This window comes from Salmo salar, chromosome ssa17 (genome assembly GCF_905237065.1).
Source record: "Salmo salar chromosome ssa17, Ssal_v3.1, whole genome shotgun sequence".
Taxonomy (NCBI): Eukaryota; Metazoa; Chordata; class Actinopteri; order Salmoniformes; family Salmonidae; genus Salmo; species Salmo salar.
Genome location: NC_059458.1, coordinates 18,645,001 through 18,714,339, shown reverse-complemented (window position 1 = coordinate 18,714,339; position 69,339 = coordinate 18,645,001). Strand labels below are relative to the sequence as shown.

Genomic DNA, 69,339 nt, shown 5'->3' with positions numbered 1-69,339 from the left:
ACGACGCTGGGCCAATTGTGCAGCTCTATGGGACTCCCAATCACGGCCGGTTGTGAGACAGCCTGGATCCGAACCAGGGTTTCTGTAGCACTGAGATGCAGTGCCTTAGACCGCTGCGCCACTCGGGAGCCTCATGCCTATTATTTGCCATGCTTTTGCCCTATTCGAACGGGGATTACTAGAAACGTTGGTTTTGTCATTATATTCCAAACATGTGCTTTGTTCCAGTGGTCGATTCACACAAACTGCTCCCTGTAATTCTAATTCATTTATATATTTTTAATTGAATTGATTCATGACGGAAGCCTGAATGTTTTTATTGTGGGCGTGGATATATTTCAACGTCATGTCTAGATGATATTAGGCTACATTGATAACTCGTGCTCAGCTGCCAAATGTAGGCCTATGGGTGTCCCCATAGTGTGTTATGCAGCATTATACAGGATCGCTCCAATAATGGTATCTTTCCACGCGGCATGATGCATTCCGTAGCTACCGCAACACTACTTCCACCTTTTCCTTTTATCGGCTCAATCCAGAGCGGATTCGCTTTGTAAGACCTCCGAGTGTATAAACTCAGATGTATACCCGCAGCTTTCCAATGGTTTGAAGCAGCTAACTAGCCTCTCCATCAGGGTGCTCTGCCGTCACCCCATTCGGTTTGGTTTGTGTCATCCTCGTTTGAGGTTCATCCTTGTTTTTATTACTTGTGACAGTGTACCAACCTGGGCGATACTCTGGTCTACCAATATTGTGGTGTTGAGGGTTTGTCTTCGTTGTTTGTGTTACTTGTCTGTCCAGCGGAACCCTCACGGTTTTAGCCTTCGAGTTCAGGGACCGCGTCTACCACGCCAGATCAGGAGATCCCTGAGAGTGAGCTAGGTGTTGCGAGGTGCTCCACCTTTCGTTAAAGATTTTTTATAACTAAACCAATTTTTTTATTTCACCATTATTTAACCAGGTAGGCTAGTTGAGAACAAGTTCTCATTTACAACTACAACATGGCCAAGATAAAACAAAGCAGTGCGACACAAACAACAACACCGAGTTCCAGTCATCGGCAGCAGAGAACTGGAAGGAAAGGTGGCCGAAGGAGGAATTGGCTTTGGGGGTGACCAGTGAGATACCTGCTGGAGCGCGTGCTACGGGTGGGTGCTGCTATGGTGACCAGTGAGCTGAGATAAGGCGGGGCTTTACCTAGCAAAGACTTACAGATGACCTGGAGCCAGTGGGTTTGGCGACGAATATGAAGCGAGGGCCAGCCAACGAGAGCATGCAGGTCGCAGTGGTGGGTAGTATATGGGGCTTTGGTGACAAAACGGATGGCACTGTGATAGACTTCATCCAATTTTCTGAGTAGAGTGTATTGAGGCTATTTTGTAAATGACATTGCCGAAGTCGAGGATCGGTAGGCTAGTCAGTTTTACGAGGGTATGTTTGGCAGCATGAGTGAAGGATGCTTTGTTGCGAAATAGGAAGCCGATTCTAGATTTAATTTTGGATTGGAGTTGCTTAATGTGAGTCTGGAAGGAGAGTTTACAGTCTAACCAGACACCGAGGTATTTATAGTTGTACACATATTCTAAGTCAGAACTGTCCAGAGTAGTGATGCTGGACGGGTGGGCAGCGATCGGATAAAGAGCATGCATTTAGTTTTACTTGCATTTAAGTGCAGTTGGCCACGGAAGGAGAGTTGTATGGCATTGAAGCTTGTCTGGAGGTTAGTTAATAACCTCTCTGGGATCGTTCGGGACGTGAGCGTCCGACCTCGCCAACAGCCAGTGAAATTGCAGGGTGCCAAATTCAAACAACAGAAATCTCATAATTAAAATTCCTCAAACATACAAGTATTATACACCATTTTAAAGATAAACTTAATGTTAATCCAGCCACAGTGTCCGATTTTAAAAAGGCTTTACGGCGAAAGCACACCATGCGATTATGTTAGGTCAGTGCCTAGCCACAGAAAACCATACAGCCATTTTCCAAAGAAGGAGAGGTGTCACAAAAGTCAGAAATAGCGTTAAAATTAATCACTAACCTTTGATAATCTTCACCGGATGGAACTCCCAGGACACTCCATGTTAGACAATAAATGTGTGTTTTGTTCGATAAAGTTGATCTTTATGTCCAAAAACCTAATTTGAAGTTGGTGCATTATGTTCAGAAATGCATTGTCTCACACAAACATCCGGTGAAATTGCAGAGAGCCACATCAAATTACAGAAATACTCATCATAAACATTGATGAAAGATACAAGTGTTATACATTGGATTAAAGCTAAACTTCTTGTTAATCCAGCCGCTGTGTCCGATTTCAAAAAGGCTTTACGGCGAAAGCACACCATGCAATTATGTTAGGTCAGCGCCTAGCCACAGAAAACCATACAGCCATTTTCCAAACAAGGAGAGGTGTCACAAAAGTCAGAAACAGCATTAAAATTAATCACTTGCCTTTGATGATCTTCATCTGATGGCACTCCCAGGTCTCCATGTTAGACAATAAATGTTTGTTTTGTTCAATAAAGTTCATCTTTATGTCCAAATACCTTTTTTGTTTGTGCGTTTAGTCCAATAATCCAAATGCACAAAGCGCGGGCACAAAGTCCAGACGAAAAGTCAAAAAAGTTCCAGTAAAGTTAGTAGAAACTTGTCAAATGATGTATATAATCAATCTTTAGGATGTTTTTATCATAAATCTACAATAATATTCTAACCGGACAATACCGTTGCCATTAAAAAGGAAAGAGAACGAGCGTCGCGCTCACGGCCACGGGCGAGACTAAACTAATGTCTTTCAGCTTGACCACTTGTTGAAACAGCTCTTATTCGATCCCCTTTCACAATACAAGCCTGAAACAACTTCTAAAGACTGTTGACATCTACTGGAAGCCTTAGGAAGTGCAATCTGACACCACAGACACAGGATATTGGATAGGCAACTTTTTATCCAAAATCCCAAATGCTGCCCCCTATCCTAGTGAAGTTAACAGTGTCCAAAGAAGGGTCAGAAGTATACAGAATGGTGTCGTCTGCGTAGAGGTGGATCAGAGAATCACCAGCAGCAAGAGCGACATCATTGATGTATACAAAGAAAAGAGTCGGCCCGAGAATTGAACCCCGTGGCACCCCCATAGAGACTGCCAGAGGTCCGGACAACAGGTCCTCTGATTTGACACTGAACTCTGTCTGAGAAGTAGTTGGTGAACCAGGCGAGGCAGTCATTTGAGAAACCAAAGCTGTTGAGTCTGCCAATAAGAATGTGGTGATTGACGGAGTCGAAAGCCTTGGCAAGGTCTATGAATCCAGCTGCACAGTATTGTCTCTTATCGATGGCAGTTATGATATCGTTTAGGACCTTGAGCGTGGCTGAGGTGCACCCATGACAAGCTCGGAAACCAGATTGCATAGCGGAGAAGGTACGGTGGGATTCGAAATGGTCAGTGATCTGTTTGTTAACTTTGCTTTCAAAGACCTTAGAAAGGCAGGGTAGGATAGATATAGGTCTGTACCAGTGTGGGTCTAGTGTCACCCCCTTTGAGGAGGGGGATGACCGCGGCAGCTTTCCAATATTTGGGGATCTCAGACGATACGAAAGAGAGGTTTAACAGGCTAGTAATAGGGGTTGCAACAATTTTGGGGGATAATTTTAGAAAGAGAGGGTCCAGATTGTCTAGCCCGGCTGATTTGTAGGGTCCAAATTTTGCAGCTCTTTCAAAACATCAGCTATCTGGATTTGGTTGAAGGAGAAACGGGGGAGGCTTGGGCAAGGTGCTTTGGGGGGTGCAGGGCTGTTGACCGTGGTAGGGGTAGCCAGGTGGAAAGCATGGCCAGCCGTAGAAAAATGCTTATTGAAATTCTCAATTATCGCGGATTTATCGGTGGTGTTTCCTAGCCTCAGTGCAGTGGGCAGCTGGGAGGAGGTGCTCTTATTCTCCATGGACTTTACAGTGTCCCAGAACTTTTTGGAGTTTGTGCTACAGGATGCAAATTTCTGTTTGAAAAAGCTAGCCTTTGCTTTCCTAACTGCCTGTGTATATTGGTTCCTAACTTCCCTGAAAAGTTACATATCACGGGGGCTATTCGATGCTAATGCAGTATGCCACAGAATGTTTTTGTGCTGGTCAAGGGCAGTCAGGTCTGGAGTGAACCAAGGGCTATATCTGTTCCTGGTTACAAAGAAATTGAATGGAGCATCCTTATTTAAAATGGTGAGGAAAGCACCATTAAAGAATAACCAGGCATCCTCTACTGACGGAATGAGGTCAATATCCTTCCAGGTCGATTAGAAAGGCCTGCTCACTGAAGTGTTTTAGGGAGTGTTTGACAGTGATGAGGGGTGGTCGTTTGACTGCAGACCCATTACGGACGCAGGCAATGAGGCAGTGATCACTGAGATCCTGGTTGAAGGAAGCAGAGGTGTATTTGGAGGGCAGGTTGGTTAGGGTGATATCTATGAGGGTGCCAGTGTTTACAGATTTGGGGTTGTACCTGGTAGGTTCATTGATAATTTGGTGTGAGATTGAGGGCATCAAGCTTAGATTGTAGGATGGCTGGTGTGTTAAGCATGTCCCAGTTTAGGTCACCTAACAGCACGAGCTCTGAAGATACAGTTGAAGTCGGAAGTTTACAAACACTTAGGTTGGAGTCATTCAAACTCGTTTTTCAACCACTTCACAAATTTCTTGTTAACAAACTATAGTTTTGGCAAGTCGGTTATTACATCTACTTTGTGCATGACACAAATCATTTTTCCAAAAATTGTTTACAGACAAATTATTTCACTTATAATTCACTGTATCACAATTCCAGTGGGTCAGAAGTTTACATACACTAAGTTGACTGTGCCTTTAAACAGCTTGGAAAATTCCAGAAAATGATGTCATGGCTTTAGAAGCTTCTGATAGGCTAATTGACATCATTTGAGTCAATTGGAGGTGTACCTGTGGATGTATTTCAAGGCCTACCTTCAAACTCAGTGCCTCTTTGCTTGACATCATGAGAAAATCAAAAGAAATCAGCCAAGACCACAGAAAAATAATTGTAGACCTCGACAAGTCTGGTTCATCCTTGGGAGCAATTTCCAAATGCCTGAAGGTACCACGTTCATCTGTACAAACAATAGTACGCAAGTATAAACACCATGGGACCACGCAGCCATCATACCACTCGGGAAAGAGGCGCTTTCTTTCTCCTAGAGATGAACGTACTTGGTGCGAAAAGTGCAAATCAATCCCAAAACAACAGCAAAGGACCTTGTGAAGATGCTGAAACAGGTACAAAAGTATCTATATCCACAGTAAAACGAGTCCTATATCGACATAACCTGAAAGGCCGCTCAGCAAGGAAGAAGCTACTGCTCCAAAACCACCATAAAAAAGCCAGACTACAGTTTGGAACTGCACATGGGGACAAAGATCGTACTTTTTGGAGAAAAGTCCTCTGGTCTGATGAAACAAAAATAGAACGGTTTGGCCATAATGACCATCATTATGTTTGGAGGAAAAAGGGGGAGGCTTGCAAGCCGAAGAACACCATCCCAACCGTGAAGCACGGGAGTGGCAGCATCATGTTGTGGGGGTGCTTTGTTGCAGTAGTGACTGGTGCACTTCACAAAATAGATGGCTTCTTGAGGAAGGAAAATTATGTGGATAAATATTGAAGCAACATCTCAAGACAATAGTCAGGAAGTTAAAGCTTGGTCGCAAATTGGTCATCCAAATGGACAATGACCCCAATCACACTTCCAAAGTTGTGGCAAAATGGCTTCAGGACAACAAAGTCAAGGTATTGGAGTAGCCATCACAAAGCCCTGACCTCAATCCTATAGAAAATGTGTGGGCAGAACTGAAAAAGCGTGTGCGAGCAAGGAGGCCTACAAACCTGACTCAGTCACACCAGCTCTGTCAGGAGGAATGGGCCACCCAACTTATTGTGGGAAGCTTGTGAAAGGCTACCCGACACATTTGACCCAAGTTAAACAATTTAAAGGCAATGCTGCCAAATACTAATTGAGTGAATTTAAACTTCTGACCCACTGGGAATGTGATGAAAGAAATAAAAGCTTAAATAAATCATTCTCTCTACTATTATTCTTATAATAAAGTGGTGATCCTAACTGACCTACAACAGGGCATTTTTACGAGGATTAAATGTCAGGAATTGTGAAAAACTGAGTTTACATGTATTTGGCTTAGGTGTATGTAAACTTCCAACTTCAACTGTAGATGGGGGGCAATCAATTCACATATGGTGTCCAGGGCACAGCTGGGGGCAGAAGGTGGTCTTAGCAAGCGGCAACGGTGAGAGACTTGTTTCTGGAAAGGTGGATTTTACAAGTAGAAGCTCAAATTGTTTGGGCACAGGCCTGGATAGTAAGACAGAACTCTGTAGGCTATCTCTGCAGTAGATTGCAACTACGCCCCCTTTGACAGTTCTATCTTGTCGGAAAATGTTATAGTTAGGGATGGAAATTTCAGGGTTTTTGTTGGTCTTTGAAACTGACAGCTCTATTACACTACTGTGTTTTTTCACACAGTGTATAGCTAGCTGGGTTTACTATAGTTCTGTTGCACTACTTACAGTAAGCTACATACAGTAACTATGCTAGTTTCCAATGACTATCCTAGTTTCCCTTGGGAACTCACTTTTCAGCTATTACACTGCGGTCTTGCACAGTGTGTAGCTGAGGTTACTCGTTTTCTGTTGTACTTACAGTTAAGACCGTAACTATCCTAGCCTCCCCTTGAAACTCACATTACAGCTATATTACACTGCTGTTTTTCACTTAGTGCATAGCTGGGTTGGTGCATGATACTTTCTGTTACACTAGTTTACAGTACATACAGTAGCAATCCTAGCTAGTTTCACTTGGAAACTCACAACTCAGCTCTGTTACACTGAGGCTTTCAGTATATAGCTAGGTTTCCTATATTACACTGAGGGTTTCAGTATGTAGCTGGGTTTCCTATATTACACTGAGGGTTTCAGTATGTAGCTGGGTTTCCTATATTACACTGAGGATTTCAGTATATAGCTAGGTTTCCTATATTACACTGAGGGTTTCAGTATGTAGCTGGGTTTCCTATATTACACTGAGGATTTCAGTATATAGCTGGGTTTCCTATTGTAACTATCTTAGTTTCCCTTATAAACTCCCATAACAGCTACATTACACTACTGGTCTTACACAGTGGTTAGCTGGAGTTGCCATGTTCTATTGTTACACTGCAGGGGTATACACTACCCATCTCTTCTTCCCACAGAGAGAAACTACCATTCCCAGTATGGCTTTTCGCCAGGAGAAATGCAAGGTGTCCATGCCCACAGGCAGCGGACTGCGTCTAAGAAGGGTGGCACTCTGCAGTCATCCTGAGGTGCTTGCCGCTGGCATTGGCAGCTTCTCACAGGCCCAAAGGCCAAACAGAGAGGCAAGTGGAGTCCCCATGGGCACTGAATACAGTGATGGAAGGCTACCAACTCCAACTCCGATGTTGGGCACCACTATTGTTCTGGCGCCTCAAATGTCTCAGGGTCTAGTGTTGACGCCCTGGTTGACTGATTGTTTCCGAATGAGTTCAGATGAAGGAGCATCAACCTACATCCTAACCCCTCATTCTGGCCAAGGGTTCTGTCTGACAGACACGTTAACCGGCCATTACAGTTGTCCACATACACCCCTCTCGCTGTTGCGGGTGAACTAGGGGCTTTCCCCAGTGTGTTGTGCCCGGCTAGGGCAATGGACTCTTTTCACAGTCGCAGGCAATAAGAAAGCGAGAGAGTTCTGTATCAGGGCCTATATGACTGGACTCTCACATTGCATGATGAACACTGTTACTGCAGCATTTCGGCTGGTCCGCCGGCCTTTGCCTTTTGCTGTGGTGGCACCTTCTACTGGAGGAGTAACTGCCTGGACGACTGGATAGTCTGCCCCATCCAGGGAACAGGCCACAACGGACACGAGGACCCTCTTGAACCACATTTGAGTTCTGGGCCTTACCCCAAACAAGGAGAAGATTCACCTGACCCCCTCATGGAAGGTGATTTACCTCGGGGTGTCCATAGACTCGACTCTCAGACTCAGAGTAACAAAATCATACCTCAACCATTTCCGGTTCGGACGAGCCATGTCGGTGTTCGAGTGCCAACAGTTACTCTGCCTACTGACGGTGGCTTCACTGTTGGTTTTGCTGGGCATTCTCCACATTTAGGCCTAATTAAACTGATACATTTGGTGATGTTCAACTTCAATTCACTGGCACTATGGAGAATAGCTTAACCATACTTATCTATACCAATTGTGAGGTACAGATAACCAAGATTTAGCCTATGCACACGGTTCCGACTGTCTGAATGTCTCTGTCTGCCCCGATCCTCTCTGTCCATCGCTGGCTGGCCTGCTCTTTCTCTTCGCTATGAAAAACGCTAGTGTGTGTTTGGTCTCGGTCTGTTGCGTGTAGAATTGCTCAGCCTACTCATGGATAGCCTCTATTTTTGTGAATATACACAAGACATTGCCTACATGTTTTGATTACCGATGCACGGTTCTGACTGTCTGCCTGGTGGCCAACATGTCTAGTGCCTGGCTGGGCCCCTCCCATTTCTCTCTCTCCCTCGCTAGCTTTCTAGTTCTTTGTTGTGAAAGATGCAGTCTACTCTTTGAACAGAAACTATTGCGACAACTAGTTTCCTCCGTTGGAAAAATAATGGTTCTTAGGATTCCTAGCGGAATCAAAGCTTCACACCAGGAGTCGACGGGCAAGGAGTCGAAGAATCAATTATTTTGGAGTCGATTCCCCACCACTACCTAGGCTACCATTTCAGAGGGTAGCATGAAAAGGGTATTCATTCTGTCAAACCATGCCCTGTGTGTTTTTGGTTGTGACCCCATGGAGTAGCTAGGGGTGTTGGGCTGACACTGACAGTCACAAAGTGTAGGGCCCTCAAATTCAAATCTGGACCTCAAAGCCAGTTCCACTGCTTCCCTCTAATTAGGTACTGATTTATACCTAGGACACTGCAGCATATGGTTGCTCCGGACCTCATAGAGTAAGATTTGAATACCCCTGGTCTAGAGGTTCAAGCCCTGTTCAACTCAAATAAAATAAAAATGTCACATGCGCCGTATACAGGTGTAGACCTTACTGTGAAATGCTTACAAGCCCTTAACCAACAATGCAGTTGAAGAAATAGAATTAGGAAAATATTTACAAAATAAACTAATGTGAGAAAAAAAATATATAAAAGTAACACAAGAAAATGACATAACATTAACGAGGCTATATACTGAGTCAATATGGTTAGTCGAGCTAATTTGTAAAGTGACTAGCAGCGAGTAGCAGCAGTGTAAAAACAGGGGGGTAGCCATTTGATTAATTGTTCAGCAGTCTTATGGCTTGGGGGTAAAAGCTGATAAGGAGCCTTTTGGTCCGAGTCTTGGCGCTCCGGTATCGCTTGCCGTGAAAAAAAAAAAAAACAAGTGACCCTCCCCTATACCCAAAATAATTATTAAAACATCAAGTGGATAGCAGAGAACATGCCTACCGTTTACCCTCACTTCTTGGAGAGACCAGAGCTTTAGATATGCAGTTTTAGAAAATGTTATTCATCCTGTAAGCATTATAGGACAATGCAGGAAGTTGTGGGTTCGCAGACCACCGTGGACAAGAGTAGGGGTGGAACAAAAATATAAACGCAACATGCAACAATTTCAAAGATTTTACAGAGTTACAGTTCATATAAAGAAATCAATAAATTAGGCCCTAATCTATGGATTTCACATGACTGGGAATACAGATATGCATCTGTTGGTCACAGATACCTTACAAAAAAGAGGTAGGGGCGTGGATCAGAAAAACAGTCAGTATCTAGCAGTGTTGCCAACTTAGCGACTTTGTCGCTATATTTAGCGAGTATTCAGACCCCTCTAGCGACACATTTTCAAAAAGCAACTAGCGACAAATCTAGCGACTTTTTCTGGTGTTATTGGAGGCTCTGACGTGAAAGCACGTATCGTTCTTACTCTTCTCAACGAGCAGCGGGTGCTGCCATGGCAGTCAGAGCAGGAGATGTTCACCCCTCCGCTTCCAGATTGCAAATGAATCGCGCATGCGAGAAGCCGCCGCTGGCTGATCCAGCCCTGACTTACATTCAGGGCGGGATGTAAATGTAAAAAACTAAACAAAAAAAACTAAAAAAAAAACTAAGTAACTCCGCCAGAGTGTCTCTTTTCGGTCACTTTTGCCGGTCCCAAACCCGGATAAAGGAGGAGGGTTGGAATTGTGACGTAAAAAAAAAACAAGAATCGACAGAAGAAAGTTAATTTGTAGTTCTAAACATATTTAGGGTGTTTTTTTACTCACTTTTTGTCTCTCCCACGACGTTATTCCTCTCTCCTACAGCGTCCATCACAATTACATGCACATGGCCAATTATGCAAATTAGGCAATGACATCATTTAGCGACTTTTAGGACAGTGTCACTTAGAGTATGCCAGAAGGCTGAACTGGGAAACCTAACCTCTATCAAAATAAAAAGATGGCGGAGCCTAAAAAGTTCTTCTGTGCAAGGGTGTTTATTTACATAGTGATTCCAGAACAAAAACAACAGTACCGCCATCAAACGTATACCTTATGGGACAGCTAAAAACAATGCTGCCCCATCCACAGCTCAATCCAAAATGCCTCTCAATGAACTGAAAGAGGCTCCTTTTGTAGGGGTAGCCCCTCCCCTCAGAACAATTAACATTAATTAATTAAGCAATTACCTATTCAAACCTACATTTTCCATTTAACTAAACATACTAAAGTAAATGCATTGCAACACGTTTTTTATGAAACCATATCACAATATAACATTTACAAAATTACATCACTACTGACAGTGTCTTTCAATATGCCCATGTTCATTAACCTGTTATGGCTAGGGGGCAGTATTTTCACGGCCGTATAAAAAACGTACCCGATTTAATCTGATTATTACTCCTGCCCAGAAACTAGAATATGCATATAATTATTAGCTTTGGATAGAAAACACCCCAAAGTTTCTAAAACTGTTTGAATGGTGTCTGTGAGTATAACAGAACTCATTTGGCAGGCCAAAACCTGAGAAGATTCCATGCAGTAAGTGCCCTGTCTGACAATTTCTTGCCCTTCTTGATTATCTCTATCCATTACAGGGGATCTCTGCTGTTACGTGACACTTCCTACGGCTCCCATGGGCTCTCAGAAGGCGGCAAAAAGCTGGCTTTGCAGGCTCTGGCTGAAAAAAAGTAGCGCGTTTGGATAGTGGCTGGTCACAGTACTGTGAGACTCAGGCTCGTGCCCGAGTCGACCTCATGCTTTATTTTCTTTCGTCTGTTTACCTAAACGCAGATTCCCGGTCGGAATGTTATCGCTTTTTTTACGAGAAAAATTGAATAAAAATTGATTTTAAACAGCGGTTGACATGCTTCGAAGTACGGTAATGGAATATTTAGAAATCTTTTGTCACGAAATGCGCCATGCTCGTGACCCTTATTTACACTTCGGATAGTGTCTTGAACGCACGAACAAAACGCCGCTATTTGGATATAACAATGGATTATTTTGAACCAAACCAACATTTGTTATTGAAGTAGCAGTCCTGGGAGTGCATTCTGACGAAGAACACCAAAGGTAATCAAACTTTTCTAATACACTGCTCAAAAAAATAAAGGGAACACTAAAATAACACATCCTAGATCTGAATGAATGAAATAATCTTATTAAATACTTTTTTCTTTACATAGTTGAATGTGCTGACAACAAAATCACACAAAAATAATCAATGGAAATCCAATTTATCAACCCATGGAGGTCTGGATTTGGAGTCACACTCAAAATTAAAGTGGAAAACCACACTACAGGCTGATCCAACTTTGATGTAATGTCCTTAAAACAAGTCAAAATGAGGCTCAGTAGTGTGTGTGGCCTCCACGTGTCTGTATGACCTCCCTACAATAACTGGGCATGCTCCTGATGAGGTGGTGGATGGTCTCCTGAGGGATCTCCTCCCAGACCTGGACTAAAGCATCCGCCAACTCCTGGACAGTCTGTGGTGCAACGTGGCATTGGTGGATGGAGCGAGACATGATGTCCCAGATGTGCTCAATTGGATTCAGGTCTGGGGAACGGGCGGGCCAGTCCATAGCATCAATGCCTTCCTCTTGCAGGAACTGCTGACACACTCCAGCCACATGAGGTCTAGCATTGTCTTGCATTAGGAGGAACCCAGGGCCAACCGCACCAGCATATGGTCTCACAAGGGGTCTGAGGATCTCATCTCGGTACCTAATGGCAGTCAGGCTACCTCTGGCGAGCACATGGAGGGCTGTGCGGCCCCCCAAAGAAATGCCACCCCACACCATGACTGACCCACCGCCAAACCGGTCATGCTGGAGGATGTTGCAGGCAGCAGAACGTTCTCCACGGCGTCTCCAGACTCTGTCACGTCTGTCACGTGCTCAGTGTGAACCTGCTTTCATCTGTGAAGAGCACAGGGCGCCAGTGGCGAATTTGCCAAACTTGCGTGTTCTCTGGCAAATGCCAAACGTCCTGCACGGTGTTGGGCTGTAAGCACAACCCCCACCTGTGGACGTCGGGCCCTCATACCACCCTCATGGAGTCTGTTTCTGACCATTTGAGCAGACACATGCACATTTGTGGCCTGCTGGAGGTCATTTTGCAGGGCTCTGGCAGTGCTCCTCCTTGCACAAAGGCGGAGGTAGCGGTCCTGCTGCTGGGTTGTTGCCATCCTACGGCCTCCTCCACGTCTCCTGATGTACTGGCCTATCTCCTGGTAGCACCTCCATGCTCTGGACACTACGCTGACAGACACAGCAAACCTTGCCACAGCTCGCATTGATGTGCCATCCCGGATGAGCTGCACTACCTGAGCCACTTGTGTGGGTTGTAGACTCCATCTCATGCTACCACTAGAGTGAAAGCACCGCCAGCATTCAAAAGTGACCAAAACATCAGCCAGGAAGCATAGGAACTGAGAAGTGGTCTGTGCAGAACCACTCCTTTATTGGGGGTGTCTTGCTAATTGCCTATAATTTCCACCTGTTGTCTATTCCATTTGCACAACAGCATGTGAAATTGATTGTCAATCAGTGTTGCTTCCTAAGTGGACAGTTTGATTTCACAGAAGAGTGATTGACTTGGAGTTACATTGTGTTGTTTAAGTGTTCCCTTTATTTTTTTGAGCAGTATAGTAAATCGGAGTTTGGTCAGGGCTAAACTTGGTGGGTGTCTAAATAGCTAGCCGTGATGGCTGGGCTATCTACTCAGAATATTGCAAAATGTGCTTTCCCCGAAAGCTATTTTAAAATCGGACACCTCGATTGCACAAAGGAGTTCTGTATCTATAATTCTTAAAATAATTGTTCTGTTTTTTGTGAACGTTTATCGTGAGTAATTTAGTAAATTCACCGGAGGTTTGCGGGGGGTATGCTAGTTCTGAACGTCACATGCTAATGTAAAAAGCTGGTTTTTGATATAAATATGAACTTGATTGAACAAAACATGCATGTATTGTATAACATAATGTCCTAGGGTTGTCATCTGATGAAGATCATCAAAGGTTAGTGCTGCATTTAGCTGTGGTTTTGTTTTTTGTGACATTATATGCTAGCTTGAAAAATGGGTGTCTGATTATTTCAGGCTGGGTACTCTGCTGACATAATCTAATGTTTTGCTTTTGCTGTAAAGCCTTTTTGAAATCGGACAGTGTGGTTAGATAAAGGAGAGTCTTGTCTTTAAAATGCTGTGAAATAGTCATATGTTTGAAAAATTGAAGTTTTTGTATTTTTGAGGAATTTGTCATTCGCGCCACGCCTATCATTGGATATTGGAGCAGGTGTTCCGCTAGTGGAACGTCTAGATGTAAGATTAATGAGCCATTCGGGACAGACACTACAAAGTAAGCCCAACTCCCTTAGCTCGGGTCCTTATCCAGCATACCCGGAAGCTACAGAGATGGAGAGAGAGAGGAACAGAACAAACAAACGTGCTCACCCATAACGTCGATAAGTATAAGAAATATTGCTTATATTAAATATGAACACTTGTCTGTTTATTTCTTTCTACCATAACCAGTTACTGAAGTAAGTGTGAAATGTATGTACTAAGATAGAGAAGTTACCTTGTGTGTCGACCCACATTGTTAACTTATCTGATAACGGAGCAGGGAGGAGTGATGAATATGTGCGTGCATTAAAGTACCAAATGCTGCCCGCGGCCAGTGACGGACTTCTACGTCACATTACCTTCCTCCTCTCCCGAAGCAACCAGGTTTGGGAGCCTGGATAGGTAGTCCGCCGTGACGTTTTCTTTTCCTGCCTTGTGACGGACACAGAACCTGAAGGGCTGGAGCTCCAGATACCACCTGGTCACACGAGAATTCCGATCCTTCATGGTCTGGATCCAGGTCAGTGCTCTGTGGTCTGTGTGCAGGTCAAATTCCCTCCCAAGAAGGTCGTAACGGAGGCTATCTAGGGCCCACTTTATAGCCAGGCACTCCTTCGATTGTCGAATACCTGGTTTCCCTGGGCAACAGCTTCTGACTCAGGTACAGCACAGGAAGCTCTTCTCCTGGCTCCCCTTGGGCCAGTACAGCTCCAATTCCCACAGCCGAAGCGTCCACCTGCACGAGAAACCTCTTCTGAAAATCAGGGGTCTGGAGAACAGGGAATGAGCACAGTTGTTTTTTCGACCATCGCTTCCTCACACTCCTCAGTCCACTTCACAGGGTTGCTGGCCACCTTTGAAGTGAGGTTGGTCCGAGGGACAGCGATGGTCGAAAACTGCGGAATGAATCTCCGGTACCACCCTGCCAGACCTAGGAAGGACTTCACCTGTGTCTTGGTTCTGGGTTGAGGGCTGTTCCTGATGGACTCCACTTTGTCCACCTGAGGCCAAACTTCACCCTTACCCAGCTGGTAACCCAGGTACTTTGCCTCCTGTTTCGCCCACTCACACTTCAGGAGGTTAAGCGTGAGGCCTGCATCATGGATCTTCCCCAGGACTCTGCTAAGATGCTGTATGTGCTCCTCCCAGGAGTGGCTGTAGATCACCACGTCGTCCAAGTAAGCAGCACAGTAATCATCACAGTCCTGGAGGACCTTGTCCATCAGCCTCTGGAAAGTCGCAGGGGCCCCATGAAGGCCAAACTGCATGACCTTGAACTGGAACAAGCCCATCAGCGTTCGGAATGCAGTGTAGGCCTTGGATTGTTCGTCCAGGGGCACCTGCCAGTACCCTTTGCAGAGATCCAATGTGGTGATGTAATGAGCTCTACCGATTCTCTCCAGTAAGTCGTCAATGCGGGGCATGGGGTAGGCATCAAACTGGGAGATGGCATTCACCTTACGGAAGTCCATGCAGACGCGCAAAGAGCCATCTTTCTTTGGGACAATAACAATAGGGCTGCTCCATTCACTTGACGATGGCTCGACAACATCCATCTCTATCATGGTGTGGACCTCTTCCTTGAGGGCACACGGTAAGGATGCTGGCGGACAGGGTTCTGGCCAGGCTTCAAACGAATGACGTGTTCCAGGACTTTGGTTCTTCCTGGCCTCTGACTGAAGAGGGCCGGATACTTGCCAAACAGCTGCTTCAGCTCATCTTGCTTGTCTTCTTCTAGGTGAGCCAGTATGACCTCTGCTTGTCCTTTCCATGCCTCTGTGACCCCATCCGATTCGTCCTCTTCTTCTACTCTGCGGACCAGAAAGGATTTTACCTTGGAGAGTTCCTCTTTCTCCTCCCATGCCTTGAGGAGGTTCACATGGTAGGTTTGCTTCTCCTTACCCTTGTCCGGGTGCAGCACCTCGTAGGTCACCGGGCCCATCTTCCTCCCGATTAGGTACGGCCCTTGCCACTGCGCAAGGAGCTTGCTGGTAGACGAGGGAAGGAGGAGCGGAACTTCCTGTCCTGGCTCAAACTCTCTGTGGCGAGCGTGCTGGTCATACCCTCTCTTCTGGGCCTTCTGGGCTTGCTGAAGGGTTTTCCCTAGCTTCCTCTCGGTACCGCTCCAGCCTGTCTCGCATCTGGAGAACGTACTGGACAATCCCCTGTCCTGAGGTAGCTACTGGGGAACCTTCCCAGCACTTCTTCAGCAGGTCCAGTGGTCCCTGCACTGGCCATCCATAGAGGAGTTCGAATGGCGAGAAACCTGTCAATGCCTGAGGCACCTCCCTGTAAACAAAAAGCAGAAAAGGTAACCACTTATCCCAGTCTTTACCAGTGTCAGCCACAAACTTCCTCAGCATATTCTTGAGCTTTTGATTGAATCTCTCTACGAGCCCATCTGTTTGGGGATGGTAGGGAGTGGTCCTCAAGCCTATAATGTCCAGCTGTCGGTGGAGTTGAACCATCAGTCGCGAAGTGAAGTTTGTCCCTTGGTCCGTCAGGATTTCATCTGGGATTCCTACATGAGAGAAGAGCTGAACAAGAGCGCTGATTTATTTTTGGAGTGGTTATGGAACGGAGTGGGAATGCTTCTGGGAAACCTGGCGGCATAGTCACAGATCACCAATATATACTTGTAACCTGCGCTACTCTTCTCCAAGGGTCCAACAATGTCCATTGCAATTCTCTTGAATGGAGTAGAGAACTGGCAGTGAACATAGAGGAGCCTGGTCAGACCTACGGACAGCACTGGTTTTCTGGCACGTGGGGCATGTTTTGCAGTATGTTTGTACATCAGTATACATGGAGAGCCAAAAGAAACGGGAGCCTAGCCTAAGATAAGTCTTATGTTGCCCTAGATGGCCTGCCCATGGAACTGTATGTGCAAGGTTGAGAACAAGTGGTCTACATGTAGATGGCACCACCAACTTCCTGCTATCTGCCTCTGACCCAAGGTAGAGTATGTGGTTGTCTACCGTGTAAATCCCCCCACATGAAGATTGACTGTCCCCAGCTAAGGCCTTGTCAAATAAACCTTTCAAGGTTGTGTCAGACTTCTGCAGTGTAGCAACATTTTATGGAACATCCCATTGCACTTCTAACCCAGACACATCAGCAACAGGTACAGGGGTTCCCACATACTTCAAGACGCCGCTGGCGGCGTGACTTTCTGGGCCCTTTGGTTCCCCCCTCGCACAGACTATCACACAAGTCAGGCAGAGGTTGTAAACCAGCTTTGGCCTGGGCACAAGTGACAACTGAACATGACACCTGAACATCAGACTGGCAAACTGACTGCTCATATAGCTGACCCCCCACACTTCCCAACAGATCAGAGAGTACAGGCACATCCCTCCCCAAAATCATCTCAGTAGGTAGCTTCTCCATTACCCCAACTTTGAGGAGGTATTTCTGACCCTGAATCTCCACTGTGAGTTCAGCTGTGGGCTGCTGTGACTGGTCACCATGGACACATTGGATCAGTGTCTGGGGACTGTAATCAATGTCATTAACAGGTACATTACATTTTCTGATCAACGACAGGGAACTGCCAGTGTCCATCATTGCAGTAAGACTTTTACCATTCACTTTTACAGGTACCAAGCCTGACCCTTCCCCAGTCTGTCTATTCTGAACACCATCCCCCTCTCTGGGCACATAATAGTAACCTGAGAGCTTGGATTTATGTAGTGGACACATTGAAGCTTTATCCCACGGCTGCCACCATATGTCACGTAGAGTAGGCCAGAAGGCTAAACTGGAAAACCTAACCTCTATCAAAATAAAAAGATGGCGGAGCCGCAAAAGTTCTTCTGTGCAAGGGTGTTTATTTACATAGTGATTCCAGAACAAAAACAACAGTACTGCCATCAAACGTATACCTTATGGGACAGCTAAAAACAATGCTGCCCCATCCACAGCTCAATCCAAAATGCCTCTCAATGAACTGAAAGAGGCTCCTTTTGTAGGGGTAGCCCCTCCCCTCAGAACAATTAACACTAATTAATTAAGCAATTACCTATTCAAACCTACATTTTCCATTTAACTAAGCATACTAAAGTATATGCATTGCAACACGTTTTTTATGAAACAATATCACAATATAACATTTACAAAATTACATCACTACTGACAGTGTCTTTCAATATGCCCATGTTCATTAATGAGCCATTCGGGTCAGGCACTACAAAGTAAGCCCAACTCCCTTAGCTCGGGTCCTTATCCAGCATACCCGGAAGTTACAGCGATGGAGAGAGAGAGGAACAGAACAAACAAACGCGCTCATCCATAACGTCGATAAGTATAAGAAATATTGCTTATATTAAATATGAACACTTGTCTGTTTATTTCTTTCTACCATAACCGGTTACTGAAGTAAGTGTGAAATGTATGTACTAAGAGAGAAGTTAACTTGTGTGTCGACACACATTGTTAACTTATCTGATAACGGAGCAGGGAGGAGTGATGAATGTGTGCATGCGTTAAAGTACCAAATGCTGCCCGCGGCCAGTGACGGACTTCTACGTCACAGACAGCCAATAGCTACTTTCCTTACTGAGGAGTTGGCAACACTGGTATCTAATGTGACCACCATTTGCCTCATGCAGCGCAACTCATCTCCTTCACATAAAGTTGATCAGGCTGTTGATTATGGCCTGTTGAATGTTGTCCCACTCCTCTTCAATGGCTGTGTGAAGTTGCTGGATATTGGCAGGAACTGGAACACGGTGTTGTACACGTTGATCCAGAGCATCCCAAACATGCTCAATGGGTGAAATGTCTGCTGAGTATGCAGGCCATGGAAGAAATGGGACATTTTCAGCTTCCAGGAATTGTGTACAGATCCTTGCGACATAGGACCGTGCATTATCACGCTGAAACATGGGGTGATGGCGGCGGAGGAATCCCACGACAATGGGCCTCAAGATCTCGTCACGGTATCTCTCTTTGCATTCAAATTGCCATCGATAAAATGCAATTGTGTTCATTGTCCATAGCTTATGCCTGCCCATACCATAACCCCACCGCCACCATGGGGCACTCTGTTCATAACGTTGACGACATCAGCAAATCGCACGCTGCCATACACGCTGTCTGGCATCTGCCCGGTACAGTTGAAACTGGGATTAATCGGTAAAGAGCACACTTCTCCATCGTGCCAGTTGCCATTGAAGGTGGGCATTTCAAATCAAATTTTAGTCACATGCTTACTTACGAGCCGCTAACCAACAATGCTGTTTAAAAAAAATACAGATAAGAATATGAAATAAAAGAGCAGCAGTAAAATAACAATAGCGAGACTATATACAGGCGGTTACCAGTACAGGGTCAATGTGCAGGGGCACCGGTTGGTTTAGGTCATATGTACATTTGCCCACTGAAGTCGGTTATGATGCCGAACGACAGTCAGGTCAAGACCCTGGTGAGGACGACGAGCACCAGATGAACTTCCCTGAGACGGTTTCTGACAGTTTGTGCAGAAATTCTTTGGTTGTACAGTTTCATCAGCTGTCCGGGTGGCTGGTATCAGACGATCCTGCAGGTGAAGAAGCCGGATGTGTAGGTTTTGGGCTAGCCTGGTTACACGTGGTCTGCGGTTGTGAGGCAGGTTGGACAATGTTGATAGAGAAATTAACATTCAGTTCTCTGGCAACAGCTTTGGTGGATATTCCTGCAGTCAGCATGCCAATTGCATTCTCCCTCAACTTGAGACATCTGTGGGATTGTCTCGTGTGCACATTTTAGAATGGCCTTTTATTGTCCCCAGCACAAGTTGCACCTGTGTAATGATCATGCTGTTTAATCAACTTATTGACATGCCACACCTGGTGGATTATCTTGGCAAAGGAGAAATGCAGGGATGTAAACACATTTGTGCACAACATTTTAGAGAAATAAGCTTTTTGTGCGTATGGAACATTTCTGGGATATTTTATTTCAGTTCATGAAACATGGGACCAATGCTTTATATGTTGCTTTTATATTTTTGTTCAGTGTAGATAAAAATCGGTTTGCACTGGCTTTGCAAATTACAGCCAGCACTCTGTTCAGAGTTCCTAAGTAGGTCTACCAGACAATCCTACTGGTCTGTCCGTGCCTTAAGGGATACTTCGGGATTTTGTCAGAAACCCTTTATCTACTTCCCCAGAGTCAGATTAACTCGTGGATACCATTTTATGTCTCTGCGTGCAGTTTGAAAGAAGTTGCTAGCTAGTGCAATGACAGAAAGTCTATGGTAATTGCTAGCATGCTAATAGTAACATAGACTTCCAGTCATTGCGCTAACACTAGTTAGCATTGGCTCACGAAACTACCTCTAACTTCCTTCATACTGGACAGAGACATGGTATCGATGAGTTCATCTGACTTTGGGGAAGTAGATAAAGGGCCTCATTGCCAAAATCCCGAAGTATCCCTTTAAAATAAATTAGAGCCTGCATGTCACCTTTAAGTGAGTACATGGATTTATTTGACATTTCTCAATGTACCATATACCTATACTGCAGTCAATTTAACATGATTAACCTTTGTTTTTCAGATGTACAAATGCTTTTTAAACCTCCCCATCTTAGTTACATTGAAACGTCTTGGTTGTAGTGCCTTTCACCTTTCTAAATCCACCCTTCCAGTGGGATCACGATTATCCAGATTTTCGGCATCAAAACTATACAAACAACTACCTTTCACGTTTTGAAAAACGCTAGAACAACATTGAAGTATGATTAAAGGTAAGATTGGTTACCAAAGCGATTCACTAACCAAGAGGATCAGAATCTAATTTAACATTTATTCAAATCTGATTTATGAAATCTGATCAGAAAATATTTTAACAACTGGACCCAGGAGATTGACGTGACATGACCAGGAAAAACTCTTGACCCTAGTTCGGGAATATGTTTGAAGTCCGTTGTCATGTTCCAACTACTGGCTTTTGAACCCAACAAATATCTCAGTATTAAAAGTTGTCTGTTATTGTGTCTTAACCTTTTACACTTGTGGGAATTGGCCTATATGGTTAGGGCTAAATTTAAATGTTTCATACAGAAGAAATATGCAAAGCATGGTAGCAATTGGACTGGAACAGTTAGGAGATTATGGGAAAGTTATTAGACCAAAGTTGAGGACACAACAGTTCACCTGACACAAGACTGAATCCAAACATTACACTGTTGATTTTATGCATTTGACATTCACTGTACTTTTTGCCGCATTTGTTGATAACAACATCTGAAAATATTCTGGAGACATTCAGTAGTATGATAAGAATATTCCTGGAAAATGTATGGTAGGTGCAACATAAGACAAAAAAATGACAAGGATTTGAGTAAGAGGACCAAGTGGCCACATACCTCTCCAAAGTGTGCACAGTTTCCAAGGAAATTCAATGCACTTTTATGACTGGAAGAGTGTTTTTTTTGAGCAAGCACAAAAAAGATCCCAACCCTGCATCCCCACCATCACACAATTCTGTGTTGTTGTTTACCCAAAAACCGCCCATTATAAATCGAATCTGGGTCAGGTGGAAAGCTTGTTCTATTGCCTACATGAGTTATAAAATATGATCTTAGTGTTAGGCTTTCACAGGGAAATTCAGATAAATCTTGGTGCAGATAATAGTCATGAGTGCGTTCAGGTGCGTGTTCTAAAGCCAATTTTCTTCACAATAGACAAACAGGCTCATTCTGTTCAGAACAACCCAGGGTATGACGCCATGTCATTCTTGTAACTGTACATCAAGCATAGTGATCATAAACGTTGACACTGTATATGACATGGGTTTTGTGATATGGAAATGCAAAGTGGACGTTTGGATGTTTGGTTTGCTTGTATGATATCAAAGCTGTATTTGTTATAATCCTGAACATCTCATCTTTCAAAATATAGACTCCACTTAATTTACAGCATTTCGCTCACCACGATAACAAGAAATGTGCAAAAGTTGCCCAATTAGCGGGAGGGTTTGTGGCAACTTTATGTCGTGTGCAGTGCTGAAGTTCAGAACAGCTTTCAGTCAAAACCCATACAGTGCTGTGAAGCACAGAGTGAGCGCTGATGTCATTTATAGCATGTTACTGTACAGCCACTGCGTTACATTTTCAAGCCGTATACAGGTACGAGTGTAAATGGTTAATAGATCACAGTGGGAGCACATCAAAGTTATGAACAGGTATTCATCATTTCTTTGTATTTTGATCTTCTGTCATGTTCTATCCAAAACAGGACTTCATCAGAGGGCAAGGATATCATCAACCAGAGGATAGGGCTGCTCCTGGCTATTATCCTCAAGACTAATGCGTCTGTTTGTAACTTTGTCCAGTCCTTCCTGAGATGGGAGTTTTGGAGACAGGGCTGTCCTAAAAGCACATTTAAAACCCACTATGCCCTGGGGGTGACTAGTTCCATGTTGCCAGAACTGCAGCAGAGAGACTCCGGTCTGGGAGGACTATGGAGGAGAGTGGAGAGGATGAAGATGAGGTAAGGTCAAACCAGGGCCCCTTTCCATTCTAAATGAAAGGGACAATTCACTCCAAAGTTTTCATGTCACCAGGCAGTAGATTCCTGCCGGTTGTGGTTCTAATAAGTCTGTGGTCTGTCCCTGCAGGACTCCTCTTGTGGATCTGAGGAGAGTCTGAGTGCTTCTGAAGAGTCTCCCAGTTCTTCCCCAACCCACTCTCTGGCCTGGCCCTATGACCAATCCCACTCCCCAGCTCACTCCAGAGAGAGGTGAGAACCACTTCCTGGAGTTGTGGTAACAGGGGTTTCTGCGCAGTGAAAACACCTGCTTCTATTTCATCACTGCTGAACGTGCTACCCTAGAGGCTCACTGCTGAATGATTCCATGTACAATGAATGAATATAGATAAGTGATTGGTGTGCTATCTCTCTCTCTCTTTCTGCCCTCAGGTCTCGTTCCCGATCCCACTCAAAGTAAGAACAGTTCTGTCTATGTTAGATCAGATTAGCGTGTGATAGTTTTCTATCCCCTCAGGTCTGGTTTCCGCAGGCACTATTCCCATTCCCACCGCGAGAGTTCTCAACCCACTCCAGGTGAGAAGTGCTCTCTGGAGTTTTGAGTCACCTTTGTTTCCAACATTGATTGATATAAAAACTGGATATTTTCTATTAACCCACCAGAGCGAACGCAACACATTAGAATTTTTGTTCACCATCTCCAGGGGTCTCATTTATCAACTGTGCGTAAATTACAAATGATTGAGATTTATCAAACTGTTGATCGCAACATATACGCATGTTTTCATTGATAAATCAGAGCCATACTATATTTGTGCAGTCATGGACTAGCCCTCCATTCACCTTTTATGGTAACAAAAATACCCTAATATGCTGTATGATTTGGAAATGTTGGAACTGGGCCATGACAGTTCCTAAAACAGAGAGCAATGGCAAATTTGATCACACTTCTGTCAATATTTTGCAATTACTTTTTCATACTCAACATGCATGCGAGTTCCAAACACTGGCTGCACATTCTGCAAGATTGATTGTCTATTCAAGTAAATGCTACAGCCCACAAGTGTATGCAAAAGAAAAACTGCTGTTCAATCTTTTTTTATCGATAGATGATTGTGTTTTTATCTCCTGGCTTGATATAGGCTCTGAGATTAAATAGGCTATGACGTTGTACACCTATTGCACAGATATTTATCATTATGTTTTTATTCACATTATTATGAACGATTCCATTTCCCCCAAATAACAATATTTGCTGGCAATACCATTCTTCAAACACTAGAAGTTGTGCGTACGCACGGTCTAAGCTGTGCGTGGAGATACGCACCCTTTCCGTCAAATTAACATTTGATGAATACCAACCTTTGCAGGAAAACTGGCACACACAAGGGTTAGTGTTTTTTGTGCTTACGCACTTTTGATAAATGTGGCCCCAGAACTCGTTCCCACAGAAGCTCCCGCAGGCACTATTCTCGCTCCCGTTCCCACCACCGGCATTTCCGGAGCCGCTCCCACAGCCCAGAATACTGTTTGCGTCGGCGCCACAGCCATTCTCCCATGTCCAACAGGCACATCGGCAACAGGGTAAGTGTACCAACACACACGCACTAAATGTTATGAGTGTAGTTGATGTGATGGTGTGTGTGTGTTCCAGAGTGCGGAGAACAGAATGGAATCAGACAGGAAGGAGATGAGAAGTTTCCTCCACCACTGAACCATCAAACACAGACCAGACTCCAACCCCAGTCCACAACCCCCTCAGCCAGACACAGACCCCACCCCCGGGACCTCTGACCAACCGAAGCCATTAGTGTCTTTTAAACAACGTAAAATCTTGCCTGTATAATGCAAAAATTAGCTACAGTTGAAGTCGGAAGTTTACATACACCTTAACCAAATACATTTAAACTCAGTTTTTCACAATTCCTGACATTTAATCCTCGTAAAAATTCCCTGTCTTAGGTCAGTTAGGATCACCACTTTATTTTAAGAATGTTAAATGTCAGAATAATAATAGAGAGAGTGATTTATTTCAGCTTTTATTTCTTTCATCACATTCCCAGTGGGTCAGAAGTTCACATACAGTCAATTAGTATTTGGTTGCATTGCCTTTAAATTGTTTAACTTGGGTCAAACGTTTCAGGAAGCCTTTCACAAGCTTCCCACAATAAGTTGGGGGAATTTTGGCCCATTCCTCGTGACAGAGCTGGTGTAACTGAGTCGGATTTGTAGGCCTCCTTGCTTGCACACGCTTTTTCAGTTCTGCCCACAAATTTTCTATAGGATTGAGGTTAGGGCTTTGTGATGGCCACTCCAATACCTTGACTTTGTTGTCCTTAAGCCATTTTTCCACAACTTTGGAAGTATGCTTGGGGTCACTGTCCATTTGGAAGACCCATTTGCAACCAAGCTTTAACTTCCTGACTGATGTCTTGAGATGTTGCTTCAATATATCCACATCATTTTCCTCCCTCATGATGCCATCTATTTTGTGAAGTGCACCAGTCCCTCCTGCAGCAAAGCACCCCCACAACATGATGCTGCCATCCCTGTGCTTCACGGTTGGGATGGTGTTCTTCGGCTTGCAAGCCTCCCCCTTTTTTTCCCAAACATTACCACATTACGATGGTCATTATGGCCAAACAGTTCTATTTTTGTTTCTGCATGTTTCTCTTTGTCCCCATGTGCAAACCTTAGTCTGGCTTTTTTATGGCGGTTTTGGAGCAGTGGCTTCTTCCTTGCTGAGCGGCCTTTCAGGTTATGTTGATATAGGACTCGTTTTACTGTGGATATAGATACTTTTGTACCTGTTTCCTCCAGCATCTTCACAAGGTCCTTTGCTGTTGTTCTGGGATTGATTTGCACTTTTCACACCAAAGTACGTTCATCTCTAGGAGACAGAACGCGTCTCCTTCCTGAGCGGTATGACGGCTGCGTGGTCCCATGGTGTTTATACTTGCGTACTATTGTTTGTACAGATGAACATGGTACCTTAAGGCGTTTGGAAATTGCTCCCAAGGATGAACCAGACTTGTGGAGGGTCCACCATTTTTTTTCTGAGGTCTTGGCTGATTTCTTTTGATTTTCCCATGATGTCAAGCAACGAGGCACTGAGTTTGAAGGTAGGCCTTGAAATACATCCACAGTACAAAAAAATAAAAAATGTATGAAATGTATGCATTCACTACTGTAAGTCGCTCTGGATAAGAGTGTCTGCTAAATGACTAAAATGTAAATGTAAAATGTAGGTACACCTCCAATTGACTCAAATGATGTCAATTAGCCTATCAGAAGCTTCTAAAGCCATGACATCAGCTTCTAAGGCCAGGTCATCTGATGCAGCACCATCACTCTCCTCCTTGGTCAAATAGCCCTTACACAGCCTGGAGGTGTGTTTTGGGTCATTGTCTTGTTGAAAAACAAATGATAGTCCCACTAAGCGCAAACCAGATGGGATGGCGTATCGCTGCAGAATGCTGTGGAAGCAATGCGGTCAAGGTTACTACACGATTCCATGTGTTATTTCATAGTTTTGATGTCTTTACTATTATTATACAATGTAGAAAATAGTAAAAATAAAGAAAAACCCTTGAATGAGTAGGTGTCCATACTTTTACATGTATGTATGACGTTCTGCATCTGACCAACCACAACGTGCAAAGACAGAGGCTATTACAGAGGACAGACGTTGGTGTTTGGTGTTTAATAATCCTCTAGTCCTCCAGATGTCTTTGGACATACTAAAAAATATGTCTTGCTCTCCTCATGGGCTGGGCCCAGAGTTGTTCCTGCTCATGAGTAGTGCCCAGAGTCTTTCCTTGACCACATGACTTGACCGGGAAAAACGTCTGCCCATGTCTCACTGTTCCCCCATGTCTCCTCAGGACTTTGCTGGCCCATTGGAAAACACCCGCTGAAGAACCAAAGCCTCCAAAAGGAAAGACAATAAAGAAACTTGCTCAAACATCCCAAAAAAGAACAAACAATGAACCATCTCAGAAGCGCAAAACACAACAGGCAAAGAAATCACACTGTAGTTGCAAGCCCAAGAAGAGGAGGATAATCAAAGCTGCCAAAATACAGACACAAAGAATTTGCTCAAATACCAGCCACAAAGATTTTCCTCAAACGCCAGACACAAACAAAGAAGTCTCTCAAATGCCCCCAGTAAGGGAAGTGGACATGGGGGCTACTGAAACATGGGATGCAGCGGACATTCTGACCTACCAGATTCTATGACATCCTATGGGTTCTCTCTCGCTTACTTACACACACACCAGTGCGCAGTATACAAAGACTCCTGTTTCAATATTTTTTTACCAGAAATGTTTCTGAAATGGTTTCTCTTTATTTGTTGTTTTTCTTTTGTAAAGTTATGTTGGCGAAGAATGTTTCATAAAACAATGTTAGATTTCAGAACCAAGAGTTGTACATAGATACTGTATGACTATATTTGTTTTCTATTAAAAAAGTTTCTCAAACAGAGGTTGTTCTCTACTGGTTAAGACCATGGTTAGTTTACATTTACATTTACATTTAAGTCATTTAGCAGACGCTCTTATCCAGAGCGACTTACAAATTGGTGCATTCACCTTATGATATCCAGTGGAACAACCACTTTACAATAGTGCATCTAAATCTTTTAAGGGGGGGGTATTCCTTAAAGAGGTGGGGTTTCAGGTGTCTCCGGAAGGTGGTGATTGACTCCGCTGTCCTGGCGTCGTGAGGGAGCTTGTTCCACCATTGGGGTGCCAGAGCAGCGAACAGTTTTGACTGGGCTGAGCGGGAACTGTGCTTCCTCAGAGGTAGGGGGGCCAGCAGGCCAGAGGTGGATGAACGCAGTGCCCTTGTTTGGGTGTAGGGCCTGATCAGAGCCTGAAGGTATGGAGGTGCCGTTCCCTTCACAGCTCCGTAGGCAATCACCATGGTCTTGTAGCGGATGCGAGCTTCAACAGGAAGCCAGTGGAGAGAGCGGAGGAGCGGGGTGACGTGAGAGAACTTGGGAAGGTTGAACACCAGACGGGCTGCGGCGTTCTGGATGAGTTGTAGGGGTTTAATGGCACAGGCAGGGAGCCCAGCCAACAGCGAGTTGCAGTAATCTAGACGGGAGATGACAAGTGCCTGGATTAGGACCTGCGCCGCTTCCTGTGTGAGGCAGGGTCGTACTCTGCGAATGTTGTAGAGCATGAACCTACAGGATCGGGTCACCGCCTTGATGTTAGTGGAGAACGACAGGGTGTTGTCCAGGATCACGCCAATGTAGCGTGGTTCGTTCTGCGTTGTGTATTTTTATTTAGGACACTGCCACAACTGGAATTCTGTTGGTAGAATCATTTTTATTCGACCTGCACACGAAGAGACAACACACAATATGTTAGCCCTCGGTGCAGTCACAGCTCTCGGGCACCTTGCTAGCTGAAGGTCCGGCAAAAGAGAACGATAAAAGGGTACGTAAGTACGGATAACCCGCGATGGACCAAACCAAAATATACAAACTTTTACAATTAGGTGTATTTACAAAAAATGTTTGTACACCGAAAAATAACATTAACTATGCTGCTGTAATTAAATAAAGAAAACACATTGAATTATTATTATTAACTTATTAACATCCCCTCTTGACCTGGCCTACTTGAACTGTCCTTGTGCGCAACTTGGTGCATAATCTAGGGGAACAACATCACTCTACTACACCAAGGTTCTTAGCACTCTGGGAGGAGGACACAAGGGAGTTGTCAACCGTGATGGCGAGATCATGGAACGGGCAGTCCTTCCCCGGGAGGAAGAGCAGCTCCGTCTTGCCGAGGTTCAGCTTGAGGTGGTGATCCGTCATCCACACTGATATGTCTGACAGACATGCAGAGATGCGATTCGCCGCCTGGTTATCAGAAGGGGGAAAGGAGAAGATTAATTGTGTGTCGTCTGCATAGCAATGATAGGAGAGACCATGTGAGGATATGACAGAGCCAAGTGACTTGGTGTATAGCGAGAATAGGAGAGGGCCTAGAACAGAGCCCTGGGGGACACCAGTGGTGAGAGCGCATGGTGCGGAGACAGATTCTCGCCACGCCACCTGGTAGGAGCGACCTGTCAGGTAGGACGCAATCCAAGCGTGGGCCGCGCCGGAGATGCCCAACTCGGAGAGGGTGGAGAGGAGGATCTGATGGTTCACAGTATCAAAGGCAGCAGATAGGTCTAGAAGGATGAGAGCAGAGGAGAGAGAGTTAGCTTTAGCAGTGCGGAGAGCCTCCGTGACACAGAGAAGAGCAGTCTCAGTTGAATGCCCAGTCTTGAAACCTGACTGATTAGGATCAAGAAGGTCATTCTGAGAGAGATAGCAGGAGAGCTGGCCAAGGACGGCACGTTCAAGAGTTTTGGAGAGAAAAGAAAGAAGGGATACTGGTCTGTAGTTGTGGTACGTTGGTATCAGTTTTAAATGTATTCAAACGTATTTTCTTAGTTTGACTCCCTGGTAAATGCAACGACTTGGGACTGTTCAAAGTGCCTGCACTCAAGCTGAACATGCAGAAAACCTGAAAAATGTGATTATCAGTTCACTTTACATTATTACATCCTGAGCATTGCCCCTGTCGTTTAATGAAGGGTCAATAATGTTAATCCAGCTGGAAAAACTAACATTTTGTATAGTTTCTCTCTGGATCAACACATTTAGTGTTTTTTTATTTATTTATTTTTATTTTTACATTTAGTGTTATCCGGGTCCTTGGGACGTCCCTACCAAAGATTATGGATAAACTGATATACGTCTCTCGTAATACACTCGTAACAACTTAAGCATTACCAAACTTCTATTCGATCAAATAAACCTCAGGTAGCAAATGAGCCATTCATTGCCCTCCATACAAAAACTCCTTGTTTGGTGGGCGAAACAACGAAAAAAAACGCCATCTGTTGGAGGGAGACCGTTTTTCCGCCAAATTGGGCTACTCTTCCTATCTGGTTTAGACTTTCCCGTCTACTCACTGTGGTTGTACACGCGTCACATCCGGTTCTGACTCAGTGAATACGGCACTAACGAAACGGAGGCGAGTACCAGTGTTTCGCTTCACTTGATAACATTATTAGCTAACTAAATAAACCAGTTCATTTTCTATCATTTAAGTTTCTATCGACAAGAAATGAGCGACAACGAAAAGGATTTTGGCGAGCGGGTGCGTATTATCAACCACGAACTACCGAAGATATATTCTTGCCCTAAAATGAGCAGACTCAACGACGCCATTTTGTCCTAGCCTAGCTAGGCACAACCATGATGTAGTTAAGATCATTGATTTGCATCGACTGTATGGATTTTGTACCGTTTTATATTTTCTAATTGGATATCCATTTACTTATGTTAACATTGTTGTCTTTTCAGTGTATTTTTGCAATTTAAAGCCCAATCAGGCCAAGTGGTTTGCAGCTATTTTAACGTTAACTAATTCACATCAAGTACATTTTGAATTAACGAGTCTGAGACTGCTGGCGAGAAACAGTTACCAATGTACATTTACTCATCATTGCAGGTGAATGCAATATATACCTAACTATAGATTAGTAGCTTACTGGCGAAGTGGTTTACGGCTGGAATGTTTAACTTCGTCCTCACTTACTGCTGCAGTAACTTCGTTAGTTAATTACAGATTGTACGCCAGATAATGTGACATGACATAAAAATGGTGGATACATGAAGATGGTTCACTCAGGCCGTTTACCGTAGGGGTGGGTGAGTCAGTTCCGGTCAATTTAACTGGGTGTCTCCCATAGACGCCAATAGACGGGTAGGTTGTTTTTGCGACAAAACTGACGAGTGCGCAACTATGGGGCAAAATAGGTGTTTGCTTAATTAAGGCTGGTTTACAGTTGGTCTATCGACATGTATGTAGACAGTTGTTGCAGTGACATTAACATCCGATTGTTGTCTGACATCAAACTTGTTGTCATTATGAAAAAGTATAAATGCAAAAATGACAGGCTGCATGACAACAATCACAATAATAACAGGCTGCAAGACAGCAGCTGCCTGGTGATCCAAAATAGCATAACTGCTGTATTTTAAGACCAATAAACCCATCTGTTTAAAAATGTAATGCAGTATATTTCAATCTAGCAAACCAAGCAACTAAAAGTAACTTTCTAAACAATGTTTTCGTTAGTTTCTAGCTTGTTAGCTAGCTGGCTAGCCAGTTCAAATAATGACCATATCATAGCTGTCAATGTCTTAAATAAAGCACATTTTTATTCATTATTTAGGGTGTACATCCATAAAATTATTTTAATCAATGTTTATTAAAAATATATGCATTCAATAGAGAATTGCATCAATAGTCCGAACTCTGTTTCTACCATATCGTTCACAAGTTAGACTATTTACTCAGAATTTAGAATGATTAGAGTGAATAGAATGTCATTATGGCCATGTTCAAAAAGTGGTTGCTGCTCAATCGTACTCTCTCACTTCGCTGCCTTCAAACATCAATGGACAAGCTAGCTAGTTGCTGCAGGTTCCTGTGTGATAACATGGGGTTTTCCAAAAGGAAATCTGCGGAATACAAAACTAAATTGGGTCTATATATTTATTAATTTACAACGCTAAGACAGAATTTTAATATCTACCCCGAAGACAATCTGTGGCAGTTTTCATAGTTATTTCTAAGTATTTCCCTTTAAATCACCATGGAAACATCCCCTCTCAATGTTGATAGGCCCGGGGTTAGAGGAATACAAAGCCACTGATCTGGTGTTGAAAATGACAAGGGTATCAAGTTTAATTTGATTGTTCCAAACTGCGGAGACACCTCGAAATGTTACCTCCCAATGCTGAAAAATGGAAGAGATGCAACCAAGAGCTGGGCAGTTTAAACTAGCAACTGTCACAACAAACTAACTTTCTTATTTAATCAACACTGTTAAGTACAAGCATATTAATGTTATAATATTATAGAGAACAATCTGATTAGTTGAATGTGATTCATAATGACATAGAAAACTAAGTTGACATTTACCTGTATTTCACTTCATTCTAGAGCAGTCAGAGTGAACACCCTACATTATTGCAGGAAAATAAACAATTTTTTTTTTTTGTTTGTTTTTTTTACAAATGAATGGCGAGAAAATTACAGAAAATTGTTTACGGTTGTGTGACGAAATAAAAGGTCATTCTACCGGAGAATTTAAGAACTTGTGCACTGTCTGTCAGGTAACCATGACAATGGCAGCAACAGGGTGAAAGTTGAACTTTATTTATGTCATTTTATTTATATATATATATATATATATTAGATTTTTTTTCCCCCACAAAAGTAGTGCACTGGGCCTTTACTAGTACTGTATTAGCGGACCGCTGTAGCGAGGGCAAATTGTATATATATTTTTTGAAATATACATCTTCCCGCTGCTATGTCCACGGAGTATAAATTAAGTGTTGTTTTGACTAGCGACACTTGTCACATTCATATTGTCTAAAGACATGTTGATAGACAAAGTATAAACCAGCCTATATATTGTTGACAACATCTAAACTATATTTCACCTCCACTGTTTATTGAAAACATAAATATATTTACACAATGAGCACTCGTCTCTCATGCATCATTACAGTTGTTGGTTAGCTAGTGAATTTTAGCATAGATGTGACATGAGTCAACAAGACATGGTAGCAATAACAACCTACGATTCCCCACATGGCAGCATATTTTTATTGTTGCTAGCTATCTGGCCAATGGCCATCCAGAATCTCAACAACACACAGTCTTCTGCCCTATTGGGAGTGTGTTGTATTTAATTATTTTTACCTTTATATAACTAGGCAAGTCAGTTAAGAACAAATTCTTATTTTCAATGACGGCCTAGGAACAGTGGGTTAACGGCCTTGTTCAGGGGCAGAAAGACAGATTTTGACCTTGTCAGCTCGGGGATTCGATCTTGCAACCTTTCGGTTACAAGTCCAACGCTTTAACCACTAGGCTACCTGCCGCTCCTGTGCATACAAACTGCCACAATAGATTTTAACTGACCTGTACTTTTTCCACCGACTCGAACGAGGAAAGTCTTAAAAAATTCAGTTACAGGTGGTTCTACAAAAAACACACATTCTGAAAAATTATAAATCCATGTTTTGTATGGAGTGAGATATGCTTTTAGCATGTGTGTAGTTCTTTGTCTTGGTCGCACTATATAATGCGCTGTCATCTACTTCTACACATGGCCGCATTGCATAGAAACTACTAGTTTCTGCAAAGATGCTGGGAATTCCTAGATGTGCGGCAGCTAAGCTGGCGAGGAACCATCTTGCGCGGTATAGAACAGTTTTCGCTGGTTTTTGTAGAGCCGCCGGCAATTCAAAACAGACTTTTTAAAGAAACTTCTTTGTTCTCGATTCAGGGGAAAAGTATCACCAAGAACAGGTTAGTTGAAAAATCTATGGCGGCGGTTTACATGGGGCCTTTCTCTATTGCCCAGTAATGGACACCAACAATCTTTGGTTATATCACATTATCCGGCGTAAACTCTGTAGCTATTAGCCAGTTATAATGTATCAAGCTCTTCAACATGGCACCACCCATGTGAGAGTACTGTCTCTTTTCTAAAGTTGTTAGTCCTATATTTAGTTGCACTGTAATGGTCCTTCTGCAAAAGCCATTTTTCTTTTTAGTCACACATGAACAAATGTTATACTGAGTGGGGCCTTGAAAGAAGTAGCTAATTTACTTTAAACCCTTACTCAGATGTACTATAGCAGTTCTTCAATCTTGGTCCAAGGGCTTGACGAGCCAGATGTGCTAGTACTGGGCTGGATCAAAAGCCTGCACACCTTGTGTGACCCTCGGACTAGGATTAAAGAACACCATGATTTTATAACTTTTCTAGTCTTCATTCATCATATTCTGATGTTGTGCATTTCAGAGAAATCAATATACATATTTCCTTAACATTGCTTTGATTTAATGCTTTTCAGGTGAGACAACTTAGTCTGATTTGAGTGTTACGAGCCTGGTTTTTGCACATTTTGACCTCTGTAGCTCTTATAAAAAAACCAACACTTTTTATCATCCTTGTCTGTTTTTTGTTAAGGTTGAGTTGGGAAGAAGCAAAATGGCGGAAGAAGTTTCAGATATGAAGTTTGAAGTTGTTAAAGGGCATATTTGATGAAGCTGATGGTGTTGATGCATGCTAATGTAAAATGAAGCTGGCAGAAGCGAGCGGCCACGCTGTCCACTGGTAGAGTGATGTAATGGCAGAAATCAAATGGGAGGAAGGAAGTGGGGGAAGAGGAGAGAAAAATGAAGTCAGAAATGGTGTGAAACGGAAGAAAGAAGAAAAGAGATGGTTGTTTTGAAGTTATGAAGTTAAAGAAGTGATGAAGTTATGAGAAGTGTTCGGGGGTATGGTTAATTCCCTATAGCCTGCTATGTTATTACTACAATCCTATTTCTCTCTCCCTCTCTCCTTCTGTTTTCTAAAGCAGTGTTTCCCAAGCCATCCCTCAAGGACCCCCGTCATTACACCTGTTTGTTCTATTCCACCATTGGTACACCTGATTCAACAAAATCTCAAGCTCTTTCTCAAATTGAATCAGGTGTACTAAAACAGAAATGTGCAACAGTGGGGTCCCCCTAAGGGATGGTGTGAGAAACACTTCTTAAGCATGCATGCCAACTGCTCCTCCATCTCAGACACATTACCTAGTCCTCAACACGCAAGGTTAAACTCTGCTACGCTGCCTAGAGTGTAAGAGAACAATCCGCTCATCATAGAACTGTGTTAAGATTAAACTAGATTAACACCTCTACTTTAAGCCTATATGATTTCCTTTGGTCGCCTGTAACAGGCAGATCTAGTTACAACAAATACCTGTCGTTAATGAAATGTTATGATTTTTTTTCTTAAACTACTGGAGCAGAAATATTAGAGGGGCCTGTAGCAGGTTTGAGCGAGGTTCCTTCTGTACCTCCTCTCTCTCTATCCTGACCGTTTCTGTATTTTTGATTTTGACCTGTATTTATGTGTATCTGGCCTGTTCAGGACTCGCGGTCCGCTTCCAGGAGTGTGAGCCCAAGGGGTTCTGGGAAGTCTGCCAGCCGCTCCCTGGCCCATTCCCCAGCCCGCTCCAAAGATGGCTCCAGACACTCCAGGTCTAAGTCCCACTCCCGATCCCGCTCCAAGTCCAGGTAAGAACCCCAGCTCCAAGGAGGCTTTAAGTTTTGTGGTGACTCTTTTAGGAGCTGCTGGGTAGCGTAGTGTGTATTTTTGTTCAGGTCCACATAAAGAGCTTGTTGTTTTTGTGTTATGGCTTTATTCATGTTGTTTTTGTTTCTAAACTCTTTAAATCAGGGACCATCAACTAGATTCTGCCGTGGGCTGATTTTTCTTTCTTGAGTGGATGGTCAGGGGGCTGGAACATAGTTACAAATCATTTGTAGACTGCAAATTGACCGCAAGCAGTCCAAATATGATACATTTCTATAAGGTCACATACAGTTGAAGTCAGAAGTTCACATACATTTAGGTTGGAGTCATTAAAACTCGTTTTTCAACCACTCCACAATATTCTTGTTAACAAACTATAATTTTGGCAAGTCGGTTAGGACATCTACTTCGTGCATGACACAAGTAATTTTTCCAACAATTGTTTCAGGCAGATTATTTCACTTATAATTCACTGTATCACAATTCCAGTGGGTCAGAAGTTTACATACACTAAGTTGACTGTGCCTTTAAACTGCTTGGAAAAGTCCAGAAAATGATGTCATGGCTTTAGAAGCTTCTGATAGGCTAATTGACATAATTTGAGTCAATTGGAGGTGTACCTGTGGATGTATTTCAAGGTCTACCTTTAAACTCAGTGCCTCTTTGCTTGACATCATGGGTAAATCAAAAGAAATCAGCCAAGACCTCAGAAAAAAAATTGTGGACCCTCCACAAGTCTGGTTCATCCTTGGGAGCAATCTCCAAACGCCTGAAGGTACACCCTGCTTTAAATGTTCTTAACATGTCCTTTATTTTATTTTCCCCAGGTCTCGTTCCCATAGAAGCTCCCGCAGGCATTATTCCCGCTCTCGCTCCCGTTCCCACCGCCGCCGTTCCCGTAGCCGTTCCCGAAGCGGGGAATACCGCCGCCGTCGGAGCCACAGCCACTCCCCCATGTCCAACCGCCGCAGGCACATTGGCAACCGGGTACGTGTACACACGCACACCTCTGGAGACGAGACGCTCTTAGGCAAACCCCACACACAAACTCTATCCTTCTCTATAGGCCAACCCGGACCCGAACTGCTGCCTGGGTGTGTTTGGTCTGAGCCTGTACACCACAGAGAGAGACCTGAGAGACGTGTTCTCCAAGTACGGCCCCCTGGCTGACGTCAGCATCGTCTACGACCAGCAGTCACGACGCTCCCGCGGCTTCGCCTTCGTCTACTTCGAAGTCCGAGAGGACGCCAATGAGGTAGGAATGCAGGGAGGGAGGAAGGGGATATTGCTGGGGAAGAACAGAGAAGAATCAGAACTTGAGTGAGCATGGTGTTGAAGGGGAATACTCTTCTCTAAACATCTTTGTCCCTCTCCTCCACCCTCCCTCTCTCTGTTTCAGGCTAAGGAGAGAGCTAATGGAATGGAGTTGGATGGACGGAGGATCAGGGTGGATTTCTCCATCACCAAACGACCACACACTCCTACCCCTGGGATATACATGGGACGGCCCACATAGTGAGTGACCGTCTCCCTTAGACTCACGCATCTGGGATGGCCCACGTGATGCACACACGTTCTACATTTAGTGAATCCTCTAAACGTGTGTTTTCCAGTGGTGGTGGCGGCGGCGGCAGCAGCAGCGGAGGCGGTGGAGGAGGAAGTGGCGGCCCCAGCTCAAGCTCATCTCGCCGTAGCTCGAAGGATTACGACCGCGGCGGTGACCGTGGTTACGACAGAGGCTATGACCGTGGCTGCGATCGCTACGACGACCGAGAGTGCTACAGGTCTTACAGGTGAGACACCTGGCCTGGATGTTATAGTTAGTGGTTGCTAAGCAGGGCTGTGGCAGTTGGTTGGTGGATGCTTATTGTGTGTTGTCTCTCCAGGCGCAGGTCTCCGTCCCCGTACTACAGCCGAGGGGCATACCGGTCTCGCTCACGCTCGCGATCTTACTCCCCACGTAAGTCAACCAGACTTAGCACCGCTTAACATGGTTAACTTGACGGCTAATATACTAGTGACGCAGTGGTTGGGCCTCAATGTCTGTGTCTCCCTCCTGTCTCCACAGGCCACTACTGAGCAGAGGGAGAAGAGGAACAAGATGATACTTCTTGTGGGGTTAGGGCCGGGGGGGGTGGATGTGGGGTTAGGGCCAAGGGGGGTGGATGTGGGGTTGCCAGGGGGGGTGGATGTGGGGTTAGGGCCAGGGGGGTGGGGGTGGATGTGGGGTTAGGGCCGGGGGTGGATGTGGGGTTAGGGGGGGGGTGGATGTGGGGTTAGGGCCAGGGGGGTGGATGTGGGGTTAGGGCCAGGGGGGTGGATGTGGGGTTAGGGCCAGGGGGGGGATGTGGGGTTAGGGCCAGGGGGGGGGTAGGGCCAGGGGGGGTGGATGTGGGGTTAGGGCCAGGGGAGGTGGATGTGGGGTTAGGGCCAGGGGGGGTGGATGTCTGGGGAAGTTAGGGAAATGGTAAAGGATGTAATTGTGAACTTGATAGTCATTTTTTTTGTTTATTTTAGTTAAATATGTTCAGTAGGTGGATTTTTGTTCTTTCTGTCAATCTTGCAGTTGTTTAGAGAAGCTGTCGATTGGTTAATCCAGGGTTCTCCCCAGGATTTTTTAAGACGGTGGTGGTGGTGGTGGTGCTGCTGCTGAGTACAGTGAACGCCTGTAATTCCCATTTCCTGCAAACTTTGGTGGGGTTGTTTTTTACATAGTGGCGCAGCCAGTCCACACGGTGGCGCAGCGCCCCTCCTTACATTCTTTGGGGAGAACCCTGTTTAATCCATCTGATCTGTATTTTGTATCGCCAGGCTCCTTTTTAATGGGTAGATGTGTTGAAGTACAGTGATATTTAGTGCACGATAGGCTCTAGGGGAGAAGGCTCAAGGTAAATGCAGCTCTAGGATCTGATTACCTTACCCCCAATCCTAACCTTAAGCTTTAGGTTGATGAAAAATATCTCACCCTTTATCAGTGGTTAGGGGGTAACTTCTTCCTGCTGTATGTTCGGGAGAAGAGCCAAGAGCTAGAAGCTCTACCCTAGTTCAGTGCTGTGTGTATGGGTGTACCATGATTTTAAGTGTGCAGTATTCCAAGCAATAATAAAACTGCATCTTTTCAATTTTTTTGTCCGTCAATACTTTCTTCATGTCTCCTGTACTTAGTGTGTGGCAAACTGGTGAACATTCTGTGAAGAATATGTAAGGCTATAGGAATTGATAAACCTTACTACAGAGAAGGGTCTTGTTACAAACATAAACAAATAAAAGGCTAAAATGTTTCGAATGATGGTACTATATTTATGGCCCACATCCACAGGACCCCAGCAAAGGAAAAAGGGAGGTATTGAGTAGAGGTCGACCGATTAATTAGGGCCGATTTCAAGTTTTCATAATCTGAAATTGGTATTTTTGGACGCCGATTTAAAATATATATATATATATATATATATATATATTTTACCTTTTATTTAACTAGGCAAGTCAGTTAAGAACACGTTCTTATTTTCAATGACGGCCTAGGAACGGTGGGTTAACTGCCTTGTTCAGGGGCAGAACGACAGATTTTTACCTTGTCAGCTCAGGGATTCAATCTTGCAACCTTACGGTTAACTAGTCCAACGCTCTAACCACCTGCTTTACATTGCACTCCACGAGGAGCCGCCTGTTACGCAAATGCAGTAAGAAGCCAAGGTAAGTTGCTAGCTAGCATTAAACTTATCTTTATAAAAAACAATCAATCATAATCATTAGTTAACTAAACATGGTTGATGATATTACAAGTTTTCTAGCCTGTCCTGCGTTGCATATAATCACTTAGGTACACGTTGCTCCAACCATAAACATCAATGCCTTTCTTAAAATCAACACACAAGTATATATTTTAAACCTGCTTATTTAGTTAATATTGCCTGCTAACATGAATTTCTTTTAACTAGGGAAAATGTGTCACTTCTCTTGCAAACAGAGTCAGGGTATATGCAGCAGTTTGGGCCGCCTGGCTCGTTGCAAACTGTGAAGACTGTCTTCCTAACAAAGACAGCCGACTTCGCCAAACGGGGGATGATTTAACAAAAGCGCATTTGCGAAAAAAGCAATCGTTGCACGACTGTACCTAACCATAAACATCAATTCCTTTCTTAAAATCAATACACAGAAGTATATATTTTTAAACCTGCATATTTAGCTAAAAGAAATCCAGGTTAGCAGGCAATATTAACCAGGTGAAATTGTGTCATTTTGCGTTCATTGCACGCAGAGTCAGGGTATATGCAACAGTTTGGGCCGCCTGGCTCGTTGCGAACTAATTTGCCAGAATTTTACGTAATTATGACTTAACATTGAAGGTTGTGCAATGTAACAGGAATATTTAGACTTAGAGATGCCACCCGTTAGATAAAATACGGAACGGTTCCGTATTTCACTGACAAGAAAAACGTTTTGTTTTCGAGATGATAGCTTCCGGATTCGACCATATTAATGACCTAAGGCTCGTATTTCTGTTTGTTATTATGTTATAATTAAGTCTATGATTTGATAGAGCAGTCTGACAGAGCGATGGTAGGCAGCAGCAGGCTCGTAAGCGCTCAAACAGCACTTTCGTGCGTTTGCCAGCAGCCCTTCGCAATGCGTCAAGCATTGTGCTGTTTATGACTTCAAGCCTATCAACTCCCAAGATTAGGCTGGTGTAACCGATGTGAAATGGCTAGCTAGTTAGCGGGTGTGCGCTAATAGCGTTTCAAACGTCACTCGCTCTGAGACTTGGAGTAGTTGTTCCCCTTGCTCTACATGGGTAACGCTGCTTCGAGGGTGGCTGTTGTCGATATGTTCCTGGTTCGAGCCAGGTAGGAGCGAGGAGAGGGACGGAAGCTATACTGTTACACTGGCAATACTAAAGTGCCTATAAGAACATCCAATAGTCAAAGGTAAATGAAATACAAATGGTATAGAGAGAAATAGTCCTATAATAACTACAACCTAAAACTTCTTATCTGGGAATATTGAAGACTCATGTTAAAAGGAACCACCAGCTTTCATATGTTCTCATGTTCTGAGCAAGGAACTTAAACGTTAGCTTTTTTACATGGCACATATTGCACTTTTACTTTCTTCTCCAACACTGTGTTTTTGCATTATTTAAACCAAATTGAACATGTTTCATTATTTATTTGAGGCTAAATTGATTTTATTGATGTATTATATTAAGTTAAAATAAGTGTTCATTCAGTATTGTTGTAATTGTCATTATTACAAATAAATTAATTTAAAAAATAAAATAAAAAAATCGGCCGATATAAATCAGCATCGGCTTTTTTTGGGTCACCAAATAATCGGTATTGGCGTTGAAAAACCATAATCGTTCGACCTCTACTATTGAGATCATTTTTCTTATTCAAGAATGACCATGTTTGCATTGCATCCCATTATTATAAAAGTGGTATGACATAGCCAGTTAACAACAACAACTGCTCCCTGGGAAGGCAGCCACCAGCACCTCTGATTCAGAGGGGTCATGTTAAATGCTGAAGACATTTCGGTTGAATGCATTCAGTTGTTCCTCGAAGAAGAGCTACCTTTGTTCTAATGTAATTGTTTGGATGAAAGTTTGCTCAATGGGCGCTTACAGTGAGTGGGTCCAGGATGTCTAAACTACTTAAACAGCAAGAGTGGAGTTTAAGATCTAATCGCTGTACAGATATAGGTTCTTAATTTGATCACCCTGTTGGAGGAAATTTTTTACTTGGTGTATTTGAGGTTTAAAAAGACTTCTGAAGTTTATAATTTCCACTTTGAAATGTCAGACGTGATTTTCCCTTATGAAAAATTTATCAAACCCTACAAAAATGTCCATTAATTATAATCCATATAATACACATTTCCTGTTGCTGCAGGATTATTTTCCTGTTGTAGCAAACTGTCTAAAATTTAAACCCTTCATCTGTACTGACAGGGCCATTTAGTGTATACGACTTCAGTGCAAATTCCGTCAAGAACCGAGCTGTCCCCAGATGCAAAATGTGTACAACCGGAATCAGGTTGCCAGGCAGCAGGTCACTGGTTTGAATCACATTGGCGATTTCTTCCTATCAGTGGGCAAAGCTTAGTGATTGGTGTATAGATGAGTGAAATCAAGGAACCTCTCTATGGAAGCAGGTGAATGGAGGACATAAGTCTTTCCATGTGGTAGGTCCCTGGTTCAAATCCTGATGGGGGGGGGTTCTAAGGCCTGGCTAAGGCCTGGATTCAATTCACAGTGCAGCACACTGGACAGCCAACGACGCAGCTTTTACGGCATTTTCCCCAATGTTTGGATATATTGAATTCAGTGGAAACACTGCACATGTCGACTCAATCATAAAATACCTTCAAGTCAACTTTGACTAGCTGCTCAAAAGCACTTATTTGGATTGAATCGCTGCCTAAAAGGCCAGGTTTCAATCCAATGCCTGTTATAGAGCAGCGCATTAGAACAGACTTAGGTAATTTACGCTTGACCCGACATGGGCAGTGTTTACCCTAAATACAAACGTCAGGAACAATGCCTGTAAAAGGTGCATTGTTGGGTATCCTGTGTGCTGTTCTTCTGTGTAACACGCCTTGAATACCGGCCTATCTGTTTTCTAGCACAATTATCAGTGGGGTGGAGCTTATGCCTCGATCACACCGATAGTGTCATGGTACACCAGAAGAACATTCATTTCCAATGGAACGCTGCGTTTGCCTTGTAGCATTGCCTTGCAGTGCGTTCTGTGTGGGGTATACGTTGGGTTTATCGAACGTAGGCATCAAACTAGGCGTAGACCACTTAACAGAAATGGTAGCAGAAGGTGAATGTTGAACTTTTGTTGCACACATATCCAGATCATGCTGCGGACCAATGACTCTTTAGGTGTGATCTAGCTGTTAGAGCAGCAGGTGCCGCCTCGATCAGACCGACAGCAACATTCCATTAAAGCTAGTTAATAAATTCTGCAGTCAAACGTTTTTACTGAATGTGTGCAACAAAAGTTCAATTCACCTTTTGCTACTATATCTGTCAAGTCTATGCATACAATTTGATGCTTACGTTGGATATACACCACACAGAACGCACCACTGCAAACACAGCATTCCATTTGAAATGAATGTACTTCTGCTGTACCAAACCCAATGACACTGTCGGTCTGACAATTGCGCGAAATGGTACGCAGCATCATCTGGATACCATTTCTGTCAAGCTTCCAGGCATACAATGATGCATATAGTTGAAGTCGGAAGTTTACATACACCTTAGCCAAATGCATTTAAACTCAGTTTTTCCACAATTCCTGACATTTAATCCAAGTAAAGATTCCCTGTCTTAGGTCAGTTAGGATCACCACTTTATTTTAAGTATGTGAAATGTCAGAATAATAGTAGAGAATGATTTATTTCAGCTTTTATTTCTTTCATTACATTCCCAGTGGGTCAGAAGTTTACATACACTCAATTAGTATTTGGTAGCATTGCCTTTAAATTGTTTAACTTGGGTCAAACGTTTCAGGTGGCTTTCCACAAGCTTCCCACAATAAGTTGGGTGAATTTTGGCCCATTCCTCCTGACAGAGCTGGTGTAACTGAGTCAGGTTTGTAGGCCTCCTTGCTTGCACACGCTTTCAGTTCTGCCTACAAATATTCTATGGGATTGAGGTCAGGGCTTTGGGATGGCCACTCCAATACCTTGACTTTGTCCTTAAGCCATTTTGCCACAACTTTGGAAGTATGTTTGGGGTCACTGTCCATTTGGAAGACCCATATGCGACCAAGCTTTAACTTCCCGACTGATGTCTTGAGATGTTGCTTCAATATATCCACATAATTTTCCTCCCTCATGATGCCATCTATTTTGTGAAGTGCACCAGTCCTTCCTGCAGCAAAGCACCCCCACAGCATGATGCAGCCACCCCCGTGCTTCACGTGTGGAATGGTGTTCTTCAGCTTGCAAGCATCCCCCTTTTTCCTCCAAACATAACGATGGTCATTATGGCCAAACAGTTCTATTTTTGTTTCATCACACCAGAGGACATTTCTCCAAAAAGTACAATCTTTGTCCCCATGCGCAGTTGTAAACTGTAGTCTGGCTTTTTTATGGCGGTTTTGGAGCAGTGGCTTCTTCCTTGCTGAGCGGCCTTTCAGGTTATGTCGATATAGGACTGGTTTTACAGTAAGCACCATAATTCATTGGATAGTGACTTTTTGTTGTTATTTTTGTTTTGTACTCTAGCACTTTGAGTTTGAAAGGATATAATGACAATGATGGTGAAGTGCAGACTGTCAGCTTTAATTTGAGGGTATTTTCATACACATCGGATGAACCGTTTAGAAATAACAGCAACTTTTGTACATGGTCCCCCCATTTTAAGGTACTACAAGTATTTGTTGAATTGGTTTCACAGATGTGTCGTAAGGCAGGTGTATTCATTTGTGTCATTAGTGAATGCAGGAGAGTTGTTGATGAATAGCATTGATTCTAGACGTTGCTATTGCCTTTGGAGGTTGTTGTTGGGGTGTGACAACATGAGGAAGACAGCAGTGTCGATGCAAATGAAACTCGCCGTCATAAGGCTCAGAAATGAAAATCAATCAATCAGGAACATTGCAAAACCCTGGGCATGCCCAAGTCAACAGTTTGGTTCATCATTAACAACAACAAAAAAACAACAGGTGAACTCAATGTCAAAAGACCCGGTAGACTGAGGAAGACCACTGTAGTGGATGACCGGAGAATACTCTCTATGGTGAAGAAAACCCCCCTGACAACAGCTCAACAGATCAAAAACACTCTCCTGGATGCAGGTGTAGATGTGTCAAAGTCTACCATACGTAGAAGACTACACCAGCACTACAAGATGCAAACCACTGATAAGCCTGAAGAACAGGAAGGTGAGATTAGTTTGCTAAAAAGCACCTAAAAGAGCCACAAGAGTTTTGGAAAAAAAGTATTATGGACAGATGAGACAAAGATTAACATGTACCAGAGTGATGGAAAGTGTGGAAAAAAAAGACATGCCCATGATCCAAAGCATACCACCTCATCTGTGAAAGATGGTGGAGGGGGTGTTATGGCTTGGGCCTGTAGTTCTGCCAGTGGAACAGACTCACTTGTCTTCATCGATGATGTGGCTGCAGACAGAAGTAGAACAATGAATTCTGAAGTCTACAGAAATATTTTATCTGCTCAGATAAAACCAAATGCCTCCAAACTCATTGGACGGCACTTCATCATGCAACAAGACAATGACTCTAAATATAGTGTTAGAGCAACGAAGGGGTTTTTGATGGCCAAAAAATTGAAAATCCTTGACTGGCCGAGTCAATCACCAGATCTGAATCCAATTGAACATGCATTTTACATGCTGAAGAGGAGACTGAAGGCAATAAGTCCCCGAAACAAGCAGGAACTGAAGATGGCTGCAGTACAGGCTTGGCAGAGCATCACCAGGGAAGATACCCAGCGTCTGGTGATGTCGATGCATCGCAAACATCAAGCAGTCATTGCATGCAAAGGATATGCGACCAAATATTAACAATGATTACTTTATTCTACATTATGTTAAAACTGTCCAATGTTTTGATGCCCAAAAATGGGGGGGACTTTGTACAGAAGCTTCTATAATTTCTAAACGGCTCATCTGATATGTATGAAAATACCCTCAAATTAAAGCTGACAGTCTGCACTTCACCATCATTGTCATTGTATCCTTCCAAACTCAAAGTATTAGAGAACAGAACCAAAAAAATGGTCACTGTCCAATGAATTATGGTGCTCACTGTAGATACTTTTGTACCTTCACATGGTCCTTTGCTGTTGTTCTGGGATTGAGTTGCACTTTTCCCACCAAAGTACGTTCATCTCTAGGAGACAGAACGCGTCTCCTTCCTGAGCGGTATGACGGCTGCGTGGTCCCATGGTGTTTATACTTGCGTACTATCGTTTGTACAGATGAACGTGGTACCTTCAGGCGTTTGGAAATTGCTCCCAAGGATGAACCAGACTTGCGGGGGGCTACAATCTTTTTTCTGAGGCCTTGGCTGATTTCTTTTGATTTTCCCATGATGTCAAGCAATGAGGCACTGAGTTTGAAGGTAGGCCTTGAAATACATCCACAGGTACACCTCCAATTGACTCAAATTATGTCAATTAGCCTAACAGAAGCTTCTAAAGCCATGACATCATTTTCTGTACTTTTCCATGCCGTTTAAAGGCACAGTCAACTTAGTGTATGTAAAGTTCTGACCCACTGGAATTGTGATACAGTGAAGTATAAGTGAAATAATATGTCTGTAAACAATTGTTGGAAAAATGACTTGTGTCATGCACAAAGTAGATGTCCTAACCGACTTGCCAAAACTATAGTTTGTTAACAAGAAATTTGTGGAGTGGTTGAAAAACGAGTTTTAAATGACTCCAACCTAAGTGTATGTAAACTTCCTACTTCAACTGCACGTTCAATAAATCCAACATATGCACCACACAGAATGCTGAAAGGCAAACGCAGTGTTCCATTGAAAATGAATGTAATTCTGGTGTACCAAAACGCATGATTTCCTGTCACAACTTGTGGACTTATGTGCTGCTGTGCGGTTTGTTGCTGACATTACTTTGCTACCTGCCAACTTTACTTTTATTTTCCCATCCCCTCGCTCATTCTTTTTTCATTCAACTCTTTCACCCCAGACACTTTATCTGGACATGGTTCTACAGGACATCCACCAGCCGAAGCCAAGTAGTAACATTAACATTATGCCTTCTAATTGCAGTTACTGTACTCATAATAAACAGGAGAACGATCGCCTTTCAGCCGTGCTGAAAGCCAGCTTCAGATGCAATCGTTAGGCAAGGTTAATTTAAGTGTAGGAAAGGATGAAACAACTTGTGCCACCAATAAGTACAGATAGTAGTATAAATCCCCTCGCACAGTCTCCGCAGCCAGACAATTTTCTCATGGCCTCAGGAATGCTCAACCGGTGTCACCCATTCAGCCGACAGAAACCTTCAACCGGTTCTCAGCATTAAGCAACGAGTTGGAGTCCGAGCCTTCCCTGGTCTCTTCTCCACCCGTTACGGGGTCTGAGACGACCGAAGCCTCCCACCATTACCTCTGACTAATTGAAAACCTTAGTCATTGGCGACTCCATTACCCGCAGTATTAGACTTAAAAAGAATCATCCAGCGATCATACACTGTTTACCAGGGGGCAGGGCTACCGACGTTAAGGCTAATCTGAAGATGGTGCTGGCTAAGGCTAAAACTGGTGTTACGTACGCCTCTAGGAAGAGGGAACGCAACACCCTGCCACAACTTAACTCCCTGTGGAGCGAAAGAGGTATGGGACTGTAGGTGCGGGTAAGGATGACAAAGGCAGAGAATTTACCGTTCACTGGGAATTTATTTACTGTGTGAAGGAATTTGGGGAAAAGGGGCTGGACGGAACCAAAGCAAAGAAAGTAAAAGTTAGAGCCTCCCCCTTCCTACCTTACCTGCCTACCCACTACTTAACTCATCTTTTAGCACCACCTGGTGCACTAACCAAAATACAGGGGGTGGTCCACCCAGGTCTTACCTAGTGTGCATAGACATTAATACTACGGGTTATGTATGCCCAGGTCTTACCTAGTGTGCATAGACATTAATACTACGGGTTATGTATGCCCGCAGGCCTCTCGCCTAAACACTCCCTAGGTGCCTTCCCCTTCCCCCCTGGGAACAAAACCAGAATAATACAAACAATTTCAATAATCAAAACAGTCCTTTGGACATAAACATACCGCCGCAGGACCGGCTACAAAATACTTCACCAAAAAATATATATATAATATCTGAGCAACAACTAACACAGAACATAACCATTAGCCCTCTTTAACAAAGGAACACTGGCTTTTCTAGCTGGAGAAGGAGTCTGTAATGGGATACAGCTGTATCCTCTAACGAGAGGGCGGGGTCAGTTCCAATTAGCAATGGGGCCGACCAATCAGCTGCTTGGGGGAATTTCAGGAAGCCATCCTGAAACACACACATACAAACAAAACCACAACACAGAAACTGGGGAACGTAACAACTGGCGAGTGTAGAGATATTGTTATCCACGTCGGCACTAACGACGTTAGGATGAAACAGTCAGAGGTCACCAAGCGCAACATAGCTTCAGCGTGTAAATCAGCTAGAAAGATGTGTTGGCATCGATTAATTGTCTCTGGCCCCCTCCCAGTCACGGGGAGTGATGAGCTCGACAGCAGAGTCTTACTACTCAATCGCTGGTTGAAAACTGTTTTCTACCCCTCCCAAAAGATATAATTTGTAGATAATTGGCCCTCTTTCTGGGACTCACACACAAACAGGACCAAGCCTGGCCTCCTGAGAAGTGACGGACTCCATCCTTGCTGGAGGGGTGCTCTCATCTTATCTACGAACATAGACAGGGCTCTAACTCCCATAGCTCCACAATGAGATAGGGTGCAGGCCAGGCAGCAGGCTGTTAGCCAGCCTGCCAGCTTAGTGGAGTCTGCCACTAGCACAGTCAGTGTAGTCAGCTCAGCTATCCCCATTGAGACCGTGTCTGTGCCTCGACCTAGGTTGGGCAAAACTAAACATTGCGGTGTTTGCCTTAGCAATCTCACTGGAATAAAGACCTCCTCCATTCCTGTCATAATAGAAAGAGATTGTGATATCACATCTCAAAATAGGGCTACATAATGTTCGATCACTCACTTCCAAGGCAGTTATAGTCAATGAACTAATCACTGATCATAATCTTAATGCGATTGGCCTGACTGAAACGTGACTTAAGCCTGATTAATTTACTGTGTTATTAAATGAGGCCTCTCCTCCTGGTAACACTAGTGACCATATCCCCCGCGCATCCCGCAAAGGCGGAGGTGTTGCTAACATTTACGATAGCAAATTTCAATTTACAAAAAAAATTACTGTGTTTTCATCTTTTGAGCTTCTAGTCATGAAATCTATGCAGACTACTCGATCACTTTTTATAGCTACTGTTTACAGGCCTCCTGGGCCGTATACCGCGTACCTCACTGAGTTCCCTGAATTCCTATCGGACCTTGCAGTCATGGCAGATAATATTCAAATATTTGGTGACTTTAATATTCACATGGAAAAGTCCACAGACCCACTCCAAAAGGCTTTCAGAGCCATCATCGACTCAGTGGGTTTTGTCCAACATGTCTCCGGACCTACTCACTGCCACAGTCATACTCTGGACCTAGTTTATCCCGTGAAATAAAAATTCTGGATCTTAATGTTTTTCCTCATAATCCTGGACTATCGGACCACCATTTTATTATGTTTGCAATCACAACAAATAATCTGCTCAGACCCCAACCAAGGATCATCAAAAGCCGTGCTATATATTCTCGGACAACCCAAAGATTCCTAGATGCCCTTCCAGACTCCCTCCACCTAACCACCTAGCTGAGGAACTCAATTTAACCTAGATGAGGCATTCTCAACTGGGGTACGCTTACTCCCAATGCTGTCGAGGGTATGCCAAATAAAAATGTGATTCACATTTTCAAACAGTACATTTATATTTTCCAACGGGGCTATACATTTGGGTGAGTTTTTTCTCTCTAGCCTGAGTAGCCTCGTTTCACTGCCAAAAATAAAATTAAACCATCTAGTGTTCAGCAAAATAACACAATGTCAAATACAGGTAGCCTAGTCAAATTATTAACATCCAATCACATTAACCGTTACTCTCTCACGGGAATTCCACTAACAGTCTGTATGTAGCCAAACATAGCTGCTGCTCGTGTTGGTATCTGTACTGATGGCGCAAAAGCCATGACAGGGAGACATAGTGGAGTGGTAACGCATGTGCAAGCAGTTGCTCCCGACGCCACTTTGGGTACACTGCAGCATCCACAGAGAGGCTCTTGCTGCCAAGGGAATGCCTGACAGCTTGAAAGACGTTTTGGACACTACAGTGAAAATGGTTAACTTTGTTAAAGCAAGCAAGGCCCCTGAACTCTTGTGTATTTTCTGCATTATGCAATGATATGGGCAGCGACCATGTAACACTTTTACATCATACAGAAGTGCGCTGGTTATCAAGGGGAGAAGTATTAACAGTTTTTTTTAAATTGAGAGACGAGCTTAAAGTTTTCACTTGTCTGACCACTTGCATGATGATGAGTTTCTCACACGACTGGCCTGTCTGGGTGATGTTTTTTCTCACCTGAATGATCTGAATGTAGGATTACAGGGACTCTCCGCAACTATATACAATGTGCTGGACAAAATTGAGGCTATGATTAAGAAGCTGGAGCTCTTCTCTGTCTGCATTAACAAGGACAACACACAGGTCTTTCCATCACTGTATGATTTTTTGTGTGCAAATGAACTCAAGCTTACGGACAATGTCAAATGTGATATAGCGAAGCACCTGAGTGAGTTGGGTGCGCAATTACGCAGGTATTTTCCCGAAACGGATGACAAACAACTGGATTCGTTATCCCTTTCATGCCCTGCCTCCAGTCCACTTACCGATATCTGAACAAAAGATTTCAAGGTTTTACTGCTAACCTACAAAGCATTACATGGGCTTGCTCCTACCTAGCTTTCCGATTTGGTCCTGCCGTACATACCTACATGTACGCTACGGTCACAAGACGCAGGCCTCCTAATTGTCCCTAGAATTTCTAAACAAACAGCTGGAGGCAGGGCTTTCTCCTATAGAGCTCCATTTTTATGGAATGGTCTGCCTATCCATGTGAGAGTCTCTGCTTGGCCGGTTCCCCTCTCTCCACTGTAATTCTCTGCCTCTAACCCTATTATGGGGGCTGAGTCACTGGTTTACTGGTGCGCTTGCATGCCGTCCCTACGAGGGGTGCGTCACTTGAACGGGTTGAGTCACTGACGTGATCTTCCTGTCTGGGTTGGCGCCACCCTCGGGTTCATGCCGTGGGGGAGATCTTCGTGAGCTATACTCGGCCTTGTCTCAGAATAGTAAGTTGGTGGTCTGTTGATATCCCTTCAGTGGTGTGGGGGCTGTGCCTTGGCAAAGTGGGTGGGGTTATATCCTGCCTGGTTGGCCCTGTCCGGGGGTATCGTCGGACAGGGCCACAGTGTCTCCCGACCCCTCCTGTCTCAGCCTCCAGTATTTATGCTGCAATAGCTAATGTGTCAGGGAGCTAGGGTCAGTCTGTTATATCTGGAGTATTTCTCCTGTCTTATCCGGTGTCCTGTGTGAATTTAAGTATGGTCCCTCTAATTCTCTCTGAGGTTCTGAGCCCTAGGACCATTCCTTAGGACTACCTGGCCTGATGACACCTTGCTGTCACCAGTCCACCTGGTCGTGCTGCTGCTCCAGTTTCAACTGTTCTGCCTGCGGCTATGGAAACCTGACCTGTTCACCGGATGTGCTACGTTGTCCCAGACCTGCTGTTTTCGACTCTCTCTCCCTCTCTCTCTACCGCACCTGCTGTCTCAAACTCTGAATTATCGGCTATGAAAAACCAACTGACATTTACTCCCGAGGTGCTGACCAGTTGCACCCTCTACAACCACTGTAATTATTATTTGACCCTACTGGTCATCTATGAACGTTTGAACATCTTGGCCATGTTCTGTTATAATCTCCACCCGGCACAGCCAGAAGAGGACTGGCCACCCCTCAGAGCCTGGTTCCTCTCTAGGTTTCTTCCTAAAAACAACTAGCGTTTCTAAAAGACAAAAAATAATAATAATAATAAAAAAATCTTGAGCGAGAGACTTGGATGCCCAAGTCTCCCGTTCCCATTCAGGTCAGGAATATATTCCCATGCATATATTATCAAACACTGAAACTCCTGTTGTAGCCGTCCTCTAAATAGTGATTGTTCTCTTTTGTTTCTCCTTTCTAGAGAGTTTTTCCTAGCCATGGTGCTTGCTGTTTGGGGTTTTAGGCTGGGTTTCTGTATAGCAATTTGTGACATTGGCCAATGTAAAAAGGGCTTTATAAATACATTGGACTGATTGATGATGCTTTAGGTGTGATCGAGGGTCTGAGTCAAATATTAGAAAAGGCTTTTACGCCTAAATCACACGTACAGCGTCATTGCCCAAAATGGTACGCAGCATCATCTGGACGTGTGCAACAAAAGTTCAACATTTACCTTCTGGATTTCAACTTTTGTTTTCCAACCTTACCCAATATACACTTCCCTGAAAAAACAAAGGTTGTCCCTACCCCTGATGGCGCCGTGGACTAGCTACAGGGATATGGACCAGATCACTGGTTCTAATCTTGTTGATGCCTGAATCTCACTGTGGTTGTTCTTCTAGTTTCAAATATGTTTTATTATGAAGCATTGGTATCCATGTATACAATTGCACTGTTTATTCTGCGAGCTTCATTTTTACATGAGACAACAGTAATATACACAAAATTATCACAAGTATTACCCACAGGATATTATTGCAAGAATGTATACATCAAAAACAGAATGAAAGGAAAAGCCTTGAGTCAAGATAAACGCTGTGGTTGTTTCCTAACAATTTATTTTCTAGCTTAAAGATTAGTGGGCAAATCTGTTTTGGTTTACAGTCTTTGCTTTTAGTCAAATAACATTTGTATGTGTAACGAAAACAAATACCCTGAAATTAGCATGGATACTATGACTGCAGTAATTCCCTTAGTACAAAACACATACATTTTTATTACATTGTCAACAGCCACAGAAGTACAATCAGAACAACTAAATACAAAATGGGATAAGATTAACAAATACACTAAATCCACAGTGGACACAATGACAAAAACACAAAAGACTGTTGCTGGGATTATGTACATATCAAATGAACAAGGTGGAGAAGACAATTGCTAAGACAAAGGCCTGGTATGTACAATTACAGTAAAACGAATACAGAAGACAAGAGGCAGACTATTCCCCACCCCTTAGCTTAGGGTTATACCCTTTCACACATTTTTTTTCTTCCTGAGACGTCATGTTGTGAAGTTTGTTATAATGATAAGTAACATGCGTCTATCTATCCATCCTCTTCGGCAGATTGAACATCTAACGGAGCACATTTGGCTGCTACCTCAGCCAGACACTCCAGGCTTTTCCGGGTGTGACTACATATGTCTGCCGGTATCCTCCTGTTAACGACTATTCTGATCACTCGCGTGGATGGTTTGTTTGTGTCGCTTATTTCAGGTGTTGCAGCAGGTTCAGGGTCCTGGTTTGGGTCGTGTACTTGAGGCATTGAAACAGATTCTTTGTTTGCCCTCATCCTAGTGTCAACTATTCTTATTACCCGGGTCTGAAAGTCACTCATTTTGTACCTTTTAGCAAGTTCCATGTCTGTGCAGCTTGTTTTGGGCACGGAAGCGGTTTCCTTGTCTGTGTTGGTTGTTTGAATGTGTTCCTTTATCGTTTCCATTATCTGAGATGTTTGAGCAAGTTCTGCTTTTGTTTCGTTTGCTTGAGGCCTTTGAACGGATTCTTTGTCAGTCCTTTTTGCAGTTGAAGTAGTTTCCATGATGGTCCTGCCTAACTTACCAGGTTCCATGTCCGTGCAGCTTACTTGGGGCATTTGAACGAGTCCCTCCATTGACCTCCCACTCAGTCTTTGAGCAGGTTCAAAGTTTTCCGCACCTACTTGAACAGGTTCATTGTTCATCTCACGTATTTGGGGCATTTCAGCAGCACTACAGCTTTCCATCCTATTGACAATAATTTTTATCTCCCGGGTAAGAGCAGGTTCTCTGCCTGTTTTGCTTATTTTATGCATTGAAGGGGTTTCCTTGCTTGTGTTGCTTACTTGAGCAAGTTCTTTCTTTGGCCTGCCTCTTTTGCGCTTTGGAATTAATTCCATTTGATCTAGTTCTTCAGGTGTCTTTGCAGGTACTTTCTTTGTCTGATTTACTTTAGGCTTTCCAGTGAGTTTTTGGGGTTCAGCGGGTTCTTTATTTATTTCCCGTCCTTCGACACATTGCTGATTCATTTCACCAGCTTGACGCATTAGACCGGCTTCTGTGTGTAAGTCGGTTTCTTGAGATATTTCAATTGGTCCCTTCCTTGTCCTCCCTCTTTTAGATGTTACAGCAGGTGCCATGTGTGTGTCCATTTTCTGAAGCATTTTGGAGGATTCCTTGTTGGTTTTGGTTATTTTGGGCATTTGAGTTTGTTCCTGGTTTGTGCCGGATACTTGGGGGACTCGTCTGGGTCTCTTCCTTGATCTCATGCTACTGGGCATTAAAGTGGTGTCCGCATTTACCTCGCTTACCGGAATGGGTTCCATGCAAGTGTCGGTTAATTGTGGAATTTGAACGAATCCCTTCTTTGGCCTCCCATTCTTGGCCTGTACAACAGATTCTTTGTTTGTCTCAGCAAGTTTAATGTCTGTATTGGTTACTTGAATGGGTTTGTTTCGTGTGTCAGTTACCTGGGACGTTTGGACAGGTTTCTTCCTTGGACTTCTGAGCTTGTGAACAGGTTCCAAGGTTGTGTCGGTTATTTGTGGAGTGTGTTCTATGTTTGTTTTACTTACTTGAACAAGTTCCTTCCTTGGCCTGCCTCTTTCGGGCATTTTAATTTGTTCCATGTTTGTCTCGCTCATTAGAGACAATTGAGCAAGTTCCTTCCTTGGCCTGCCTCTTTTGGGCATTATAATTTGTTCCATGTTTGTCTCGCTCATTACAGACATTTGAGCAAGTTCCTTCCTTGGCCTGCCTCTTTTAGGAATCTTCATTTGTTCCATGTATGTCTCGCTCATTACAGACATTTGAGCAAGTTCCTTACTTGGCCTGCCTCTTTCGGGCATTTTAATTTGTTCCATGTTTGTTTCGCTCATTACAGACATTTGAGCAAGTTGTACATTTGTCTCACTTATATGAGCAGGTTTCTTGTTTGTATCGCTGAGTTGAACGGGTTCCATGTGTGTGTTGTCTACTTGAGACGTTTGAACGAGTTCCATGTTTACCTTACTTACTTGAGAAGTCTCCATGTCTGAGCGGTGCTCGCCAGTTGCGTTTACTACTGGAGGCGATTGAGCAGGTTTCTTTTTCGTCATCTTCCTTCTCTTGGGATTTAGAACAGGTTTTTTCTTTGCCTCCCTTTTGTCCTCACTGTTCTTCGTCCATCGACTCAATGTAGGTCTGTAAAGGCATGAGAGGGACAGGAAGACACTAGTAAGTTAAAGCCTTGAGATAAGAGCAAATGGTTGACGTGACAACCTATATACACAGGTCCTCAACCAAAATTCAGTTTGATTACTACAGCTCTGTAGAGGATCACTTCTCTAGAACTTACTTCTGGACTTTGTGGTAACCATGTTCTTTGATCAGATTCTGGTACTCCCGGGAGTCAGGCCTCTGAGTAGGGCCTTGGTGGTCGTCGCTCCTGCAGTGGACACAAGACGGAAAACGTCAGGGGGCACAAGGAGAGAGGGATCATCATCAAACACAAACGCACACACATCAAAAACACATACTCTCACCTGGAGCGAGATCTGGAGTCAGATCTGGAACTCCGATCGGACCAGGACCTGAGCGCACATAGATAAATAGATGAGAATCTCAAAATTAGCTCCAGTTAATCCCACCTTTCTGTGCGAGGTAGTTTTATGGACAGACTTTGTGGTTACCAAAAGAGTAGCTACGGACTGCTAATTTTGAGCAACTACACTACTAGGAACTACTCCCTCCATTAAATGGTTCTTACCCATCTCTGGAGTGGGATTGGTCCGAGAACCAGTTCAGAGAGTGGGTCGGGGAGGAACTGGAATACTCTTCGGAACAACTCAGAGTCCGATTCTCATCTTCAGATCTACAAAAGGAGTCCTGCAGGGACCACAAATTAATTAGAACCACACCAGAACAAATCAAGGGGAAATTATTTTCAAAGCTCATTTAATACACAGACACCAAGAGACATACAAAGGTAAACAGATCACTTTTTCTCCCGAGGGAGTAAAACTTACCCCAGGCTCCTCCTCCACCCCCTCTGTCCGGTCCTGCTGAGGTGGATCAAAGCTGGTTGTCAGCCTCTCTGCGTGTCTCCTGGTGGAGGCAGCAGTGGGACACACCCCCAGGGCACTGAGGGCTTTGAACACGCTGAGAGGACAGCCCTGCTTCCAGAACTCGACCCCCAGAGAGGCCTGGATGAAGTTGCACTTCTGCATGGAGGTGTAGAGGACGATGGCCAAGATAAGCCCCACCCTCTGGCTGACTACATCACCTGCCTCTTCTGTCCTCGGGCTTCAAAAAGATATCAACGGAAAACATGTTATAACCAATTTATGCTTTCATGCACAAAGAGAGCAAGTCATTAATAATGAACAGCAGTCACATAATTCAACCTTTTTCTTTCATTTTCCAGGGTTGAGTTCAAGTACAAAACACAATTTTAAATGTACATTTTTTTTTATAAAAGCCAGTTAACTGTTGTGACCCCCATACAATATAAATGCTTTGATCATCTGGAAAAGTGCCTACAATCAATGATTATTAATTGATTCTCTCTTCTTCTCTCACCGTTTCGTTTTCCTTGATCCCATCATAACCCGTGTCCTGATGGTGTTGGGTTTGGGGAACATGGCCCTAAGACATGCCAGGGTCATAGGGGCCTTTTCTTCCCCCCACGCTAGAACTGAGTCCCAGGAAAACACACTCACACTCGCCTCAGTCAGCGGCTGACGCAACGGCCCACGTTGGTCCTTCATCAATACCTTACTCTAGTAAATCAGACAGATGGACATATACATTTCTTTGCCAAACACATCTATCGTCAACAACGACACACTCACACCTGATGAGCCATAAACTGCAGGTAGCCTATAACCAAATACATTCTTTAAATGAATTATGTTAAAACAATTACCTCCTGGGCGATGACCTCGGCGAGGAAAAGGGTCATGGCTTCTCTAGCTTTGGTCTTCATCAGGGACCTGAAGGCCTTCAGGTGCTGGTGGCTGTGCATGTAATACAGGGCCTTGGCATGAGGGCCAAACCCATAGCTCTGCTTCGTCTTGGAGAAAGGGAGCTTCTTCTTGGGGCTTATACCTTTTTTAACGGGGAAAGGAGACGGGAGTGTGGAGTGTGTTGTAGAGTGGGGTGCCTGCGGATGTCTTTTTGTTGTCCGCTCTCCAAAGGAGAACAGGGAACTGATCTGATTTGAAGTTTGACTTGATAATGTTGAGGAATTGACTTGCTTTGATGGCGTTGAAGAGTGTGTGGTTGGGGCTATGGGCGTCGGAGGTCGTCTGATGGTCGTTGAATGGGATTCTGGGGAACGAGAAGTCATGGTGGTCCATTTCTCCCCGTCCCACTGACGAACTGGCCTCCGTTTGTTTTTTTTAAAAGCAATGCACTCTTCTTCTATGGATAAAGAGGATGGGTTGGTTATAATTGGAGTTTGATTGGATAATGTTGTGGATGAGCTTGGTATTTCGGCACGGGGCTTTCGAGGTCTGCCAACTTTTGGTGGCAAATCTGACCAAGTCCAAAGCTTCCCATCCTGCTTGGTTTTCCTTCTGAGCACACCAAGACAGACCCAGCAGAGGAAGGAGTCATCATCAGGAGTGATGTCAAAGACTAGCTGGAAGGTCTTGGGGCTGGTCAGCGTGGTGACTTTCCTCCTGTTGTAACCCTTGGGCCCCCTCACAAACCTCACCCCACAAATGCAACACGTCTCTGACTGAGACATTGTGGTGGAAATGTCAGAGCGCTTCAAAAGGGGACAAAAAAAGGAGCTGATGGTTGTTAATCGAAGACTGATAACCTATTAATAAAACTCACATTGCAATTGTTAAACATACAATTCTCCTGTGGGGGAGCAGATAAAATGTATGTATGGTTTGAGAAACAAAGCAGACTCACAGCGGATCCTTCCAGTGGGACGCTACCATCCAGAAAAAGCCCCGGTGTAAGTATTTCTCTCACATTCATCGACCGTGATTTTCAAAAACATTAAGCGCGGAACGCCCTGGTTAAAAAGACACCTTCCATTGGCTAATTGATGAAAATATCGTAAAGGTATAAATATGATAACATTTTCACTTCCCGCCAGCTACATGCGAAATATTGCAAACAAACTACAGTACCACAGAAGAACGAATTTGCACTAGCGATCACACAAATACTGTAATGTAAAAGGACGGCATTTTATAAGGTATATCAAACATAGATTAAGGCAAATACATTACATTTCAAACTACTTTAGGTAGGATAACTCTTGAAAGTAATATAGCGTGGAAGTCGGTGTGTTTCGATGGTCCGTTTTTGTGCAGTCCCGCATGCGCGGGGCTTCTCCTTCCTACCAAAAAAAATGGTTGACTAGACGCCCAGTCACAATACTGCCACCTGTAGGTTTGGAGTATAATGAAACATAGCTCGTATACATCTTCCATAAACAAAAGATATACACACACACCGCCCCCCGAAGACATTACATGCCATTCACACTCATAATTGACATTTGACAGTGATTAGTCAATAACACAAGCTGATCCATTTCTTTCCTTCTGACCTTTATTATATACAAAAATATGACTGAGGTTGTCAGCAAGGCTCTATGCACACGAATAATTGCAGCAGAAATACACGCAATGTAATACGCAGTGCAATGATCTGTGCATAAGCGGTACTAGCCTGGTCCCAGGTCTGTACGCGCTTTAGCCAACTCAGCTTCCTTTGCCGTCCCATACATGTCAGCTACAGGTTTACCATCACACTGAACACTACAGGAGTGTAAGATAAAGCACATACAGCTTTATGGACAGGGGCCTATTGGAAATGGAACCCTGTATAGTGCACCACCTTTAGTCATAGGGAGCAATTTCAGAGGCAGACCCAAGCTAAAGCAGTACAGACTCATTAGAAATTATTCTCTACATGCCTTCAACAAAAACACTGATACAATCCAATAGAACCACTATAAAGTTCATGGCAAAAAAAAACATCTACACAGATGCTGTTACTGCTGAATGAAATGATATACATGCCATAAAAGAAAAGCCTTCCGCATCAAATAAATAAACTATTGTTACACATTTAGGATTTAAATGATTTGTCCATATCTGTTAGTGGTGGTGAGGGATTAAGATGGTGTCTTGCTCTGCTTGAGATGGCACACCTCACTCACCGGTCTCTCTTCCAGTCCAGCCAAAATGAAAGCAGCTACACACACAAACATTTCAGTCAGCAAAATATCTATTTACATAAATATAGTACACACACACACACACATGCAGCCTTCTTATGTCTGCCTTCTCCTCCTCAATGACGATTCAACCATAAATTAAGACATTCAATAACACTCATAACATATGCCTCAGTTGTCACTCCACTTTCTACTAGTCATAAAAATAAAGTACCTAATATAGACATTATATATAAATATACACACAACATTAACAAACACTCTGGTTTCACACAGAAAGCTTGTTTTAAATTTAAGTTCGCATCTACAACAGCAGGGATTTTCAAGTGTCTGATTCCCCATTTAGTGTTTTCTATAAGTATGACAGAGACACTCTCTGGAGTCCAAGGCACTTCAGGCTGTATCTGAACACACAATCAATTCCAAACCATTATTTTGTAACCTCTATGTCTTCACTACAAGGACTGCACTTCTACCCACTGATAGAGGGTAAGAGGTCATTCTGTGGTCCATAGCTTTGGTCCTTTAAGTCCTTTTTTTAAGTGTTATTATTTATTGCTTTTGTGCTTAGCTGTTCGCTGTAGTTGTCCTTCCTGTTGTAGTTTGGAGGCTGTGTAGTAGTCATTTCAGTTGTCGTTGTTTGTTATCATTTCTGTTGTCGTTGTTTGTTATCATTTCTGTTGTAATGGTTGTTTTGCAGCTATAATTTATTTTTATGTAGTTGTGTAGTCCTACAGAAGCCTCTGGTTGAGAATCTCCCAGATCATCAGTTTCCTGAACAGGGGCATGTGGCACTGAGGAGAGTGAGAGACAGTGTGTGAGTGAAAAAGAGATTGTACGAGTGTACACCGAGTGAGTATGATAGCCTGCGACTGCCTATGTACCTGTCGGAAGGTGAGAGGCCACCCCTGGGCGATGTAGTCAGCATATTTACAGGCAAACACTCCACAGTCACTGCCATTCTTCTGCTGAGGGATCTCCTACACACACACACACACACACACACACACACACACACACACGAAGGATCCTGGTGAAAAGCAAATCACTAGAGAACGGATGCTATTTCTGACAGCCCTAGACGCACTCTGTATACATTCAAGACAAAATAAGAACAACAAAGATGATTAGATATGCATTTCTGTCTGGGTAATTTACACTGGCCCTCAAGCTGCCCACTGTCCACTTGCACTCGTCCAGATCCTGGTCCTTCCTGGCCTTGTGCTCCTCTCTTAGGTACAGCCTGAATAGGGTTGGACGAACCAAATACATGTAACAGGATTACAGAATGAAATGACAAAAAAAGATGGGCATCAGATTACAGGTACTTTTGTCAAACCAAATGATTACTGGAAGGGGACTGAGGACTCACAGTAAGAGGCTGCAGATGTCGTCATGTCTCTGTCCCATAGAGTCATAGGACCTCACGGTCCTGGAGTTAAAGTTTATCACCTAGAGGGGGAAAGGGAAATAAACAAAGTCCACAGGTATCTACAAATGACCACAGAGAAGGACCAGTGGACTTTCTAAAGCAGTGGTCACCAACCTTTTTTGAATCACGATCACTTTGAGTCAAAATGCAAGCCAAGATCTACCGCTCAGATATATTTATTTTTAACATGACTTAAAAAAAATGTAAGCCTATGCAACATTAACCAATTAAAAACAATTATGTACCAATGAGGGTTGTGCTATAGTAGGCTATAGGCCCAACACACCATCACTGCATATTGGCTATGCTTGAATTGCTCTGCCAATGTTCTTCAGACATTTCAAACGTTTGTTTCAAAACAAGCGGATCTACTCACGACCGGTCATGCTGTAAACACAGTCCAGTTCAAAGTGAATGGCACAGATCCATATATGGCAATGGTCCATTTGCAAATAGGCCTGCTGCATTGCTGATTGGTTATGCCGCACCAGTCTGTGTAGAGTATGGGCTGAGTCGTGCGTGTCAATGCAATAGAATCCTACTATGACGCGTTCTGCCTACAACAAAATCACTTGCATAGTTAGTTTAGCATAGTAATAAGTCTTACATAGTTCATTGTGTGTTTCGGTGTGTTGCATTGAAAGTGGCTAGTATAGCATTGATTCAATCACAATTCCCACAGTAAAGGGAAACGTTGATAGTGTAAACTCTAGAAAGTTGAGTGAAGTTCAATCTCGTGCTTCTCTGCGCTGGCTGATATTTCAGCGTGCAGCTTAGAGGGAACATTGCCTATAGGGGTGCACTTGATTTGCTCTATGGGCCTACCCGGTAAGCAGAGATCTACATTCAAACACATTAAATGGTTCAAAATGTGAACACAGCCTTGCCAGCACTAGGGCTGCCGAATCAAGAGAGAAATGTTTGGTGATCGACTAGGAATGCCTTGGTGATCGACCAGTCGGCAGTGATCGACCGGTTGGTGACCACTGTTCTAAAGTGAATGAAGCCCCGTCAATCTGGGGAGATTTACAGCCAGTGACCAGTGGACTCCCAGGTGCAGCGGAACGAGGATGATGTCATACTGGAAGAGGTCCACAGCTTTGGTCCATCGCTTCACGGCGGCGTGCCCCCCTCCATGTAGTTTGGGGAAGAAGAAAGTACTGAAGGAGTAGACCTTCAGCCCTTGCCCTGCACTACTGCTACGAGTCATCACTAGGGACAGGTAGAAGTTAATCACCTGAGACACAGAGGGAGAGTTTTTTTGTTAGACTCACACACAGGCGTACATCTATCCTTCTCTCTCTCATGCAGGCACACACACACACACTCACTAACGCAAACACCAACAACCTCAAACTTAACAGCCAACAACCATACACACCTCATCATTGAGCCAGCTCCCTTCCTGTAGGGAAGCCAGGTCTCTCTGTGTGATGCATAGCTTGAAGGCTGAGCTCAGGACCAGGTTAGGATCCCTCTGAGACAGGGCACGACTCACCTCCACAGCCATCTCCTACACACACACAGTTTGAAATAAACAGAATGAAGACAGACCCATAGAATACCTACACTCATATGTCAACACACTATACAGACATACAGTTACAGAGAAAAAGAACACTCACCTTGCTGAACCTGGGGAGCTCCTCAGTGCTGTTGAGTGTGTCAGTGTGTGTTGGCGTCTCTCTGTCCACCAGGTTGAGTCTTGCTGCTACCTCTGCAGAGAGATCCAGCTCTGGCTGCTTCTGCTGGAGGGAGAGAGACTTTATAACAACCTTATAATGCTTCATAGCAGCCTTATGACTCTTCCTAGCACCCTTACTACAGTTCATAAGTGTGTCTCCTACCGTTGCATTGCTGGCAGGTTGTGTGTCCACAGCTGCGCTGAGAGGCTTACTGAGACACAACTCTCCTCTCATGTCTCTGGTTTGTTTGGCTGAGGATGTATCTCTCCACATATACACACTGGGGTTGGCTGCAGATAGGAGAATACATTAGCCTAGGACAACAGCTTCCAATACATGAGAAGGGGGGTGAGAGAAGCTGTGATAGTAGTCTACCTCTGAGGGGTCCTGTCTTTGGGGTCACAGACTCAAAGGTTCTTCCCAAAATGCCCATTCTATGTCCATCCTGTGTAAATGTTTCCCTGTGAGGAAGCGAAGAAAACATAGGTTTGTAAAAGCTAGCTAACGGAACCACTGGAATGAAAACTATAATCTCACACTCTCCATCACCACTCACCCCTGGGGTTTGGTGCGGGTGAAGGGCAGCGGTTGGCTCTTGCTGTATTTATCTGACACCATCTCCAGTAGCCGTCTGTAGTGTTCCTTATCACTCTCCTTCAGAGCCTGGAAACAGAACACCTGACTACTACTGACATACCTGGCGTGGCATTTAATAAAAACCAGGATCAATCAGAGGGTTGATTTTAATTTCAAACTCATTTTTAACTCACCTCCTCCACTGTCAAGCACTGTCTGTGGGAGCGGTTAGGGGTGGGCAAGTCTGAGCTGGGGGGTCCTGTCCCAACCCCCACTCCCTGGGTAGGCCGACTGGGAAGGAGCTGGAGGGAGCATCTCTGGGGCTTGTCTCCATCTCTCCCTCTGTCTGGGTTCCCTGGACCCAGCACTAAGCCACTGAAAACAAGACCGAGAACACAACGCTTACAGGTGGAACATCCCACATATGTAGAACCTTTGTATTAATTAAAGCCCCAGAACTGAAAGTATGCAGTAGACAGAAGAGACCTACGTGTGTTTCCTCAGAGGGGTAGAGGCTCCCTGGAGGAGGCCCAGCCCCCCTCTCTCCCTCTGTCCTCCTACCGTTGGTTTCTCTGGAGACACAGAAAGAGGGATAAACAAGTTGAAGCAACCACTTGACCTGTCCCCTCTGCTGTTACACATATATCATATACCATGATGTTGTAATGTACAACACAGCTGTCCTCCTTCCTTATCGATCAAACAATCAGAGCCCTCGTTACTCACCCATCTTCCAATCAGAGCTGCTCATCCATGAGGTGTGGAGTTCATCTATTCCCATCAGGCCCACGGGGCCCTACATAATAAGAGTGATTTAGGACATAGTAAGATGTGAATATTGTGCAGCTATTGCACAAACATTTTAATGTATGTGTCTTTCAGTCAGAGCAGTGGTTTATGAGTGTGTTGCGTACGGTACTAGAATGCATCACTTGTACACATTCATACCTGGCTTGCTGTGTACCTTCTGTGTTCCTCACTGGCAGGAGACAGTGGGTTCCTCAGTCTCAGCAGCCCAGCCACCCCTGCTACAGTCTTCTTCACAAAACTAATTATGTCTATGACAATGAGAAAGAGTACAGTACACATGTAGTCAGTTCAAAGCTGACTAGCTAGCTAACGTTAGTTACAACGACAATTAATTATAAAAACAGTGGCTAAAAGTTATTGGTAGTAAGTTACCACACCTTTTCTCCGTCTCTTGGTCGCCACTGGTTCACTCTGGCTAATATTTTCTGAAACATGAACGCTGTAACAGAATGTAAACACGTTCAGTCAACAACAATGAACATTAACTACCTATCAGTAACTATCCAGGTAGTAACGTTACATGTTAGCTACAGTTCGTTTGTTACATTTATTCATTTTTACAGTACCTTGCTATTTGGTACGTTAGGAAATAGTTAGCTAATGTCTGGTAAGTGGCGCGAGGAAAAAGTTAGCTCTCCTTGTTATTTTTAACACCAACTGAAATGAATGACAATTGTTGCTAATAATTAGCTAGCTAGTTAACTAGGTTACCGAGCTAGGGGTAATAAGTTAGCTGTTAGCTAGTTGACAGGCTAGCGTTTGCCAGCTAACTTACTAACGCGTTACATAAACAGCTACACAGAGCACATTAGCACCAAATAGTGTGCTAGCACCAAGCCAGTCACCGACCTCTGGTAGTTCCTTTTGGTTGGCCTGGCGTTGCTATCCTGCCGTTGTGAGTCTATCTCCCCGCCAACGTTCAAACCAGGCCAACCGGAATGTTTTTGCCCGGTTATAGGCTCGAAGAGCGACGATAGTCCGTCAACTACCCATTCGTACATCACAGACAGATACGAGAGAATGGAAACTTCCTCGTACGGTCGGGCCAGGACTATCCGCGGTTTAAATTACAAGCTCAGTGGGCACGAATGTTCTACCTGCGCCAAATCACCATTCACGTTCTTCAATCTAGCACAGTTAGCCTAGCATTTAGCTTCGTGTTGAAATGAGTGACGTGAATGTACACAAACGTGAAGACCCTCAACCGTACGGGGAAAACGTCAGAGACTTCCTCGTACGGTCTACTTGGATATGCTAATCTTATTCCGCGTTCTCGTACTAGTTGTCACTAGGAAACTCGGAAATGTATGACTTGCTAGCTGGTTGACATCGGCACTTGTATAAATACAACCAGTTAGCGAACATTTCGGAGTATCTTGGGGTTCCGACTGGTATTTGAACGCGGCATTAGACTGGATACTGTGGCCTGTAAAAACATATTGGCCCGTTTTTCGCGGCCTGCTAGGGCTCCGTTTTGCATATTATGGGTGTTGTGTGATGATGTTTTCGTTGGATTGTCAAACAAATCACTTCAAAAAGTAGGCTACCTGCGCAGTTCGAGCCACTATAATAATTTATTTTGCTGATACTCTATACTGAACCGTAAAGCCTACTGGCTAGTTTCACCCCTAATTTACACAAATGTATGTTTATCATTTCCGACATTTGGTAGGACATATTATAATTTCCAACATTTGGTGTGGCCGTTTGTCAACTATAGTTATACATGCAGCGTCTCTTCTGTCATAACTTGTTGCCCGAGAAGACTAAATACAGTAGTGATCGCCAGACTAATGTCTTAAATCGATAGGATGAATGCATTAATCTAGTTAACACCGTTAAAGTACTACTGTAACCAAGCGCTGCTTTCCCGACTAAAGAAGGGACCCGGAGACCCACAAATACATGTGTGTTTGATTTTGGTGACACAGCGACTCCTCAGGCAGAGTCAACCCTGTGAAACCTGCAGACAAGTCAGACATGGATGTGAGATAGATTCTACTCAAGGGGAATAGTACCTAAAGCACTCGAAGCAGTGTCGGAAGTGACACTGGGTACTCAAGCTAAATTCTCCCCAGGAATGTTTGAGACGGGCCCGAACAACAAATGGATTAACACCATTTATAATATGGTTCCTCCTCTCGGATTCAAGTTCTGGATAGAATTAACGCATACAGATGATGCTAACTTTGGATATAAATTAGTCTATACATTGTATGTACAATTTAAGAAGCCTATTGGTTGGACCTCAACTAATTAACGATTGTTGCCTAGATCGGCTTGCATGTCGTGTGGCGCTTTGTATGCCGCGGCCGGGGATCGAAATATGGTTGCTCGGCACCTGGGGGCCTCGGGCGCGCATCCGAATTTCTCAACCCGGCCTGGCATGCGCGCCAATTGTATCTTCGGTCGTTTCAAGAGGACAGAGCACTATTTTCGGCTTGTAGCCGAAGTGGTCTGGTTTCGTGTAGGGACCCGGAGAGAACGCAATAGCAAACCAAAAAAGTGGGGAATGGTTGGTCCTGTACAAAGTCTCCAAATGGCATCAGTTTGACCGGGTTTAAGGAAATTAAAAGCTGCTGAAACACGTTTCTGAGAAGACTTCAGTTCGTTTTGGAAGTATATTTGATGTCGTTGAAACACTGTCTGCTAGCAAAACAGTGTCGAAGATAACACATTTGCATTTTCTCAAGAGATGGTGAAAGAAAGAAATCATACACTGAACAAAAATATAAACTCAACATGGAACAATTTCAAAGGTTTTACCGAGTTACAGTTCATATAAGGAAATCAGTCAATTGAAATACATTCATTAGGCCCTCATCTATGGATTTCACGTCTGGGAATACAGATATTCATCTGTTGGTCACGGATACCTTAAAAAACGGTAGGGGAGGGGATCAGAAAACCAGTCAGTGTCAGGTGCGACCACCATTTGCCTCATGCAACTCTTCTTCACATAGAGTTGATCACGCTGTTGATTATGGCATGTGGAATGTTGTCCCACTGCTCTTCAATGGCATTGCAAGTTTCTGGATATTGGCGGGAACTAGAACACGCTGTTGTACACGTCGATCCATAGCATTCCAAACATGCTCAATGGGTGACATGTCTAGTGAGTATGCAGGCCATGGAAGAACTAGGATATTTTCCAGGAATTGTGTACAGATCCTTGCGGCATGGGCCTGTGCATTATCATGCTGAAACGTTGGGATTGCGGCAGATGAATGGCACAACAACGGGCCATTCAAATTGACAACATAAAATGCAATTGTGTTCATTGTCTGTAGCTTATGTCTGCCCATACCATTACCCCACTCTGTTCACAATGTTGACATCACCAAACTGCTCGCCCACACAACACCATACACTCTGTCTGCCATCTGCCCGGTACAGTTGAAACCGGGATTCATGTGTGAATAGCCTACTTCTCCAGCGTGGCAGTGGCCTTTGATGGTGAGTATTTGCACACTGAAATCGGGTACAACGCTGAACTGCAGTCAGTTCAAGACCCTGGTGAGGAGGACGAGTACACAGATGAGCTTCCCTTAGACGGTCTCTAACAGTTTGTGCAGAAATTGTTTGGTAGTGCAAACCCAGTTTCATCAGCTGTCTGGGTGGCTGATCTCAGACAATCCCGCAGGTGAAGAAGCCTGATGTGGGGGTCCTGGGCTGGCGTGGTTACACGTGGTCTGCGGTTGTGAGGCCGGTTGGACGCACTGCCAAATTCTCAAAAATAATGTTGGAGGCTTATGGTAGAGAAATTAATATTCAGTTCTCTGGCAACAGCGCTGGTGGACATTCCTGCAGTGACCATGCCAACTGCACGCTCCATCAAAACTTGAGACGTTGTGCTAATTTTAGAGTGGCCTTTTGACGTAAGCACAAGGTGCACCTACCTGTGTAATGATCATGCTGTTTAATCAGCTTCCTGATATGCCACCCCTGTCAAGTGGATGGATTATCTTGGCAAAGGAGAAATGCTCACTCACAGGGATATAAACAAATGTGTGCACAAAATTCAGGAAAAATACACTTTGTGTGTGTATGGAACATTTCTGGGATTTTTTTTATTTCAGCTCATGAAACATGGGACCAACCCTTACATGTGGCGTTTATATTTTAGTTCAGTATAGTTATTTTCTGTTCCCGAGGCAAATGTAAGATTTGTTCTATAATTTTACTGCAAGACATGCATAATTCTGCAGGAGTTCATATATTACGGTACGTGAGAGGTTATATTCCAGTGTTTAATTGCTGTATTGTAGTTACTTCGCCACCATGGCCTATTTATTGCCTTAACTCCCTTATCTTACCTCATTTGCACTCACTGTATATCGACTTTTTTTCTTTTTTCTATTGTATCATTGACTGTATGTTTTGTTTATTCCATGTGTAACTCTGTGTTGTTGTATGTCGAATTGCTATGCGAATTGCTATCTTGGCCAGGTCGCAGTTGCAAATGAGAAATTGCTCTTAACTTGCCTACCTGGTTAAATAAAGGTGAAATAAAATAAAAAAATATGCACAGTCAGTGTCCAGATTTCAGTTACTATTCTATTTAACCCATATTCATTTAAATTAGGACGTTTCTGCTTAGTCATGCATACAGGGTTACTCGTGAGAGGGATATCAAAAGGTGTATGTAAACAGTTTATAGGAATAAGACCTTAAACGGGATATGAGCTACTATCGAGAAAAGTGTGCGCATGTAAACGTGGTCATTAGTTAGTCGTGTGGAACTGGTAGTCAGCTGGCACCTCCTACCTTGTATGCCCGAATGATTACATCATTTAATGGGCATCTCAGGGATTTAAAGCCCCAGATGAACCAGCTGAAATTGTTGCTGATATAACACATTCTAATATAGTATAGAAATGGTTTCATTTATAATTACCAGAGAACCAGTACATGGCATATCAGTGATTTGACCCCTATGTGAACTGTCATGATCTGTAGTGTAACTGAAGACATAACTACCAAAGACTGTGGTTTCCCCCTTCTGTAAAACTGTTGTCAAATGACACTGGACTGGAATGAACGGTCTAAAAGAACTAGCCTACTTAGTTACTATTTTCCTTGCCGGTCACATTTTGAGATGGTAAATACATGTGCTCTAAAGCGCCCCAGAACTAATCACCTGTGTTAATGAATGATAAACACAGTCAAATGTAGGGGTGTTTGTACCACCATCAGTTTTTGACCAACCCATAATCTAACAATACTCTAAGTATTGATGTAAGTCTGTATGTCTGACCCCGCCTATGTTCGGCCCTGCCTTAAAAAGATACACACCCAATGCGCAAGGCAGGTAATCACACAATTAAAATATTTATTTTGTAGAAATGGTGATCGATAAAAAAACAAATCATTGACAAAACATGTCCACCAGCTTTGATCTATAGCTCAGAATTCCAGTGTGAAACTTTACACATTTATCCACGTGAAACTTTAACAAATATTAATAACCAAGAACATATATACAGAATCAGATACAAACTTGTATAAAACTCAGGTAGAAAAATAGCGATCTAATACTTTCAAAAACACATGCATTCGTGTGAGAAGACCTCTTAGGGAGTTACTCGGAGGTCAACAGAAATATCTGTAGAAAACAAAATAATTGTAAAAAAATAATTTCATGTCTTAAATGCTAACTTTCTAAATCAGATATTAGACAAATACATTCCATTGTATATTTGAACACAAAGACGGATCATAAGGATGTTGGATTGAAAGGAGGCATTCATACATTGCTTCATTCCTTCCTTCCTTCCTTCCTTCAGCGGTCAGACTTCTTGTGGTAGGAGAGAAGACATGGAGAGTCTGGAGGAGAGAGAAAATGTGTCAGAACCAGATATAAGGGCAACACACAATCTCTCCCTCTCTCTCACACACAAACATATGAACTCCCCGGTGTACAGAAGAAAACTATTCAATGGACTATTGTCCATTTTAGAATGGCTATGTAGTGACTACCCACATGTCCCTGCTTACACCAGAATGTACCCTACCCTGAGACGTGCATCCTGGTACTTGAAGTTTGTTCAGTACGGTGAGGGTGATGTGGGGAGATTAACGAAGCAGTGTATTCTGGTACTTGTAGTTAAGTCCTCACCTGGGCCGTACCGGTAGATGGGGGACAGACAGCTGAGGTACAGCCATGTCCTGTTCTTTTGCAGCCACTGGTGCCGATAGCCAATCATATCTGGGGAACTTGGAGGCGGGGCTAAGTAAGCCCTGCTAACTGGGTCAGGAGATGGGATTGGAGGTTGTGAGATTGATTGATCAGTTTGTCAGAGGGGAAGTTTGTCCATGGTAACAATGCCGTCCCCTAACCCAGGGGATTGTGGGTAGTGGACTTGCCATGGTACGATGCCATCAAGCTAAAGCCCCTTTTTCTCTCTGTCACCTCTGATCTTCCCCATCTCATTCAGTGAGTGTGTGCTCAACCAGTAAGTGCAACCAGTGTGTGTTTGTACCTGGACGTGCAGCCCCCAGGCGTTGCTGTACGTTCTCCAGGTGGTGGATGTAGTCTGTCAGAGACCACTCGGCATCCTGGGACAGAACACTGGACGAAGCAAGCTCAGAGGACAGGACCGGGTTGGAATAAACTCTAGGGGGATAAGAGAGGAGAGAATAAGAGGGGGGAGAGAATAAGATGGGGGAGAAGACAAGCGGAAGACAGAAAAGGAAAGAAATTAAATCTCAAGGTAAGTCGTTAGAGATTTCCCCTCGCGTGAATGGATGTTTACTATGGAAGGAGCCGTACCGGCTGAAGGGTGATTTCATTGGTGAGACCACACCCTTACGGGTGGGGCTGCTGTCTCTAGTAGGTGGAGAGGAGTTGTGATTGGCCAGTGGCTGCTGCTGCCTCAAAACCTCAGTCCTGGAAGCTGAGAGAGAAATGGAAAGGTTACACACTGAACTGGCGATGTACCTTGCCTGTGTGACGTTGGTAATCCTATCTTCATCGCTCTGGATGTCTCTCACGCACCTGTGCTGTGTCCGTTGACAGTGACAGTTGTTGTAACTCCTCTCCTGACGACTCTCTGCCACTTCCTGGTCAGGAACTTCAGTCTGCAGAAGGACAGGGAAGGGTTAACATGCATAACACAATGACC

General features: G+C 43.8%; 4 protein-coding genes and 2 long non-coding RNA genes across 11 annotated transcripts in view; 3 read left to right on the top strand and 3 right to left on the bottom strand.

Moving 5' to 3' along the window:
- The first annotated feature begins 19,701 nt into the window (after nt 1–19,701).
- On the top strand, nt 19,702–24,164 carry LOC123728162 (uncharacterized). 2 transcript variants are annotated; one of them, XR_006759991.1, is made up of 4 exons: nt 19,702–20,659; nt 22,152–22,406; nt 22,534–22,655; nt 22,836–24,164. It is a non-coding gene; the product is annotated as an uncharacterized lncRNA (long non-coding RNA). The 2 variants fall into 2 exon arrangements; XR_006759990.1 differs by having other exon boundaries at nt 19,705–22,406.
- Nucleotides 24,165–25,842: 1,678 nt separating this feature from the next.
- Nucleotides 25,843–26,886, top strand: LOC123728161 (uncharacterized). Its single transcript, XR_006759989.1, has 2 exons — nt 25,843–25,901; nt 26,288–26,886. It is a non-coding gene; the product is annotated as an uncharacterized lncRNA (long non-coding RNA).
- Nucleotides 26,887–29,370: 2,484 nt separating this feature from the next.
- Nucleotides 29,371–36,745, top strand: LOC106575368 (transformer-2 protein homolog beta). Its single transcript, XM_014151858.2, has 8 exons — nt 29,371–29,575; nt 34,428–34,573; nt 35,420–35,579; nt 35,659–35,847; nt 35,992–36,107; nt 36,206–36,385; nt 36,479–36,552; nt 36,661–36,745. Exons 1-8 carry the CDS (start codon nt 29,543–29,545, stop codon nt 36,669–36,671), a joined length of 909 nt encoding a protein of 302 aa, XP_014007333.1. The 5' UTR covers nt 29,371–29,542; the 3' UTR covers nt 36,672–36,745.
- Nucleotides 36,746–50,931: 14,186 nt separating this feature from the next.
- Nucleotides 50,932–56,839, bottom strand: LOC106575367 (proteoglycan 4). Its single transcript, XM_014151856.2, has 9 exons — nt 56,757–56,839; nt 56,431–56,536; nt 55,433–56,278; nt 55,087–55,286; nt 54,534–54,810; nt 54,275–54,393; nt 54,051–54,098; nt 53,864–53,953; nt 50,932–53,709 (listed from the first exon to the last, which is right to left on the bottom strand). The coding sequence occupies exons 2-9, from the start codon at nt 56,497–56,499 to the stop codon at nt 51,597–51,599; spliced, it is 3,762 nt and encodes a 1,253-aa protein (XP_014007331.1). The 5' UTR covers nt 56,500–56,536; nt 56,757–56,839; the 3' UTR covers nt 50,932–51,596.
- A 220-nt stretch (nt 56,840–57,059) lies between these two features.
- On the bottom strand, nt 57,060–63,492 carry LOC106575365 (sentrin-specific protease 2). 5 transcript variants are annotated; one of them, XM_014151854.2, is made up of 16 exons: nt 63,065–63,492; nt 62,593–62,654; nt 62,354–62,463; nt 62,132–62,201; nt 61,896–61,977; nt 61,600–61,780; nt 61,386–61,492; nt 61,205–61,290; nt 60,992–61,119; nt 60,770–60,892; nt 60,526–60,657; nt 60,175–60,381; nt 59,085–59,164; nt 58,871–58,955; nt 58,597–58,677; nt 57,060–58,506 (listed from the first exon to the last, which is right to left on the bottom strand). In XM_014151854.2, the coding sequence occupies exons 1-16, from the start codon at nt 63,214–63,216 to the stop codon at nt 58,444–58,446; spliced, it is 1,749 nt and encodes a 582-aa protein (XP_014007329.1). In that variant the 5' UTR covers nt 63,217–63,492; the 3' UTR covers nt 57,060–58,443. The 5 variants fall into 5 exon arrangements, 4 of the variants coding, with proteins under 4 accessions (XP_014007329.1, XP_014007327.1, XP_014007328.1 ...); XM_014151852.2 differs by having other exon boundaries at nt 58,597–58,692; nt 63,065–63,489; XM_014151853.2 differs by having other exon boundaries at nt 58,597–58,692; nt 60,770–60,889; nt 63,065–63,489.
- A 4,030-nt stretch (nt 63,493–67,522) lies between these two features.
- Nucleotides 67,523–69,339, bottom strand: part of LOC106575364 (pericentrin) — a 35,258-nt gene continuing 33,441 nt past the window's right edge. The window contains 5 exon segments of the mRNA XM_045700379.1: nt 67,523–68,041; nt 68,334–68,462; nt 68,698–68,831; nt 68,988–69,111; nt 69,213–69,295. Of these exon segments, the coding sequence (XP_045556335.1) occupies nt 67,998–68,041; nt 68,334–68,462; nt 68,698–68,831; nt 68,988–69,111; nt 69,213–69,295 (514 nt within the window). The 3' untranslated portion in view covers nt 67,523–67,997.

What these genes read in the sequence shown, in the direction of transcription:
- LOC106575365 (XM_014151852.2), bottom strand. Translation starts at nt 63,216, where the DNA reads ATGTACGAATGGGTAGTTGACGGACTATCGTCGCTCTTCGAGCCTATA. An exon ending in ACCCGCACCAAACCCCAGGG is followed by an intron (nt 61,291 to 61,385) that starts GTGAGTGGTGAT and finishes GCTTCCTCACAG; the next exon opens with GGAAACATTTACACAGGATG. An exon ending in AGCTCCCCAGGTTCAGCAAG is followed by an intron (nt 60,658 to 60,769) that starts GTGAGTGTTCTT and finishes GTGTGTGTGTAG; the next exon opens with GAGATGGCTGTGGAGGTGAG.
- LOC106575368 (XM_014151858.2), top strand. Translation starts at nt 29,543, where the DNA reads ATGAGCGACAACGAAAAGGATTTTGGCGAGCGG. An exon ending in AAAAGGATTTTGGCGAGCGG is followed by an intron (nt 29,576 to 34,427) that starts GTGCGTATTATC and finishes TGGCCTGTTCAG; the next exon opens with GACTCGCGGTCCGCTTCCAG. An exon ending in CGATCCCGCTCCAAGTCCAG is followed by an intron (nt 34,574 to 35,419) that starts GTAAGAACCCCA and finishes TATTTTCCCCAG; the next exon opens with GTCTCGTTCCCATAGAAGCT.
- LOC106575367 (XM_014151856.2), bottom strand. Translation starts at nt 56,499, where the DNA reads ATGAATGTGAGAGAAATACTTACACCGGGGCTTTTTCTGGATGGTAGC. An exon ending in CCGAGGTCATCGCCCAGGAG is followed by an intron (nt 55,287 to 55,432) that starts GTAATTGTTTTA and finishes CTGATTTACTAG; the next exon opens with AGTAAGGTATTGATGAAGGA. An exon ending in GGGTGGAGGAGGAGCCTGGG is followed by an intron (nt 54,394 to 54,533) that starts GTAAGTTTTACT and finishes TGGTCCCTGCAG; the next exon opens with GACTCCTTTTGTAGATCTGA.